Source organism: Cyprinodon tularosa, unplaced genomic scaffold, assembly GCF_016077235.1.
Source record: "Cyprinodon tularosa strain WSP-4 unplaced genomic scaffold, ASM1607723v1 ctg349, whole genome shotgun sequence".
NCBI lineage: Eukaryota > Metazoa > Chordata > Actinopteri > Cyprinodontiformes > Cyprinodontidae > Cyprinodon > Cyprinodon tularosa.
In genome coordinates, this window is record NW_024039062.1 from 30,908 (window position 1) to 94,257 (window position 63,350).

At 35.8% G+C, this 63,350-nt stretch overlaps 1 protein-coding gene across 1 annotated transcript; it reads right to left on the reverse strand.

The window, feature by feature from the left end:
- Positions 1-9,056: 9,056 nt before the first annotated feature.
- eng (endoglin) lies at positions 9,057-60,729 on the reverse strand. The gene is made up of 14 exons (XM_038294974.1): positions 60,575-60,729; positions 59,479-59,629; positions 42,056-42,186; positions 33,485-33,598; positions 30,273-30,441; positions 27,727-27,892; positions 27,537-27,639; positions 25,692-25,893; positions 25,397-25,560; positions 20,078-20,308; positions 18,298-18,361; positions 12,794-12,904; positions 12,018-12,065; positions 9,057-11,931 (listed from the first exon to the last, which is right to left on the reverse strand). Exons 2-14 carry the CDS (start codon positions 59,534-59,536, stop codon positions 11,810-11,812), a joined length of 1,683 nt encoding a protein of 560 aa, XP_038150902.1. The 5' UTR covers positions 59,537-59,629; positions 60,575-60,729; the 3' UTR covers positions 9,057-11,809.
- Positions 60,730-63,350: the final 2,621 nt, after the last annotated feature.

Sequence of the window (63,350 nt, forward strand, 5' to 3'; positions counted from 1 at the left end):
TGTTTTCAGTACCTCCAAGGATTATTTTTAGGTTACAAAACTGCTTTGACTGTACAGTACCTTGTGTGCAGAGAAAGGGTGAGAACAGGGATAGACTTGCAGAGTTGGCTCTGAAACCTCTTCCTTTTTTCCCCCTTTTCTGCATATTCATGCTTCTAGATGCCTTTCACTTTGCTATTGGTACATATGAGTTGCCCAACCATTGTACAATAAAGGATATTTATTCTATTCTCTTTCATACATGGATCCTGTTGCTATGACCAGCTTGCCAGCTTTTAAGAATATTATACTATGATAAATTTGTGAAAAGACTAGACATAGGGTGAAATAATACCACAATTTCTCTATGTTTGGGATACTTAGTTGAAATGGTGAAAAGAAATTAGTGACAAAGTAAAGGCTTGTTTATAAAGATGGCTCTTGTGGCATGATTTAAACAACTTCAGTGATTTAGGGGGCAGAGCTGCTGATGGCTCAGTACCCCATGCTGGACATGCAAGCAGGGGGAATGCTAGATTCAGGTATGATAAGGATCTGCGAGTCTAGCTAGGACTATAAATGTGAAAGAGGTCAGTGAGATATCGGGTGAGAGGTGGTGGATGGCCTTGAAAGTGACAAGTAGTATTTCTGAAGTAAATTCAGTACCTCAATGGGAGCGGGAGGAGCAGCTGGAGAACAGGAGTGATGTTATTGGAAGATTGGGCTGTGATAATGATCCTCCTGCAAACTCAAACTGAACCAGTCAGAGTTTATGGATAGACAGTAGAGAATTGCAATATTCCAGATGGGACCAAGGAATTAACCGATATGGCAGTGTAGTCAGTAGTGAGGGGTGGATGCAGGAGGTTTATGTAGCATAGACAGATGAAGTCAGGCCCAGTTGCATAATTAATGTGGGACTTGAATGGCAAAGTACCACCAGCGGAGACAAAAAATCCACTTAAACTGAGTTTCAAGTTTGAAAAATTAATTCAGCTCACCTTCTTAATAATCAATGAAACTTTATAGTAATCAATCCTTTCTAAAAATGCTACAGTAACCAGTTTTTTGTTTGGTTCAACTTGTGTCCTGAAAATTAACCTTGGTTATCCTGGAGGCTGAAAAGCAACAAAGCTAGTGGTATGAATAATATTTGGCTTACCTTTATAGACATGTTTTCTTGGACTGGCATAACAAATAGTTATTTGCACTTGGAAAATAGTGTGTTGAGAATGGAGACCAACAAGAAAGGGGAAAAATGTTTACTATTTTGCCTCTGATGTGTTTTAGCAAAAAAAAAAAATCTTCTTCAGAGGTGACTGCATTTTAAAGGAATAGGATTTTCTTGAGGCACTGCCTATAAGTTAGAGGATTACCAAGGACCAGGTGCTGGATAGTCAGTGAGGTATGGGGACGTATGTCGATACCTGCAAAAGAGTGTATGTCTGTGTGGGTGTGAGGGATTAGGAGAGGGCAGAGCTTGTGCACAGCCTTGAAGAGTGTAAACAACCTTGTGTGCAGCACAGTACCTCGGGGCATGAAAGTCTGATGGAGAGAGTGCTTACTGCGGGTAGATTCACATGTAGTTTCCTGAATTCATCATGACCCTGAGGCTTTATAAGCTTAAGGTCAGACTCAGGGTTACGGATTGTTGATTTCATTTTAAGAATGTTGATTTTAATTTACAAACTGAGTTAAACACATGCACATGATAGTCATAGTTTAACATATGTTTTCCTTATTGGATCAACAAGTCTTCACCCACTAAGCTTCAATTTCTTCAGTACCACAATGCATCATCACACATTCAGTTATATGTATGGAAAAGCTTATTGTCATCTTCTGTTTATAAACAACTCAATTCTGCATATTAAAAAAAATAGATTAAAAGATTGACCCTCCAGGGGCAGCTCTTAGAACTTCGTCAGAGTAATGTGAGAAAAGAGGCATTTTTACTTTCCAGTTCATTAGGCAAGGCAATAAAAACGTAATAATTCTAATGCATATGAACAGACCTTTTTAAATTGAAAACAAAAAATCACAATGGAACAAAAAGTTCTAATGAAAATAAAATGTTTTGGAGTCCATTTTAAAACTAATATAAGATATATAAATCATAAAATTTAATAATTTTTTAAGATGTATTGTGGCTTTTAGAATTCATTTAAAGTCAGTTTAGCAAAAACACTAGGAAAAAACATCTTTGCAAAGACTCAATAATATTCAAAGGTAGAGTAAAATAAAATTCATGACCATTTAAAATCGAAAGAGATGTGTTATTATATCAGGAAGAAAATTATAGACGTTCTCAATTATAATTCCTTCTTCGGAGCAACTCCCAGATGCATGAAGGTGCCACACTGATCTGTTCATAGAAATGTTAATAATGATAAAATATGCATGTGGGAATGGCCATCAATAAGGCTTTTTAGAAAAAAATAGGTGGGCTCTGTCATCCTGAAGACACTAGCGGTAGCTTGTAAGTGGGGTTGTTTATTGTGTCCTATACTTGTAGGGTTGGATTATCCAAGTGGAAAAAGCTGTTAATGCAAAGGCAAAATGTAAAAGAGCGACATTTTAGGTTTTCAATAAACAGGTGCTGTAAACTACTGAAAGTACTGTTGCCAACTTAGCAACTTTGTTGCTTTATTAACCAATTTTTCAGACCCACTCTGATGACCTTTTCTTTTCCAAAAATAAACTAGCAACAAAGTTAGCGACATATTTCTTTTTTGTCGCAGACATATGCACACAACACAAAAGCACCATTCTGTCTGTGTTTACTGTGCTTAGCCATCTGCTATTGCTGCTGTAAGCCCCTGCCTCTTTTCAAAGCACTGCTGATATTACTCTATTTTGTGCTGGATGAAAGCATGACCAAATATGCAAATTTGGCAATAAAGTAATCTAGTAACATTTAGCCTCTTTATGAGGCCATTGGGGATTTTTCTTGATGGAGATCTGGCAAATGTGATTCTCATCAAGTGCTTGGGTATGGCCAACATTGCATTTGGTACAAAAGCTGGTTATCCATTGAACCCCATGTTAACAAGCAAAAAGCTGGTTTAGTTCAAGATTTTTGCTGGCACCTATCCTGAACTTTTAGAATATTCATTGTATTGGTGTTTAAATATTCAATTCAATAGAAAAATGTTTTGTTGATCCCAAAGCTCTTTGTTAATTTTAAAACCTAGGTTGTTTTTTTTAACTAGTTTTTGTATAAGTTGATAGCTTCATCCAGAAAGGAAGACACTGTGTTGTTGTCTAACAGTCTTCTGAAGAGGATGCTCACTGTTATCCCTAATGTTATTTACTCTATGAATAGGAAAAAAATTTTGTGAAATCCTCATCATCTCCTGAGTTTCTGGAGGAGTTCCCAGAACAGACCCTGATATCTGTCAGGTAGTCTTTGATCCAGGTGATTATTGATGCCTCCACGTGAGTCTTTTTGAGTTTCTGGCAAATTAAATAAGGCTAAATAGTGTTAAATACACTGCAGAAATCAAAGAACACGGTCCTGACAGTGTTGTCTACCTTGTCTAAACGTTTTTTGCTTTGTTCAAATAGTTTGTTGAAGCAGGTGTATGATGGCATCTTAAAGTCCAACTCCATGCTGATAAGCAAACTTAATGGCGATAGGGAAAAAAACCTCTCTCAATCAGAATGAAATTTCTTTCAGATTGGACCGAGTCAGATTAAAATCTTCTGGCTGACATGTCTAAATTTTTTATCTGATCAGGCCTTTAATCCAATTATTTGTATCCCTGTAAAAGTAACTATTGAGGATTGGTGGCTATATTTTTTTGATACCTGAACAAGGCAGGAGGTCTTTCACATCAATGGAACTATGTCCTGGATCAGGCTAAGGCAGAAGATGTGTTTTAAAATCCCAAAGAGTTCCTCTGCAGTTCGGGACTCTGGGGCTGACACCATGTGGAGCTAGAGCCTTATAGGAATTCAGTCCAGCAACGGCTGGTGGAGTTTTCCCCAAGTGGGTCTATAAATTCATAATAGATGTATACAAAGAACAAATCAAACATACAGTATACTAAGTTCTCACACCAGTATATTTATATGAATGCCAACAAAAATCATAATAAAAACACTTAATGAAAGCAAAACATAATTTAATGTACAGGTTAATTGTTTGTACATACATCTTGCTCTTCTGAGGCTTTGTGAAAGCAAATATGTGAGTAGATTAAATTGTCATTAAATTGTCCAATATGGTGTCAGAAACCTAAAAAAATATGTACCAGTTTAATAATGGAGAAGATATTGTTCAGCTTTATATTTTTTTGATATATTAAAAACTATTTATTTTCTGAGAATTTTTTTTTTTTAAGAACAACTATGCAAAATAACAAACATGTAGAAAAAGTACACTATATTATATTATTTTCCATGTGAATCCTAGATTGTTCATTCTTCCTTGCCTTTTCTAAAAAGTGTTTTAGCTCAGTCCTACCTTTCTTTATCCATGCTGGGTCAGATCCTGACATTTGAAAAAGTAGGCAGGGAAAGCAGAAAAAAGTGTTAGCCTCGCTACATGCACTTAGCCAAGCCTTCTTGCTAAATCAGGTCCTGCAAAAGGAAATTTTTTGCACCATTTCTCTCTCTCTCTTTCTCCCCGATGTCTCAAAATCTAGTGACTCCACCTGTCAATCACCCACAACACGTCTGCGCTGTGGTGAGCAAATGCACTTCCTGTCTCCTCAGTTCGCAGCTTAGCTGCGCTCTGAGCTCTCCTATACCTTTGTATTGCAGAGGAGCTACTGCACATGTACAACTTTAAACGAGAGTCTATGGGCAAAGATTTTTAAGAAATATTTCACTAGGTATTTCATTACATCTAAAGATTAAATATTTTTCTTGCACATCTAAAAAATATATATTAATATATTACGAAATATTTAAAATTGTAATTTAAAATTAAATTATAGAAATTTTTTTCTTATGTCTCAATCAGGGTCATTGGGTGGGTGGAGCGATGCCCTAGCACCCTCTATTGGCCAGCCGCTACTGATTCAGTCTCTTGTGCCCTCTCTGATTGACTTCTAGAGACAGACTAGACAGGTGGAAGGGGGAGGGAGAATAACCGTTCTTAAATTAGGTTGAATACAAGCACATATAAGCAGGATGGCCCATGGCCAAGATGGAAGATGAAAGATTTGGGTTGCACGAGGGAAGCCTTCAGTCAAAGGACCATGTGATGTCCATTTAAATGTGGACAGGCGAGAATGCTGAGCTTTTTACCAAACTGACTCTCTTGAAAAATTTTACATTTTTTGGCTCTGTCCATTGTTCCTTCCCCTTTGCTTAAAATTTGCAGTCTTCATTGTCCCTAACCACACACCTTTGATATTGTGCTGCTGGAGCTTCTACTGAATTAGTAGGAAATTGTGAGTACAGCTTGATTGGATGTGGTTCTACTCTAATACACATTGACTAGCAAAGTTTAATAAAATAGCTTCCTTATCTCATAATATAAAGTAGAAAGTTAATGATTGTATGCAACTTAAGGCCCAGTCCCAATTCACCTCATACCTACAACCACTAACCTTCACCCACATCAACACTACCTCAAATTGAATCTATTAGTGTTAGGGCTTCATAATCTTCCATAAGATGGGACAAAAGAATAGGCAGTGGTGTCAAAAGTACACACATTTGTTACTTAAGTAGAAGTAGAGATACTGCAGTTTAAAAAACCTCTGGTAAAAGTTGAAGTATCAACTTGTCCTCTTTACTCAAGTAAAAGTGAAAAAGTGTGTGCTCCAAAAACTTCTTAAAGTATAAAGTAATCTTAAAAAAAAAAGCCAGATACCACTATATGAATTGAAAGCTCAATTTTTTTTGACTATTTCGAAAATGAGATAGGGCCAAGGATAAGGGAGGTCTTGTTGGTCACCATCTCCCGACCAAACTATTGGTACTTCAACAGACCAGGAAGCAGATTTCTCATCTCCATCAGAAACCATACATCTGCTGGATGCTGATTTTTTTTTTATACGTCATATTAAATTAAGCGTTCATTTCTGCATGTTCTGCTCCAATGAATTTAATGATAATATCGCGCATGCTCTACTAAACCTCAGAGGATAAGTCAGAGCGCAGCAGTACAGGAGGACCAGCGGAGGCTGTAGGCTTTGCTTTGCGCAGGAGGTCTGGAGCGCTGCGGGGCGGAGCGGTGTGGGCCAGAGGTTGGGTCCGGATTAGCCAGCAGGTGGGTCCGGATCTTAACCGCGGTTTGCTAATCCGTGACCGCTGCATTAAACTGAAGCCAAAAGTAACGATAAACGTTTGTTTTAAAAAAGTAAGGCATAGAAAGTACAGAGTATAGATACCTAAAAAGTGCACTTAAGTACAGTAACATAGTATTTGTACTTCATTACTTGACACCTCTGGTAATAGGAATGCCATGTTGATGCTCAGGTATGTTTTTTTGCCTTTGCACATACATCGAACCATAAAAGAGGAGACAATTTTTTTTTTAAATCAAAATGTAAGATAGAGAATATAATGTTGACAAGGGAGGAAATAGGAAATGCTCTTAAAAGGTTTGAGCGCAGGTTTTAAAAAACTGTTTAAATGCAGCCGTAGAAGGACTGTTTCCTTCCTTTAAGTGCTGTGTCCACCCGGTGGCCTTATCCTACCAACAGCCATACTGCTCTGATCCTCTGCATCTAGCCTCGATAGCTAGCCTAGGCCAGCCTTAGCCTCTCCTAGCTCTGCTGTTTTTTCTCCGACGAGTTTCCCTGCTCTCCTCCTGAACTAGCACTGGCAACCCCCCGAACCCTCCCAGCTCTGGTGTGCTGTTTACTTGGCAGGTTCCTCTGACCTCAAGCATTGGTTACTTAGCTACAGGGCTGAGGGGGTCCCGGCTGGCCACTTCAGCTCTTATCTGGTTCTCTCACTGCTGTCTTTCTCGCTGCATCCCACTGCTCCTGTCTAAGATCCAGAGCGCCACCTTACCTTTTCTCTGTTGTTCGGGAGAATCTGATGAATCCATGGAGGCCAAAGGCAAATGTTTTATTTGGCTTTCAAAACTAATAAAAAAGAAACTGCAAGTTGCTCTGTAGGATCCCTGTACTTCATGTTTTCATGAAGAAAAAAAATGAAGTGGTTTTGCAAATTTTAATCATTAACAACAGCTCTGTCAAGGGGAATGGTCTGAAATTATAGCAAACTACTCTTAGAAATAGTTGAATTGTTAAAGGCAATTCTACCTGACACTCAAGAATTCTTTAAACTTCTGGCTTTGAAGAAAGAAATACAATAAAATCTCTAAAACAAAATAGGGAAACCATTTAATTTAGAACATAACTATAATTTTGTGTATAAACTTCTGATTTCAACTTTTGTCATAGTGTAGCATCAATTTGTCCCAAAAAAAAGCAAAAACTTGAATATCTTGAGAAGGTTTTTACAGTTTTGATATAGGAGGCTATGCTGCCTTTACTAATCTTATTTTACATCATCTTTTTTGAAGCAGAATTCCAACTAATAACTTACAACATCTGTATTTAACTAAATGTAGTAGATAGTTGGCCTTGCATTTTTTTAACAGTCCCTTTTACTTAACATCGAAGCTGACAGCTGTGTTCTACAACAACTGGAAAAGAAAATCCTAGGTAAATACATTTATTTTCTGTTTGGAAATATATTCATGGAACCTGGTGCCGAGTAGTATACTGACATGTTTGTTTTAAATTTACATACAAACACAAAGACTTCATGAAGCCGTTACCCTCTCACACCTTGATTTTGCCAGAAAGTACTGTGATGGCTGCTTTTGCCCCAAGGCTATTGTTGGATCCTTTATGCATAGCCCAAATAACACTCTCTTCATAAGGCATACTTTTGCAGACAAGAACAGATTTGTACACTGAGATGAAAACCATTCAGTATACACTGAGGCAGAAACACAAACAATGTCTGCTTTTCTTGGCTGAGTGGTTCCATCGTCCTATTCTGGAGATAGAGACGTTCAATAAACAATTTTTGGTTTTGTATCATTGCTCTATTCAAAACAAACTGATGAAATTAGCTTAAAAAGAGCGTAAAAACACAAAAACCAGAATAGTTTTTTAGATATGAAGAAAAACCAACTTTACTTTCATTATCTTACAAAAAATGTTATATAGAGAGACACTTTACTTCAATTCAGCTATAAATCTTTTTTCCAGTTCACATATTGTGAGATCAGAATGATTGTATGGATTTCATGCTACATTAGTAAATGTATTTTTGTTTTGCACAGCTTGAAACATGCACAGCACAAAACTTGAAGTGTTAAATTTGTCAGTGTAAATCAAAACTCATCTTTATGTCTACATGTTTTTTTATAACATAAAAATAGAACTCAAATTAAACTGAAAATCTTATAGCCATAAAACATTGACCACATTCAGTAATTATGAAAACTGTATATTCACACCACATGAGCCCTAGGCACTGGACTGTTGTGTGAGTCTCTTCTATCCGGATTACCTAAAACAATGCCAATAATTTTGTCTTAATGAATTCCCTCTTCCCTTCAGTTTAAAGGTCCTATATAGATGATAATGGTGGTTGGGATGCAGAAAGAACTGAAATTGTTAAGAACCTTACTGAAAGAACTGGGCTTAGAAAATTTGCCTGCAATTGTACCAAAAGACAACGAATAAACTGAAAACTGCTGCTTTAGGATTAAATGATTGTTAAAAGATAGTGTAATTATTTGTTTCTCAATAAATTACAGCTCAGGTATGTTGTATCATTTGCTGTTTCTGTGCTTTCACTGTACTTTTAGGCTTGTAATGTGTATTCGGCATTGCTGCTCTATCTGATTCAACCTTATAGATTCATAATGCTCCAAATTATACAATATAATGTCAAGAGTAAATAAGAAAGGAAGTACAAATGTCTCATATTTACTTTATTAAGATTATTTTAAAAACAAAGAATTTTGGTAAAGAAAGACAAACATTTACTAATTATTACCAAGGTTCATTCTCATCAAATTAATCATATTGAAAAGGTAAAAGGCTGCCCACTTGAGCACAAAAATAACACTGCAGGGTTAAACACAAGTGGATGAACTGACAGGCTGTTTAATTTCACCGTTGTGACAAATACAAAGGTTGCTTTAACCCGGGCAGCTTCCATGTTCCATGTCATATCAAAACATGTACGTCAGTAATAAAAATAAAGGCTGGACAGCCCACTGATAACAGCATGCTGAATGGTATTCCAGGATGCACTCAATAGTGAGACATCCTGTCATCAAATTCTGACGTGACATCGCCACCACACAGTCTAGAGAATATACAATGAGCAAAGTATAATGTCAGTTTATACATATTTGGTATGTTTTTGGCTCACAGAGGAATTTAGAGGAAAAAGGTCAAACAGGGTGAGCCTGGCTGCATTTGATGTGACATGCATCATCTCAAATAAGTGGAAAAAGTCAAATTCATACATTTAAAAAATAAAATACCTACAGTATTGTGCCTTGTTTTTCGGAACTTGCTCCAAATAACAAATCAGACTAAAGATGATTTTAAGAAAGGCTATAATACCATACCTACATACACAAAAAATACATATAAACATAACAGACAAGTTATTCTCTAACCATATTGCACAAATTCTCAAGTGGCAATTTGTACTGACCCTCTTTGTTCTGTCTTAACATAAGAAGACAATTAGAAATAAGAAAGTAAATGCACTTACATATAAAAGAGGAAAATATGCTACACATATCCCAAAACCTGTAGGTTTGGAACATGTCAGAATATAGCTAAACAAGAACAAATAAAACAGGGTATTTTCATAGAGCCAATAATATGGATTTTATTTCAACCAAAAAAAAAAAAAAAAAAAACCTAAACTAAGTTCAGAAGCAATTGAAAAGACACAATGATGCTACTGTCTGAATGGTCTATTCAAAACTGACTTACACTAGTAATGAAAAGATACATTCAGTCGTTAACTTGAAACACATTTATGCATCTATTCTTCAGTTTTGGAAAAGCAATTTCATTGTACTTTTAACTTAATATTCAAAGTTTTCATACCAGAATATCAACCATCTGCTTGTCTGTATACCTGTACAATAACCTTTATTCTAATCAAAAGGAGATACTTTGAAACGATATGCCTATAGAAAAGGGGACTGCATTGTAAAAGGGACAAATACCTTTTCATTAGGCAAATAAGTCTAAAGAAATGGAAGGTTACCTTATAACAGACATCAAGGTTGTCACAGTTTTCCGAACAAATTTTGAATGGAGCGATGATGCATACAGTAAAGGTGTAGTAGAGTTCAAAGAAAGCATTTTAAACTCAAATGACTGCAAAACAGAAAGGATAAGCATGGGCTGGCTATATTCTGAATAAAAGCTAAATGAATATAAAGAAAAGGGGATATTTAAAACAAAAAAAAGTCATATCTTAGTATTTAAATCTGTACAGAAAAATACAATCACCAAATCTTATTATATATTTAATTGAATATATAAAGGTCTGTTCCACAGACATAAAACATATACAGCAAATTTGTAGGTGATGTAAAGACCTGGTTTTCTCTGTCATAGTTGCAAAGGAAATTTAACTAAAATTTTACGCAGATGCTATTTGGAAGGCAAAATCCTCATGACAAATAAAGGTGAATGGGTGCTAGTTATTAACAAGCAAATGTGTGATTGCTGGAAATTGATTTGCAGTAATTTGGTGAAGGATTATTAATGTATTACTTAGCTCTGGTTATTGAGCTACATCTTAATAAAAGGGTTCTCTGCAATTAACTTGAAGCATTCACCGATCATGTAAATACAAAAAAAATCCATTTTAGTCTCCAATAAATTTCTTCTTTTATAATTACTTGGATAGTTTTGTTAGATTACTAGTAGATGAAGCACATCAAGTCTAATATGAAATGAAGGCTAGGGAAAACAATATGATGACACTTATTTATCCACTGGATAACAAGATAATGACACCATGTTTATTTTGTGAGCTACAAATGACCCACAGGGCCACTTAAGGGTTAATATTAGGTAGCAAGAAATTAAAGTAAATCAAAAAAGAATAAAGAAAAACAATAACTTCACTACAGAAATCTAGTTTTAAGTCTTACCTTAGCTCCAGACTTCTACTAAATTAGAGGTAGCTATCAAACCATGATCCTAGGACTCCTAATTGATCAAAAATTATAAAAGGAAGTATTCCATTTTTTATTCTGAAATGCCAAGGCAAACAAATTCAATCTCAGTGATGTTGTGGACAAATTTCTCTGAATCAACTTTGCACAAAATCCAAAAAAACGTTTTTTTTTTGTCATTTTTCAAAAGACATCTATTTATGTGTTTTTCAAAGCCTGTCTTTGGACCAGTTTGACTCTTGGATAACTATTATTGTGCTCCCATCACACAAGCACAATTCATTGGAAAGAATGCAGCGAATTTCCTGTTAGCTCTTGTGGGGATATGGTTTGTTTTTCCTGTTGCTTGGAGCCAATTCTTGTTTTTTTTTTTTTTTTGTTTTTTTGGTTTGGCCTCTGTAACATCCTGTCTGAGGAATTTAAACGTACAGAGACTGCAAAGGAAAACATTACAAGCCTTAAACTTTGATAACTCACCCTTTATTCTTTTCCATATCTAACTACAAACTCCCAGATCCATTTTAGACATAGTATGTCAAAAACCACCTGCTGTGTTTGTTGAAACCACAACTTTAACAGGACAGGGTATAAGGGAATTATTTTTTAAGTACTGGCACAAAAAACAAACCCCATCAAGATAAAATAGCAGTACTGGTGTCTCTGCCAGGTAAACCCGCAATGTTTTCATGCCATGCTGCTGGTCGGTGTGCTCTGGGTGCTTCCGATGCTTGCATTTGCGCTGCTATTCTCAGAGGGAGATGGGTTAGATGAAACAGGTTGTCGTTTTGCACTTGAACAGGGACATCCTGGGAAAAAAAAGGTACAGGCTGATAAGATCCTTGCCACGGGCAAAGCAAAAATAAAATGATAAAGAGCTGTTAACATTTCTCACCAGGAAAATTGACAGCTGTTGATCTCATACCCAGTCCAGCTGGGTATCCTGAATAAAACACAAATAGACCATTTTAACACTATACTAATCAGTTTGGTCATTTCATAGTAGAAACACTGTATCCATTAAAGGAAAGAATGACTGTTAACATCAGTGAAATGTAAGCATTAAAAAAGCAACTTTAACACTAAAAAAAGATCAGTTATGAGTAATATTTTAACCTTCTGAGGAAGGTGCACTGATAATGTTTTCAGTCAATAAACTGAATGATGTTCCACTTGATTTATTCTGGTCTTTGGGACAATAAGTAATTTCAGTTGATGACTGATTGTCTAAGTGGTTCATATAAGGGTATTTAAGTGTATTAATTCTATTTTGGCACAATAGTATTATGGAACCTACTTTTTAAAATCTTTTTCCAAAGACCGTTTGTGTTTTTGTAAGGACAGTTGAGATATGATACATTTTCCTTGTGTTCCATCATCTGTACTAAGAGAAGAATCTTGTTAAGCCATTTGATATTATTAACAAACTAACTTAGAGACAGTAAGGGATTTTAGTGATGTGGCAACAAAGTAATGTAGAGACGTGTCTCATCAGCATACAGTACACATGGTTGGAAATGTTGCAAAGCATATTTTTTCAAGCTAGGTAGAGAGTTAATGGGATGATTAAATGACCTAAGACCTAAGAATTAGGCAGATGAATCCCTACATGTAATCTGGTTTTGCTCAGTTGATAATTTGGAAATCTCTTAAAACAGAACATGCATTTACCTGTTTTAATCTTGATAAACCACAGGGCTCCAATAAGTAACACTCCAATCAGGAACCCTCCAAAAGCGATGCCAAGAACACCGGACAGGCCAAAATCAAAGCATGGCTGGTCTGAAATGTTAATAAAACAAAACAAAAAATAAAGCAAGGAAAGCTTTGGTTAAAACTTTGTAAAGGAAATTATCTTCACTGCCATTATAAGATCAAATGTAATCCAATTTTTACACATACATTTTTCATAAAATGTGCTGGTAAAGTTGTATCTGATGTGATTCCCTCAAAATAAAGTTAGAAGAGTATTACAGTTGGCTTTTCATAAAGTTATAAAACTGCACCCAAAAACGGATTGGTCAATACAACCAAAAATGTTGAATTTTACTAATCTCGTTGGTAATCTTTTGGTTTAAGCAACGAATCTCTTCTGGTAGTGTTTTAACCAACCTATATTGGAATAAGGGCAAGCCAATACAAATTGGTACTTTGACCAAAATATTGGTTAATTAGTTTAACAACATTGAACATCAGAACCAGGGCTTGAACCTTTAACCCTACAGTTTCAGGGCAACGTGCAACCTGCATCCAACACTATTGTTACTGCTAGTCTGGAGTTTAAAACTAGTTAATGCTGATGTTATGACAGAGGTTAAAGCAAAGATGTCCATGCTTCATTTACATATCAATGTAATCGTTCTATAGGTCAATCACTATTGCATACTATTACACACTATCAGTTACCATTTTCAGTGGCTGTCGGTTAACCAATTAAATTGGTCGATCCAAAAGCAATGGTTTTGTCAGTATCTGACCAATATATTGGGCATTTTAAAAAAATTTGTTTAATTAACTAAATTGTTTTTTTCCAACTAATCCATTCTTAGAGTGTGAATTCACAGTGTATCCTATGTTTACATGTATGCATAAAAAGCTTACTTAGGTCTAAATATAAATAAAAAGTAAGGGCTTAAGTGAAACATCATATCTTGTCTAAAGCTTGCCTGTGTTTTGCTTCCGATACCCTCTGTATTTTCTGAATTTTGCATATACACTGAGATCCATGGTGGGAAATTCAAAGTGTCCTGCTGTGTTATGATCAGGCACATTACTGTAGCATATCCCTTTACTAATTTTTCTTACATGTTAAAGGGAAGGCAACATTTTTGAGAGAACATTTTATTTACAAGACTATTTAAAGTGCTGTACATGAATAGAACATAAATAAAAAAGTAAATCACAATGCCATAACAAAGACAAGTAAAGAAGTCAAAAGACTAATGTTGCATCAACGTTGAATGATTACCCCATATGCCCCATTTACACTACCCCTCTGAAACCAATCCGTACCGCGTTCGGACCAAGCTTGGATCAGTTACTGGAACCGTGCCGACCGTGGCTGCTTACGACCATTTACACATTATGCTGACACGGCTCCCTGCCTCCTATCGGCGGTCCACGACAGTAGAGCTCTTAAGGCGGGAATTACTCAAACAAAAATGGCGCCCCCATAACATTCAGTAACGTATCTGCCTCCTCCGACCGAATTTCACTGAGAGCCTCAGTCTTGGCATTAGCCCAGATCGCACCATGTTCTTTTGATACCATTTATTGTTAATAAGCAAAAAAGAAGTTCGTGTTGTGAACAGGTGAATAGATCTGTTAATTAAAAAGCCGGATACGGTGGAAAACCCGCAAAATGAGTCAGATGACTGTAAATAGGAGATGACATGGTCTGCTCATGCGCTCTTTGTTATCAGAGAACCGAGCCAGAACTGAACCGGTTCCAAGCCCTACTGTTGAACTAGTACTAGATTTAGCACGGTTCGGTTGTGTCTGGCATGGTTTAGTTCAGTTGCGTTCCATTTACACTCAACAGTTATCTCAGTTACAGTGCTCGGGCTGTTCTCGGCACGGTTTCAAAAGGGTAGTGTAAATGGGGATATAGTGGTCATATAATTATTTGGTAAAATATAGTATGTTGTAAACCGGGTTCTGTCAGTTTATGAATCCACAGGTGAGTAAAAGGCTTAGACAAACAGAAGCTATACATGTTTATCTGTGCAGTGTAGTTCTTTTTTTAACAAATTAATAAGAGTTCATCTGAACTAACACTATATCATAAACTAAGAACTTATTGCAAGGCTCGAACTCAGTGCCTTACATTATATAAAAAAAAATAATGTTTGAAATACATAAAAGAGGATATTCATCCAATTAATAAAATAGTTAAAGTAGTTGTATTTTTTGTAACACTTGTGAGTAACACTAGCCATCCGCCTAAACCACCTCCTTCATTTGGGAGGTCAATTACTACCTTAAAAAAAAAAAAAAAAAAAAAAACATCTATAACCTGATTGCCAGCCACTAGTAGAAATTTTTGTTTAGCTAAGCCAACATTTGAATTGGCATTTTTCATTAAGGCATTAGATGTTTCTTGGATAATTTTGGTTAAACAGCATCACAAAAAAAACAATGAGCTGGTGTCCGTCACCCTATGAGAGGTCCAGGACAAAGTTGGGAGGAAGATTAGAGATGAAAAATATGGCAGTACTGAAAATGTATTAGGACATTACTCTCCATCCATATTGACAAGCTGAGCAACAATACCCTTCTTTACAGAGTCCACCAAAAGGACCATGAGACCTGTAAACCACCTTCAGAAATCTAAAGGTAAGGTAGGAGTATCAGTTAAGCTTTTTTTTCATGTGCTTCACAAAACTCATTTTGATTGAAGAGGACCAAGATCGAAACCACAGATAACAGAGGAGGGAAAAAATATGTTCAGATTAGTTCAACAATAAACACCTTGACCTTGTAAAACAGCATGTGTATTAAAAAACTAACATCATCCTAGCCTTAAACAGTTTCACTTTAAAAACAGGTTTTGGGAGCATGATGATTTTTTGTGATACCGTTAAATGGAAAACTTAGAAGTCTACATCTCTAACATATTTTAATCAAAATTCAGAACTAAGACTCGATGCTGGATCTACCAAATGCTCTATACAGTATGTGCCCATCTGAGCCTGCACACTTTGTAGGGGTAAAAGGCTCTTAGATATATTCATTCCAAAGGACTTGTATCTGTAACTGCAACATATTAGAAAATATTGACCACTTTAATCTGTGTAGGAAAAAAGAAAGATCTTAGATGTCCCTGCATCCTTTTGTGACCATATGATTTCAATTTGACGATGTTAACATTGAGAAATGTTTGGTTTTTCATATGCTATTGTGTCTGACTGAGAGGAATTGATTGTAAAATTGTAATTTACAACAGCACCATGTAAGCTGTCAGAAATCTTCAGCAAAACAGGGCCACTAGTCTTGTTCTGTATTGTATGAAAATCGAGACGGTGGAAACAGATGTTTTTTTTTTTCTCTCTACAGTGCTGCGTAGAGATCTTCTGCAAAGCAAGCAGAACATTTCTAAGAAACTAATCATCACCTGTGCATGAGTTTCTCTCACCTCCCTCTGCCCGCCTCCTGTTTCCTGCTGGAACAAGCTAAGTAAAGTTTTGCGATAGATTTCATATAACACAGCTCACATGCACTGATATAGCCTTGAGGGGGGTACACAGGGGAAAGAGAAAAAGGTTTTTTGAGAAAACATACCTCTACCCAACACACCAGGTGCATTTAAAATAAGATAGTGTGGAAATATGCTGGAGTGAGCAGATATCATTCTTTTCATTAGCAGATATATATCAATAATATTTGCTCTCTTATAGAATATGCAAACATAAACGCTAAGAGTCTATCTTAAATTACTCAGGGCACTGAAACGGGGACATCTGGTGGCCTTTTATACGGACTGCAGTCCAACGCTATCAGGCTGCAAAGGAACATTCTTTGACCATGAATGGGGAAAGAGCATCACAGCATCTTAAGGGGGCCTTCCTAAGAGACTTGTTTTCTCCAGTCATTGGCTCTGCTAGTTTGTATAAGCAATCCTTTGACAGCAAAGCTGAATAAAACAGCAGCAGGAAACAGAAGCTGCCGTGCAGGTGGGGAGGTATGGAGAGACAGCAGGCCTGCATCATGACTCCCTGCCCCAGTATAAAAACGAGCAAACAGGAAGGATTGCTGAATAGCACACTCAGTCCTGCTTGATAAAGGCTTGAAAAACAATGCTGCCTGATGCCTTACGCTTATTTATACCTCTTATTCCATCTTCATCACTAAGCTTGTCAGATTTCCACAGTTTAAAGGGAAAAAAAGTAGTTTTTCTCTGACATACCTTCATTTATACAGGGAAACCAAGATTATTGATTGTTATTAATTTTAAATAAACAAAAACAAAAGACATATATACCTAAATTGTTATATGTGAGGAAATTAAATGGTGGCACATGCGTTTTGCAATCACAGGACGTTAATTACTTATTATAATTACTTATGTTGGAATCCCACACATCTATAAATTGTTTGTTAGGATATATTTTTACATTAACAATAAAAGATTTTTCAATAGACCAAAAGGCGTGGAAGCTCAAAGTACACATGGATGTTTTGTAACAATCAAAACCTTGTGTATGGCTTACAAACTGTTCTGTAGCTCAACATTACTTTGATGATTAAATGTTGATTCACTACTTAGAACCCAAGCCTTTTTCACCATCACAATGGTAAAGAAGCTAGTATGAGTTCCAGTGCAACACTGACATTAAAGCAACAGGTTTTCCACTGAAACAACAAGACAAAGATGGGAGTATATTGTACGCTAAAGTTTTATGTATAAAGCCAGATATTGTCTGACACAAAATGATATTCATAGATGAAACGTATCACTAACTAAATGTTGTGGTATTTTATTGAACTGAAAAAAAGCAGGAAAAAAGCAGTGTCAAAAAATGTATTATGTTAATTAAGTTTCAGACTTGCAATATGTATCAAAAGATGACTTTTTGTTAAAAACAAAAAGGTCAAGTGTTTAAAAAACAGCTAAATTACAAGTTCAGTGCTGTTTTTAGAGATTTATCAAGTTAAAATTTATTTTATCTCTTATTTTACAAAATATATATTAGTGAGTCCAACCTGTCGATTGGTTTTTCAATAATATAGTCAGACTTTTTGAAAACAAAGCATTTTACCCCCCGCCAGCTGCTTTTTCTCCTGAGAGCTGTTATGTGTAGCTGTGGCCACGAGGTCAACCTGCAGACCTTCCTTAAGGACAAGGCCCCGCCCTACAACCATTCACTGGCCTCACTGAATATCCTGTGTTCACTGCTATGACAACCTCCCGGGCAGTATCCAGTGTGTGCTGTAAGAAACTATAATAAAAATTTAAAGCAGGCAGCACAGGTCAGTTACCGACTGACTGATTAGTAGTTAATTTCTGTAGGCATGAAAGGTAATATACAGGTTGTAGTTCTTTGTATGATAGTTTGATAAGTTTATCATTTAAGATTTAGCTGAGTAACTTTTTCTTTTTGGATTAGAATTTTCTGAAAATTAACTCAGGGTATTATATATAAAAAAAAAAAAAAAAAAAAAAAAAGATTACTGACCTGGTGGTTGGCATGACTGTATTACTTCCAGATTCCTCTTCACTCGTTCTACTCCCAAACAATGCTGTGGGTTATATAAAAAGAACAAATGAAACCAAGTTAAAAAAAATCCAAAAGTTATTCCCACTATATGTTGTAAAATTTGCAGAAATTAAAAAATTATTAACGATAACAAAAATGATAAATATATGTAAAAAGTATATATATATAGTTATTTTTCAAATTCAAAGCATACTGAGCTATTAATGTAATGAGAGATATTAATGTAACTGAAACAGAACTGTGTTAAGTAACAAGATTTTTGTAAAAAAAAAAAAAATAGATAAATAAATACAAAGAGGCTAAATCATAGAACATATAATTCTCACGCAAAAAAATGAAAAAAAGAAAACAAAACACCCAGGATGGAAGGTTACAGTGAAGACTAGGACTATTTCTTTGCTAAAGAAGATTCCATTAATAACATTTGGAGCGTGACCCAAATCAAATGATTGTTGTCCATGACTGGTGACCAGCTGGTGGCAAACAACAATTCATTCTTTCTCAGATCAGTGAACACACCATACTAAGCATTAATAGCTTGTGCTGACAACGTCACAACATGGATATAAAGCAGACTCAATGATAGTTATTTTTAGCATGGGCGGTGTGTTTAAAACAAATGCGGCGAAAGCAGGAAGATGTTGGAAGACATACTGAGACATGACTGCATTTTATCCGGCCAGAAAAAAGCAAAATAGACACGTTTTTTTTTTTTTTTTGAGTTATCAACCACTGTCTGTCAAAAAAAAACAAAAAAACGATAATTCGTATTAAGTTGGATGCCTTTCTTACAGTAAGTGCTGCTTTAGATGAGTGCTTACTTTAAAAAATTCCTTATCAAAAAAGGAAAGCTTTAATAAAGAAAATATATTTTTTGCAGGGAGTTGCTTTTCTTTTCAAATATTGATTTAGGAAAGCAGAAAATCCATTTTTGGAAAGGGAGAGGTTCTACAAAGACACCAGGTTGGAAACCAGACATAAAAAGGCAGTATGTTCATACCTAATCTCCTGTGGTAGATAGTTACAAGTTTAATACCAATGAAAATAAATTTAAGGGAGTTTCTATAATATGAACAACGTGACCAAGCAAGCGGTTTACATGTCATACCTACTGTAAGGGGTCGGGCTTTCAGGAGCAAATAAATCGGAAGCAACCAGAAAAAATAAATATAGATACAGCTTAGAATGGCTCATGATCTCAGAGAAGTAACATCCCCTAAAAATGTGGAGTCATTGTGAAAACATGGCTGCCAGCAACAGCAGCTTAGTTAGTACATATTGATGATATGACAGAAACCAAAGGCACCCTGGTGTGTGCATAGTGATTTACTGTCAGCCTGGATTCCAACATGTGCAGCAAATGTCACTGGGCAGTGCTTCATATTACTTGGATAATAACCCTAGACAAACCGTAAACTGTAAAACCAAACTGGGGATAAAGTGAACGGACAAGGGTAGCTACAATTTAAATAGCATGTTTGGAGTTTTATAAAGCTACATTTCATTTGCAATGTTAAAAATCAAAAAGGCCTAAAAAGAGAATAATCCTTCCTTCTATCATATGTGGATTATTCTTAACACTAAAATACTCCCCAACTGAAAATGAGAATATTTTTCCTTAGGTTACATTTCCTTTGGAATTTCTTTTAATAATGATGCATTGTATGTAAAATCTCAGACTCCAAGGTTTCAGAGGGAAATCAATTAGATTTAAGAAATCTCTTAGTCAAGTACCCACCGGACCGAAGCAGACGTTAACAGAGCATTCGAGATCCCACGTTGTGGATGTCACCTCTTGTAGCTGATCCAAGGAGAAGCTGAGACGAGCACTGTTGTGACAGGAGTCTACAGAGCAGGCCTCTAGAATGAAAGGGAGCTCTCTCCTTACAGAGCAGGAGGCCTTGGAGCACATGATGCAGCTATTCACCTTGAGGGTCAATTTTATATCCCCTATAGCATGTCCAGATATCTGCAAGGAAAAGAAAGGATGTTAAGTAAACTGAAAGGGGGGAAAATCACTCATATGGGCAAAAGAGGACTACAGTATTTTATACTGCTAGCAGCAACGTTGTCTACTCTCTGAAAAATGATTAGTAGATTAATAAAACCATTCTTTGTCATATTGAGTTAATATAATTCTGTATCTGGGCTGTTTCCTTTTTTTGTCTTAAATGTGCCGTTTTTAACAACTACACCATGTTGTTCTTTTCTGAGTTTGGAATATTTTTTTTTCCTTTTTAGTATAATCTTTTAGATTTTGATTTTCTGTTTTTTTCATAGCTTTTCTAGTCCAGTGTATACCTGTATGTGTTCAGTTAACCAATTGTTTGCCACTGACACACCTGAATTTCCTCACTTTGAAACAACAAAACTTATTTCTACTTTTAAAAAGTCACCCTACCAACAGAACATTAACCACCATCTATCATCATGATCCATTTTATCTGCTTCCATTAAAAGCATAGCAATGTGGTGTTAAACTATTTGTTGCATTTCTACTGAACTGCTTTTAATTTGCTGAAGCAAAACCTTTCTAAGTTGGACACGAATAAATTAGTTTATCTCACTTCTTCAGTTGTATAAAGAGGTTAATATCCAAAGAAGTGGTGCTGATTACACATCTCGCCTAGTCTTCATAATACAGTTCTATATGGAACATTTTATTGATGACTACTGGAGAAACGATCAGTGAAACATCCATCATAGCACATGATATCTAATTACTAATGGTACAACCAGTAATTTGCTGTCAAAAGAGATCTGTTCATTTTTTCTAAAACCAACTTTTTAGAAGCATTTTTCCTTAACTATTGTGAGGATATAATGAAGAGAATTTAGATAATTTGATCAATAACTAAGGTTCAGAAGGAAGCCTATCATAACTTGCATCTAAAGTCTAAATTATGAATGCAAATATGATGACTTTTTTTTAGCTGAAGTTGTATGAAGTGATATAAATTACATTAAATATCATTATTTAAGAACTGGATATTGGATACTGGATACAGATGGATGTCCAATATTATTTTAATTATCTTGAGAATTTAGATGGAAATACTTAAAAAAAAATAAAACTCTTATTTTACTCCTTTAAGAAGGGATATCAACAAGACCTGGTTCTCTTATTCAAGGAATGTTTTTATATCCCTCAATATTTAAGCTATGTTTACTCTTTTTGGCTAAAATCTCTTAGGAGAGACACTTTTTAGAATTATTTAACAGAAGGATGTTGGGAGGTTTCTTGTGTGTTAAGACTTTTAAGAGTCCCTAAAGAGCATTTCAGTGAGATCAGGGGCCTCTAGCGTGTCTTTGCACAAAAAAACCTGCACTTGGAATGTACAGGTGCTGGTCATAAAATTAGAATATCATGAAAAAGTAGATTGATTTCAGTAATTCCATTTAAAAAGTGAAACTTGTATATTATATTCATACATTACATACAAACTCATATATTTCAGATGTTTATTTTGTTTAATTTTGATGATTACAAATGACAACAAATGAAAATCTCAAATTCATCATATCAGAAAATTAGAATATTACTGAAGACCAATAAAAACAAAGGATTTATAGAAATGTTGGCCAACTGAAAAGTATGAACATGAAAAGTATGAGCATGTACAGCACTCAGTATTTAGTTGGGCCTCCTTTGGCCTGTATTACTGCAGCAATGCGGCGTGGCATGGAGTCGATCAGTCTGTGGCACTGCTCAGGTGTTATGATAGCCCAGGTTGCTCTAATAGTGGCTTTTAGCTCTTCTGAATTGTTGGGTCTGGTGTATTGCATCTTCTTCTTCACAATACCCCATAGATTTTCTATGGGGTTAAGGTCAGGAGAGTTTGCTGGCCAATTAAGAACAGGGATACCATGGTCCTTCAACCAGGTACTGGTAGCTTTGGCACTGTGTGCAGGTGCCAAGTCCTGTTGGAAAATGAAATCTGCATCTCCAAAAAGTTGGTCAGCTGCAGGAAGCATGAAGTGCTCTAAAACTTCCTGGTATGTGGCTGCGTTGACCCTGGACCTCAGAAAACACAATGGACCAACACCAGCAGATGACATGGCACCCCAAACCATCACTGACTGTGGAAACTTTACACTGGACTTCAAGCAACGTGGATGAAGTGCCTCTCTTCTTTTCCTCCAGACTCTGGGACCTTGATTTCCAAAGGAAATGCAAAATTTACTTTCATCAGAGAACATGACTTTGGACCACTCACCAGCAGTCCAGTCCTGTTTCTCTTTAGCCCAGGCAAGACGCTTCTGACGCTGTCTGTGGTTCAAGAGTGGCTTGACACAAGGAATGCGACAGCAGAAACCCATGTCTTTCATACGTCTGTGTGTGGTGGTTCTTGAAGCACTCACTCCAGCTGCAGTCCACTCTTTGTGAATCTCCCCCACATTTTTGAAGGGGTTTTGTTTCACAATCCTCTCCAGGGTGCGGTTATCTCTCTTGCTTGTACACTTTTTTCGACCACATCTTTTCCTTCCCTTCGCCTCTCTATTAATGTGCTTGGACACTGAGCTCTGTGAACAGCCAGCCTCTTTAGCGATGACCTTTTGTGTCTTGCCCTCCTTGTGCAAGGTGTCGATGGTCGTCTTTTGGACAACTGTCAAGTCAGCAGTCTTCCCCATGATTGTGTAGCCTATAGAACTAGACTGAAAGACCATTTAAAGGCTTTTGCAGGTGGTTTGAGTTAATTAGCTGATTAGAGTGTGGCACCAGGGGCCATCAATTTTGAACCTTTTCACAATATTCTAATTTTCTGATATGATGAATTTGAGATTTTCATTTGTTGTCATTTGTAATCATCAAAATTAAACAAAATAAACATCTGAAATATATGAGTTTGTATGTAATGTATGAATATAATATACAAGTTTCACTTTTTAAATGGAATTACTGAAATCAATCTACTTTTTCATGATATTCTAATTTTATGACCAGCACCTGTATAAGAATGAGCTCTGTGTGAAAATGTGAGGTGATCCATACCTGCTGTGAAAATTTGAAGCAGCCTTACAAACTTTTTAAGTCCACAATTAAAAGCTAAAAGCAATAAAACGTACCCAATAAAAGGAAATGCTGATCTATTTCGTTAATCTAAACTAAACCCACTGATCTCTGTTTATTCACTAGATTGCTGATTGCCCGTAAAAGGTGAAGTCAACATCCACCATGCTGGTACTCCTCACTCCCACGAAGATGCACAGTATAAATGCCTACATGTGTAGCATTTGGCTTATAAAACAAGCAGTTTGCGGGCTGTGGGAAGTCGTTTCACAGGTAACTTCACTGACAATGTCATTGTGTGCATACATACTTGTATGTATATTTTTTTTTCCAAATGATCAGATTTTTGTTGTAACTAAGAGCAAAAAGCAAAATATGAACTTGATGTCTGTTATTTTACCAATTTATGGGGTTTTGCTAGTTTAGAAACTGAAGCTCTGTGGAGTTATTAAATTGGTCCATTAAATTAGCTCCATTGTAAATCTGTCAGATTTGAAGGCGAATGCAAAGACATAGGATAAAAGTATATTGCATCATGCATGCACAATTTGCAAAGAGAAAAATACTATAGCATTAACAGACATGCACTTAAAGTTGAGTCTTTATGTAAAATCTTAGAATTATATGTGTTGTGCCATAAACCATGATAATAATTTTGGACATTTTGAACCAATGTCCATATTTTATCTTTACATGCCCACTGGAGAAGGGATGCAGTTTTGCTCATAAAACAGCTGCTAAGCTGCTACTTGATGAAAGTCAAACCTTCCAAAATGGACATGGACAGAGATTTGCAGATCTGGCACAATCCGGGACAGAACAAACAAATATTTCTTTTTATGAGATTGATCAGTTCATGTGTTTACTGATGAGTAAAGACAAAGCTAACTGGATGGATTGCATGTTGCACTGTGCAACAGTAATATGTTTTGAGCTGTTGTTGAAGCTTGAGAACTGGTGCCTATCTCCAGGGCCTATCTCCAGTTGTTTAAGGGTGAGAGGTGGGATACACCCTGGACAGGTCGCCAGTAGGTAAAGAATCATTTAACTAAAGGTTACTGGTTCCTGATTAAGCAAATCATTTAATAAAACATTATTTGGCCAAATTATTTTTTATTCACCTCATGGATTTGCATTGTGAATTGGTTTGAAAACATTCCAATTTCTCTAGATTAGTGAAAAGCAAATTTGATCACATCCCAAATTCTTCCAGATTAACTTTGGTTTTTCAAACACAAAATCCATCTTAAACTGTAATATGGTTTTCAACCATTTTCCCCTTCCTCTTTGTACATAGTAGTTTAGTTTAGTTTAACTAGTTTATAGTTTTTAACTGAAATATGTTTGAGTTGGAGCTGAACGATTTTTGTCAATAAACTCTTAAATTTTGAAAGGAAGGTGTCGTGAATGTATTCCATGTATGTGCATAATTACCTGTTTGACCATGTTTTGAGTTTGAATCACTCTTTCATTTATTTTTTTAACACACAGCTAGTAGGGCATGTCTTCCTAGACAATTTATGACAGCCCCAAAAATATCAGATCAAATAAGATATTTACCACCCCTACCGGGTTGGGCAATAAACATCTTAAACTATCAGAACATTATTCAATAATAATCCAATGTTCAGCTGGCTGGGCATTGAATATAACAGAGTAAAAAAGTATCTAGGTAAAGGCAACTTAAGTAATTAATAACTTAGTAATTATTAAATCTATTATTTTAGATTTAGGTTTCACACACACATCCATCCATCCATCCATCCATCCATCCATCCATCCATCCATCCATCCATCCATCCATCCATCCATCCATCCATCCATCCATCCATCCATCCATCCATCCATCCATCCATTTACAGTCACACTTAATCAATAAAATGTTCTGCTAAACATCTTGGTTGGAGCCTCGGCTGACAGGTACCTGTGAGTATTCCTGATGTTTTAATTGATACAGGCAATTAAGATAGAAAATGGTGTATGATATGAGTGAGTAAATGTAGCTTGTTAAGAAATGCAAAAAAATATGTATAAATGCAATCCTACCTCTGCATAAATCCTCTTGTTAGTTGGCAATCTGGTTTCAGGGTCTAAGGGTAAGCGATAGTCTGGGGAGGTATACAGTTCCATCGTCAGAGGCATCTTGTTTGTGGAAGCAGTTGTGGCTGGAGTCATCTCTTTTATCATTGGTAATTCAGCTGTAGATGTTTCTAAAAAAAAAAAATACATTTTTTATAAATAGTGCCACATTCATTTTGTAGCTTTGATCATTTATACTTTCTGCATTCTTTTACAGTTTTTTTTTTTTTTTCATTAATAGTGTGATTACTAAAAGTTATACCTGTCAGATTGTTTTGTTTTCCAATCACCAGAAAAAGGGTCGGAGCATTCAGTTCTATTTCACTGTAGCTTGTGAAGTAACTGGCTTTAAAATATTCCAAAGCCATTCTCTGCACGTTCTCTGCCTTGTCACCACTCAGTGTACCATTATATGAAGCTTTGTATCTCCCTAGGATTTGGGGTAACTGGATGTCGTTGTTAGACTAGAGGAAGAGGAGACAGAATTAAAATAAATCATTTCATACTAGAATACCATCTTACAAATAAATGCTTGTACTTTTCGGCACCTTTTCTATATTCAGTCATTCACGCAAACATTGGCCCTCTGAATACCATCAGTAGGGAATGTGGGTGAAGAGTCTTGCCGAAGGACAATGACTGAGACGGTTTGAACTCCTACGCCATTGTCACCCTAAGTACTAAATAACGAGGAATTTCAACAAGCACTGAAAAGGCATCTTCTGATGCAAGTGATTTGAATGTTCTGTATTATACGCACTGTAGCTTGTTACAAAGAGACAGAAATGTGTCCTAGTGTCAGGCAAGAAAAATTTTATTGTATAGAACATTTGAGTTTTGCGGTTATTCAAAGGGCTAAACGTGGACAGAACATGGACATTTAAAAAATTTTTCACTGTAGTAACATTTTAAACACAGGTACAGTACAGAGAAGTTCGACTATAAACTTAAATTAATGAGATTCCAGAAAAGAATCTAAAAAGAACAAACAAAGAAAACTCTAAAGAAACTGGATTTTTTAACCAAATTCCAAATAACTCAGGGTTTCAGTGCATTAACTAATTTCTGGGAGTCAGTTCCAGATAAAAGCAGTATAAGAACCGCATGCTGTACCTGTTTGGTAATTTAAAGTAAAAAAAATTATATATTGACAACATGTCTTTAATGCTTTTTAGTGCCAAGCAATTCTGTAATTTATAAACTAACTAAAGTATTTAAGTTACAACCTCTATTTGCTCTATTTTCTGTTTTTCCTTATGAATATAGGCAGCAGCACTCTGGATTAACTACAGCTGTCTGATCACATTTTCAGTAGACCTGCAAAGACACCGTTGCAGTTATCAGTTTTCAAGTTGAACACTATAATAACTTTATCAAGATCCCATAGGGAAGTTAGTCCTGGAACGCTGACTTTGTTACTGTCTTTATTTTCCTTCTGAAGGTTCAGGCCTTAGTCAATCCCTACATTTACATTTGATGCCTAATCATTGGATTCTAGCTGTAAACACTAAAGTTGAGGATCCACCTTTGATAGTACCTACTTTGCCTCAAAAATATTTACCACAAATTTGTTTTTATTCTTAGATCTTTTTAGATATTCTTTCTATTCTTAGTCTTTTATTCTTAGGGTCTATAATGGCACATCCAGGATTTCACACCTACCCAATGCTTAAATAGTCTTAGCCAGTTTTTTGCCTTTTTTTGGCTTTAAGTAGTTGCCAAATTGTAATTTTTAAACTTTCTTTTCAATCAATAAATAAATACAACTGTTGCAAAAGGGATTAACATTTTTACATAATGGCAAATGATAACATACACCATTAGAGATGAGTTCTAATAGAAACAAGAGCTTGCCAAAGGTTCCTTGGTCCACATTGAATGTAACTAGCACTGAGGGAATCCACATGTTATCTTGGCTGTGTATGTAATACGAAGGATTTGTTGAACATTTGCAGCAATGAGCCTCAAGGGGTTAAGATTGTGGATAAAATATTAAAAGAGCAGGAGGAGGAGCCTAGTTGAAGTATAATGTTTTCTAAAACTGAAATTCCATCACCCATCTATGCTGATCGTATCTAAAGTAATAAAAAGTAACATGGAAACTTACACCAATCTTCCAAGAATCTTCCCTGAGGAATGTCCATGTCGTGCCCTTAGGGCCTCTCAGGAACAAAGAAAGCCCTTGTGTTTTAACAAGCAAGGATACATTGCTGCCAAACCGAAAAAGTAGTATTATAAAATCTTTGCCAAGAAACAATGAATGTAAAAATTATCTTCCTTGAAAATATCACGGTTACCGAACAGCAGATTCCTCTTTGATGTTTATGACGTGAATCTCATCATGACCAAGGCTTTGTGGCTCTGGGGTGCAAGATTTGTGCCAATTTGTTTTAATCTCAAGGAAGTTCTTTCTTGTGATATCTTCATTTTCAAGTACACAGTTTGAAGAACCTGGCTTGGTTCCTATAAAACAAAAAAAAGGAAAATCCAAGTTAATCAGTTATCATTGAAGAAAATGACGTCCTATTAAATGTTATAGCTCATTGGTTGTAATGAGCAAGTCAGTGGTGCGCTAAAGCAGTACCAGCAAAGATTCTAAAGTTATAAGTTTCATTCAGGTGACAGTATCTTAGATTGATTTAGCATTGTGCTGTAGGTGAGACTGATGCTCAGAGAGGAGGTTTTCAGACTAAGTTCCTCAATTGATCTGTGTCTTTCTGAACTAGAGAAGGATAGAAATTAAGGGATTAAGCTAATTTCCCTTTAGATAGTACCACGAGAATAAAAAAGAGCAGTCATCACATTCAGCAAAGACAAAGCTTGTCTTTGGATCAGACTGCCTTAAGATGGATTTGTTCTTAAATATGTTTGCACACTGATACCCCTGATGGCAAGAACTTGTCACAATGTCCTTAATCTATACATTTTACGTATTAGTGGCCAATTTTTTATCACCTTAACTTTCAAAATGCTACTGTTAAAGAATAACATATTTCCTTACTTTGTGTCTCTGCTCTTATTATACAGAACTAGTTTGGACATTTTTGAAATGTCTGGTTGTTGAGAAATAATTATTTGTACTGAATAACTTTGTTATGTTTAATATTAAAATACATCTTCCCATGGTAAAAAAAAAAAAAAAAGACAAGAGTATGATGAGAAATTCCATCAGCCATTAAAGGCAAGGTAAGCCGTAACCAATCAACAGTCCATTACAGGAAAACACAAAGAAAGACCGTCAAGTTTATTTGCTAATCAATGCCAGTCCAACTTGGAAAGACCCAGGAAGAAAGCAGACATAGGCTCAACTCAGTTAATCTTTGTTATCATTTATATGAGTAAAAACCCTAAAACCAGTAAAATACAAACAAATTGTGAATTATTGGAATACATTTTTTGATCCTTGAGTCTTAGTACTGTAAATAAAGGTAAGCATTGTAAAGCATGCAACTATATTATAATTTGCCAAATATAATTGACTAATTTACAGTATTTTTACTATTTATGCTTTCATGTAATTATTCAAATGTCAATAATTAAACCAACTACCATAATATAGATCATATCTAGCCATCTAAAGGTACTTTTCCAATCCTGTACTAATGACTAAAAGTTACCCATACCCAGGATTCAAGACATGAAACTAACTAGATGTTTATTTCAAAATGGCATTTAAACAAAAAGATTTTTTAAGATCTGAAACTCAGAATGGATCAAATAAAATGTTTCTCAAAATAGTCTTAGACAAAAATGTCCAATGAAACACAACAATTGAAATCAATCAACTAAACATGATGACACAAACGCAGAAGGCCTGTATTCTCAAAGAAAATAATTTCTGGTCTATTTAATTTTTTGACACACTTCTACGGTGGCCTTTGGATGACCCTTCAGGGCCACTGTACACTTCAACTTAATCTAATGTGCTGTTTTACCTAACAAAGCCATGCTTCTGTGTGCGTAATAAACATTTCTGCGGCTCTATTTTACCTAATTAAAACCATACTACTCACCAGTGTGTATCAGCTCTCTTATGGCATTGATTGATTAACAGTTAACACCTGTCTGACCTTATCAAGTCCTAGGTGGAAGCTTCAGAATACAAGGGTGTGACCAATAACTAGAGCCCCCTTTTGTGTAAACTGAAAACTATTCAAATAAAACAAAGGTAAACAAAAGGTCTATGTTAAAAAAGAGAGAGGTGCAGCGGAAAGGCTGAAACTGTTTTTGGACTGAACGAAGACAGAGTAAACACACTCCCCGAGAGAAATTTAGAGAAGCCAGTAAACTAAAATTAAATGTTTTCTCTACTATAGGAGGAGGCTAATGTATGTGGAGATCACCCACACACGAAATCACATCTCAGAGCAGAAACTCTACAGAATTGTTTTTTTGTGGAATTTTATCCCACATTCTCCTCATGACAATTAAAAATGTCAGAACTAAATCGGCACTAAGAATAAGATTTGGTGGTGGGAAAAGAATTCTTAGGATTCCTAAATTAGGTACTTATGCTCTCCAAGAGGGAGAAAATATGAGGTCAGCGGTTGTTTAAGGTGGTATAAAAGCTACCTTAAAAATTTTCCCTGAGATGCTGGGGACTCACTTCATTGTTATAATGATGCGGTTGACATGCAGCAAGCACTGGGGTTCCTTCTGTGAGGTGGGAGACCAGGGTGGTAGAGTCAGATTTTATTTTTATAGTCTGTTAAAGCTCTTCTGTGTGGTTCATTAAAGTCCTATGTCCATATAGCCTATGTATGCATTTGAAAAATATTTGGACAAGTGTGCACAGACAAGAAGTTGTTCAGACCCATACAAAGATAAACAGAATATGTCTTACCATCTGCTTCTGTCAGTGTGATAAGTGAGGGATTTTGAAGAGTAGTGAATGATGTCACTCCACCAAATCTCTCCTCTGCCCAGGTGATCAGTTTTTCTTTTTTATCAGGGACATCTTCTTCGAAAACATTTGGTTGTTTAACAACCGTTTTGATTTTGGAATTAATTATCTGCGAAGCACAACATAAATACAGCAATTAATTTTCTTCACTTAACCACAGCAAAAAAGATTTTGCTCAGTGTTTTCAAATCATCGTGTTCCCCTGTCATTCTTCTCCACTCCTTTATCCTATCCCTCCCAAACCCCTCATCTATTTTTTTAGAGCAGGGACTCTGACTCTGAAAAAAAAAAAAAAGTTATTATGGTTAAGTGTCCACAAGCCCAGTTGCACAACCTCGTTGGAGCCAAGGTCTTTCCTTTGCTTCCTGAGTGGGGCCAGGAAATGGGACCTTTTTAGCTTTGTGCGTCACCATAGTCGGCAGGAATCTGGCTCCATATGAGGTATAAATATATACATCAATCTCGTTGACTAGACACTGCTGTTTCCTTGTCTCGGCCAATGGGAAATTATGTAGTTTACATGTTGTGGTCCATGGATAAAAGAGCAGAGGAATGCAGAGCGAATAGTTTCTAAAAGGAAATATCTGCTGAGAGCAGCACTGCTTTACTAGTGTTACAAGTGTAGAAGTGCATTAGAAAATCTCTTTCAACTGCATTATACAAATTCAGAGTAGCTTATCTTTTGTTCAAAGCTTTGAAATGCATAATGCATATTAGATCCTGCTTCACAAACTATCAGACTCCTCATACTATTCCACTTATGTTTGGAGAAGGAATTCCACAGGCTGAAACGGATTATATCTCTTGGATGCAAATTAGGTAATAATTAAAAACAAGTTATAATGTTAAAAGTGTTAAAACCACTTGTAATGTTTCTAAATTATCTTGTAAGTAATGATGGAGTGTCTATTCTCTAAATGACTCACAATGACTGTGGATGTGGGTTTTTGTGGATGTCTTTGCGTCACAAAGCAGAACAAATTGTGTAAGCGGGGTAAGCCAGAGGGAGTCTTACCTCTTTCTACATGAATATTTGATTGACATAGGATTAAAAATAGTATAGAGAGGGACTGCAAACATAAAAAAAGAGAGTCATTCACAAGGGGAACAGGCAGATGGAGAAGTCTAAAAAAATGGAGAAAAAGGTATAAAGCTTAACGCCATGGAATTTTAATCACATTACTGTCAGTGATATTCTAAAGCAACCAAAAATATTGAAGGGAAAGTCCAAAAAAGCACCAGTCTCTAATGGGGGATGAAACGAATAAATGATTTGTATTTTTTTATTATTAATTAGTCATCAGTGGTGTTGAGTACAGGTCCAGCTTCACATCATAGGCAATATGAATGTCGATCTATTTAAAACTGATAAGTATGAATCATTTTATATTTAATATAAAGAATGAAATAAGAATAAATCTCCTTGACAACCACTGACTTGCTTCCATCAAAAAAGGTATGACACTCACAGAATTTCAGTAAAATAAAAGCAATGCTAATGCCTTTTTTGTTTACATCCTTCTGTGAACGTGTCAGCCTCGTGAGGCTGAGAGGAACCATGACACTGAGGCCTGCTGTCATGCTACTGACGGATACTTTCTTGGATTTTGAACAGATGTTTATTCTCTTACACTGAAATCTCTGGCAAAGCCCTGTTATCCAAAAGTGATAGAGCTGATCCCACAAAAACATCCTGCCATCACAGTGAATGTTGTCCAGGCTCATGACAGGACATGATACAGGATGTGGTACTACGCTGCTGTCAGCATATCAGTAATTGTTGACATGCCTGGGAGCATGTCATCACACTGATTAGACAGCTGTTATTTCACTTAATATACTCATACTCATAAGACGAAAAGGCTTGGAGAGGATGTCTCAGTTTGTAGTTTATTCATTATTTTAAATCACTCTTGTCACAATGAAATTTCTAACTCTGCACAATGCTGTGAAACACTTTCTTTTTTTAAGCACACAAGCATTAACAGCATATGAGTCAAATTCACTAAGACCTCAACTTAAGTAAGTTGTTTAGCAGGCAAATGAGGAATAACAAGTAACTTTCAAGATGCTGAACAGTACGGAATAATCTTTTAAGCATTTTAACCATTTTTAGAGGGGATAATAGTGATGCCAACATCTGCTTTATCTAAATCTGTATTTTTTTTATTACACTGGGGAAGAATTCATTGTATTTCCTAATTCGTTATGGTTTTGTTATCTTACATAAATTGTTCAGTTTAGCTGAAATTAATATAAAATTTCCATATATCTGAACGTGTTATAAAAATAGGAAGATTTACATAAGGTATACTAATTTGGTTAAATTACTATAAAAAATAACATTACTAGTTCTTACCAGATGAAAGCTTACCACTTTACTTGATTTGGATGATAGATATATTGTTTTAAATTCATGTTATCAGTGTATAAAGGTTTAAAAATACCATTTATTGGTACATAAAATTTACAGTGTAAAACCATCATCCCATCTTGTTATTGGCTACTTGTTAGTTTAATAGTGTAGATCAAAAATTTAAGATTTGTCTGAGACCAACAGAAAATAGTGCATAAGAGTTTGTTATATTGAAAAAGCCATGTGTGAAAAATAAAAACACCCCTAAGCACCCTGAACACTAGTAGAAGTGCAAGCAACCTAGTATAGGGATGCTTTTCCTTAGCATAGACAGGGAAGCAGTTCTGACATGATGGATAGAGCTAAACACAGAGCAATTCTGAAACAAAACTTGATAAAAGCTGCAAAAGACTTTGGGAACAGGTTCACCTTACAGCAATGACCCAAAGCATTCAGACAGAGCTACAACAGAAGGGCTTAGATGTAAGCCTTAGAGTTGCAGTAATAAAAATCTGTCCAGTCCGACTGAGGTGAAAATATTTAGCAAAAAAAAATCAAAAAATCTTTGTAAAATGGACACCATAATTTAGTTTTAACTTGTCACAATTTGTATTGTTTTATTACAGTAAATCCAAAAGGAATACCATAAAGATTCTGACTGTTTTACGCTTAAAAGAAAAGAACTATTAATTTGTTGAAAAGGTAGATAAGATTATTATACTGACCAGAGTTTTAACAAACTGGATGAAAAGAAAAATAGGAAACCTTTATAGAAAAATTAAAGGATGCTACTTACATAAACTTTTACATCTTTGTTGAGTTGAAAAAGGGTAAAAGCCTCGTTTGAAGACGTTACAATAAGGATCAATGGCCTTGAAATATTCACGTTGAGGCCAAATACTGCATGGTCCTGAAAAGACAAAAACAGACATTGGGTCATATCAGTTCTGTTGAGTTTTCATATTAGTAACAGCAATGCAGACATTTACATATAATGTTAAACCTGTCTGAAATACGTAAGTGGTGTTTGAATAAAAGGTCTGGACATAGCACCCTTGACGAGGTAGACCACTGCAACAGGGTTTAAACAATTAAACTATGAAATAATGTACTGGAAATATTTAATCATACCTGGAACCGCTAGAAAAGTTTGATTCAAAACTATACCAGGCTTTGTTGTACCATGGAGTCTATCTTGCATCGTACAAAAAAAACTCAAAAGAATCTCTGAAATGTTTAAAACACTGTCTATTTTTAGTTCTGCACATTTTCATTTTACTTACACAGATTAATATTTCACCACAAAAAGTTGCAAAATAATGATTAGAAATCAAAATATCATGATCAGGTTCTATTGGTTTAAATGTAAGTATATTCTGTTTTGTTAGAATTCACCTATTTTGTCGAATACTTTTGTCATCTGTAAACGTCTCGATCTGCGCCTAAATTACCCAACATGATGATGACAGCATCAAGGGGAGATAGTGTGCTTGCTACGTCAAGTTTAAAAATACCCCCCAAATGCAGTTCAATTCCGTAAAAGTTTGATTCCCTTTCTTTTCGACTATAGATCAGTGAGGGATTTGACAATCCCTCTTGGTTTTTTGCAGCTAAGCTTTTAAATGTCACCACATGCTTCTCTGTTGAAAAAGCAGTGCCAGTCATTTCAGAAGGGCATGTATTTGGTGGGGGGGATAAAAGCTCTCTTTCCTGTCTACTTTTGCAGACATCAACGAGGTAATATAGCTTTGCCCCGTTAATACACCTCTGTACTGTGCAGAGGGGGGAAATGTAATTATTTTTCACATTGTGCAATGAGCTGTATTTTTTTAATTCATGTAATATGTCGCTGAATCATTGGCACAAAGGGATCATTTGCAGGAATTCCCAGTGTTTTTACTTTAATTTCATAAATCTTAACCAGTCCTCCCATATATGTGTAATCTCATCAAAATTTTGAAGAATATAAAGCCCCTTAACATAATTTACCACATAATGTAATGTCTCATCAGCTATATTTTATCCATTGTAACATAATGGTGATGTGATTTGCTAATCACCGCTACCGTCACTCTATGAATCAGCCTTAATTACTGCTCCGCATGTGCATGGGGTAGCGTTGGAATAGCTGAGTTTTATGGATGCCAATGGTGCTGAGTGGTGGCAGAACAGTAAATTGAAGTTTAGAGATATATATTTCCAGTCTAACTTAAAACAGATAAATCCAAAATTTTATTACTTTTATTTATGTCCAAAAGATAATTGGATTTAGGAAAAGTGGAAAAAATTGGTTTTTATTTCTTTTTTATTCTTCTGCAATCAGTTCAATATAAAATCTTGCAACAACAGCTTGACAAATAAAAGAGTAAGAAGAACAAAACATTGAAAATATCCTTAGGAAAGGGTTTTTCTTTAGGTTACTTTCATGCACTTTTGATAAATATTGATGCAAATTTCTCTTTTGGTAAATATGCTTCTATTAAGGACTGCTGCATGTACAATGAGGACACCAAGGACACAGAATTAATCCCTTATATTGAATTTATCCACTCACTACCTGGCATTGCCAGAACAGAGTCGTTGCAAGCCCAAGCTGTGGCTGCACAGATTTTCAGACGCCTGCAGAGAAAATTAGGCCTAAGGAGACCGAAGACAATTTGTCAATGAGCCAGACTCAGATGCATTTTGAAGAAGCTGTTAGCATGCCGAGTGTTAACAGACGGAAGGAGGTGTTATCCTGCATGCATACAGGCCTACACTAACAGTGTCTTGTGCAAAGTGGGATTGGAGTAATGACTGCAACTAATAAATGAGTCCATTTTCTTCTCGAGGGAGAAAAAGGCTGTGCATATGAATGGTCTTAGTCATTTATAAAAGATTTTGTTTACTTTGTCAATTTTCCCCTTCCCCTTTGCAAATATTACACTTCTGGATATTGTACCTACCGGTATAAGTCCCAAGAACATAAGGGATACATTTGAAATAAAATAATGTAAATATAAAAAAATGGATACAGAATTCAGAAAATGTTTTTTTTAATCATTCCACAGTGTTCTTGAATGCTTAGTGCAGCACTGAAGCATTTGTCCGTAAACTATTACTTGTATATATTTTCTATGTGTGCACACACATACATATATAATATATAACACATGCCATGGGATATAGTGTGAATGTGGCAGAAAGGTAATCATGTTTTGATAAGTCAGAGTATTTATTACATATAGCCAGAGATGACAGATTGCCCAAATGAATTACTGAAAAGAAAAACCTGAGTTGTTATTCAAACATGAGACTAAACCTACTATGAGGTGCAACAGCACAGCATCTTCTAAGAAATACCTCTGGGGTTATTTCAGCTGCGTTACATCTACATGCAGTAAATGAATGAATGGCATTTCCTGCTGAGCCACTGCACCTCAAACAGAGACACCTCAGTGGTGTTTTCTTTAAATACTCCTGTCTAATGAGCTTCATTGTTTTACTGCCTAGTCCTGTGACTTTGTTCTTGAACTTTGACCCAGATTACTCACCTTTTGCTACGTTTGTTCCTAAGATTTCAGGATGCAATTGTTTTTTCTCTGACTGCTTTCTCTGTTTTTTTTCTTTTTTCTTTTTTTCAAGGGCCTTTGCTGATGCAGTTTCCAGTTATTCTTTTGGCTCTCTCTCCCCTAGGTTGTGTCGGCTCCATTGGTCTAGTCTCGGCCTTATGCCAAGACCCCAAGCCAGTGTGACATCAATGGGCCCAGCACACAAGCAGCCCCTCCCAGAAAATTCTGCTTGCTTGTGCAGCCCCTTGATGCTCCTGCTATAATTCAAAGAATGGTCAAACTGTGATAGTCAAATGCCCTCGGTAGGTTGTAAATCAGTGAGAAAATAAAAGGAAGAGAATGGAGCTGATAAGAAACTTTAAAGGACAAAGAAAGGTTTAGGCAGAGTCACCCTCCCTCCTGGATGGACATTTATACTCCCTTCTTTTCGTCTGAAATATCGAGAAATATCACAGGTGAAAAGATTAGATAAGGGTTTTCTGTAAAAACATCTTCTGACAATCTTACCTGCTTTTCCATTTAAGAAAACAAAACATCACTCCTGTGCCAAATCCATCCATCCATCCATCCATCCATCCATCCATCCATCCATCCATCCATCCATCCATCCATCCATCCATCCATCATTTTTTATTGAGACTATATAAATTAATTATGAGGGAATGTTTGTGTTTAACAGAATTAAAACACTAAAATGTTTCTAACTGTTGCCAGTTCCTTGTACAGAAATAGCTGGAATGTCAAAATGCCGATATATAATGCTGTTAAAAAACAAATCTGCCATTTCACAAGCAGAGTGGACTGAACCGCAGAAAGGTTATTAACTACAATCAATTAAATACCTATTACTGGTCAGGACAGAATCCCTCAGTGAATACTCCATATTATCTTTGAAGATGGCTGTGCACAGTTACTGTTCAAAGCGAATTAGGATGAAGGGTTAGATCTAACAATTGATTCTATATGTGATTCAAAATCGAGATTCTATTTAGTTTTTTGTATGACTAAACTGATATTTATTGTTAAATGTATAAAACCTCATCTGCTTTCATTTTGTCTCTGCATTAAATGACTGATGGGACAAAATCTTTCCAAATATGTTGGAATAATAAGGGGGATGAACTCTTGGCGCAAGATTTGCCTCTAAAGAGACTTTGGGTTAATTCTATTAGCATTAAGGACAAATGCAAAGATCTGTTTGCAACATGTTGAAACTAAGTTGAGAAATAAACCTTTTAGAGATCCATCTATCATTGCTAACAACAGCAATGTAAAAGGCAATGTTCAGTTAAGCCTGCCCAGCTTTCCAAGAGCAGGGAAATCCTTTTATGTATTTTACAATCAGAATGGATTGATAGGATTGCAGTGCATTGCACCATCACAGGCAGAATGAAGACATCTGCTTCAATCCACAGGATAAAACTGAAAAGAAATACTGAAAGGTTGAACTAAAAATACCAAACAGCAGCTAAATAAAGGTTATATAGAAGACCCATATAAAGAATAAACAACTAGCTGATAAAGGAATGAATAATGTGAGCTGACCGACAGCACCAGGCAGTGAAAAATGTGCTCTAGCTGAACAATAACTGCACATAGATTAAAAGTTTTCTGAAGTAAGTTTTCAATGTCATTCCTTTAAAAATTGTTTGAAAATCCAATTGGCCCAGTATACTGTGAATATTACTATTATGTGTATGCGGGTGTGGGGGGTCATTTTGAACACTACCAAATTAATTAACTACCAGTGAAAGAAGCCTGAAAAGAACTGACATGTTGGGAAAATTCTTATCTTTCTGGAGCGTGGAGTGGGATTTAAAGCTACAGTGTGTAATTTTCAGCGACATCTAGCGGTCAGACTGCAGACTGCAGCAACATGAACGTCTCCCCCCCACCGCTTCTCCCCCCCAACAGTACGGCGAGCGTTACGGGACAAAATGTCTTCCACGACGTCCGCATCACCTACCTTCTCAAGTGATGAGGTTTGTTTACATAGATAATTTTACAGATAGTATTTCATTAGTCTGTGTAGGGTATAGATTTCATGTAGACTTAAGATAATAAATATACCCGTTATTTTTTCTACGTCGTTGTGACGTTTTGGTGAGCTGCTTTGCATGGTGATATAAACAGACGAAGTAATTGTAGTCATTAGTTTAACAGCGAGATTGTGTTCGCTGGAAGAATATATATTCCCCGTTTACAGAGTCCAAGTCTTGTTTGTGGCACGGGGGTTACAAGGCAAGGAAGAGGGAAAGGAAGAGGGCAGAGAGGCCGGGGTGAGCGTGCAGCTGGGGCCAGGCGAGAGAGGGGAGCCAGCGGGGTGAGAGCAGAGGAGGAAAGGCTTGAAGATCTCCAAAGGAGCCGGAGAGAAGTAACCGAGGTATATATCCAGAAAATTATTTTACAGAAAATTACTGAATCATTACCTGTGAAACGTCAGGGACGTTGCTGAATAAGTATACTGGAGAGTAACAGCATCATCACGCAGCATGTTATTGTTTTAGACAGGTCTGAGCATCCTGTACTCCAAAAACTGCAGTGATATTAGACAATTGTGTGTATAGGATTAATTACCTGTCCAAGAGAAAACTGGCAACTTGAGCGTCACTTTGAAAACCTTTTTCCTCCATCAGTGACTTCCATCGTGTAAATGCCGTGCCAATGTTGATCCGTGTTTTTTGCCGTTTCTTGTCACGCTTGCGTTTATTCTCGTCGTGTTTCCGCTTCTTAGATGACGGGGGTTCGGTGCCCGCCGCTTTTCGTTGTGATACAGAGTAGGCATGATCCTCCATTCGTCTGATGTTTGGCCACACAGTGCCAAACAGTTTGCAAAGTCACTCACGCCTGCCGCCTTGTTTACCTTTCTTGTTACCGAGGCGCAGTATACCTGCTTCTTCTTCTTCTTTGGTTTCAGGCAGACTAAACGCTTCTCAGGCATAATACTGCCATCTACTGTTCAGTACCGTCTCAGTTCATCTCTCTCAACTTGCCGTAGTTATTTTCGAGCGTCATGGGAGATCTCGCAATCGCTAGTTTGTTGCCTCTGCGCTGCCGTAGCGCAAAGATGTCAGCCTCCATGGCTGCGAGACCCGCTCCTATGTAATTATAAATAACGAATTCTAAGGCAACGCAAATGTTATGGTTAAAAGGCTGAGCTCATAGGTGATGATAAATAACATAGTTATGTATAATATATTAAATTTCTGAATTTATATGCCTGTAATTATTACACACTGTAGCTTTAATGTGTTTTTTTGTTGTTTGTTTTTTGATCTGGAAATGTAGTTTTGTGGGCCCATTTTAGTGTAATGATTAATTTATCTAGCATATAGGACTCAAATCCCTGTTTAATTTGTTTTAACATAGGCAATAGTTTTATTGAAATTCAAAGGTTTTTGAATTTACAGCATCGGTCTACAGCTTAGCTGCAACAGCTTTCCTCTAATCTCCTATGTGTGCATTACTAGCATTCACTTTTTTTCCCTCCTGGGCAACATCAAACTGTCAGTGTTGAGTTTATCAGCTTAGCACATCACTTGGCTCAGCTGCTCATTCTGAACTGAAATAATTCTCTGCGCATAAAACAGGGAACCAGGTTTGACTGAGAACAAACTAATTCATCAAAAGCTTTTTTTGATTACATCTGAACCATTATAAGATGACAGCCAGCCAAAATGTACAGAATTAGAAAGCTATCCTAAATCTTATCAGAGGTTCTGTATTTGTGAGCCAAGGCTTGCAGGTTCATGCTTTGAACACAAACAATCTTACATTTTCGTTATGTGTCAAATTATTAATGTACACAAAGGGCACAGTTATATATTCTAGTGTGAGAAGCATCAATAAAGAATCGCAAACTTGACATGTTGATATTAATTTCTAAACAACCCATTTTTTTATTTTTAACAGCTGAGCCACAGTGTTATTGTCTCTATAACACACTGTTGGATGCAATAATTCATGCAGAAGGAGGTTTGTAAGGACTGAATGTATACCGTGCTGTACATAGACACTGCTTTTCAATATGTCTGGATTTAAAAAATGTTCTATGGGTCCTAAGTGATGCTGTAATCATCTTAAGAATTTTAGGATTTTACTGAAATACTGAAGTTTAATAGCATTCAATATATATTTTTTTTATGTGAGATGCTCCTACATAAGTGAGTCTTGGATACTACTTTTCTAATATATATATATATATATATATATATATATATATATATATATATATATATATATATATATATATATATATATTGTTTAATGTTTAAGTGCTTGGTAATAATGAAAATTCTGTGTCTCTCAAATAGATAAACAGTGTTTCAACACCAACAACATTGATGTTAATGTAATAGAGAAAATATTGGTACGTCTTGGGCACAAGGATACTCTGTGAGGAAAAAATGCAAACCATTTCACAAATATGCACAGTTTGTGAATGTACCGAAGGATTTCAAGGATACCAATACTGTCCTATTCCTTTCAACCTAGATTGTATAGATTTTTATTATTTTGATCATTAGAAGGAACATTTTTAAGAAACCACTTACATAAAGGTTTAGAAAGAGAATGAGGGGAAAAGGGAGTGGGTATTACAGCATATGTGTCTGCATACTGGAACAATGTGTAAGTGGGTCACTATTTTCACAGTATCTAATGTACAAAGTGTTTCTTGTAAAGCGGTTTGTAGAAACGTTGCCTTTTACCAAGAAGCTCCTGGGTTTGTATACCTATCTGGACTTCTTCTGGCCGGGGTTTGCATGTTTTTCCTCGTGTATGAGTGAGTTTGTTTTGCATTATCTGACTTCTTTCCCTAAGCATAACTAGTCTATTGTTCTGCCCTAATTTCTTCATGTTTGAATGACTGTTTGTCCTCTGTGTAAACCTATCATGGAGGAGTAACTCGGTTTGAATGTCTCTTATTCACTGTTTGCTCGAAATAGACACCAGCAATGAATTATTAAATATCAAAGTTAATAGAGATATTAAATAATACAAAGGTTTGCCCATTAAATCATATTCTGATAACTGCACCCCACCGCTTGGCAAAGTAAAGTACAGTTTTACCCATTAAAAGACTTCCCACACAAAGTACAGTTTTATTTTTTTGTTGCTGTTTTATTTATTAATTTTTTTATTAATTAATTAATGTATTTATTTATTTGATAAATAGATGTCAGGGTTTCTTCTTTAAGCATCTGTAATAGTTGAAGAATTAGTTGATGGTTTTTTTAATCTAAACCAAACAATACTTTTTCATTCATTTTCTTTTTAAAGTCATTCACAATAATGTGTTTTAATTTCAGTTTCATCTTTTTATAACTACAAAAAATTGAAGTAATTTCTCTTCATTTTTTTTTATTTATTGTCCATGTTTTATAAGCAAAAGGAAATAATAATTATTCTCATTTCATATACCTAAATAAAATTTTAAAACAACAACGAGTGTATCAGGCTCCAGGGGGATTTTTTGACTAGAACATCCAACTGCAAGAACATACTTGGGTTGAATTTCCAGCAAAAAATTAAATTCTAAAGGCATCAATAAGAACTGTAGCAAATATTAAACATTAAACACATGTATCAAAAATGCAGCAAATATTAAAGTTTAAAATTTCAGGATTCTGATGCAAGATTGCAGTATAGCAGTGATTCTCTGGTTTTCACCTGCTGGGTTAATTTTAAATAGATAATATAGATTGCTCCAAGCTGTAGGAGCTTTCTGTCAAAATACTGAAATAATATTTATCTTTTTTAACCAGTTTGTATTCGGTTATACACAAACTAATTTTGAACAAATAAAAAATTCTTACCGTGTTCCATATCAGGTTAAGAATGTGAATCTCTGCTTTGTTTTCTCCAACAAAATCAGTCCAACAGCCCATTAGCATCTCCCTCACGTAGTTCGACTGTTGGTCTTTCGGCTCGCATGTCTGACTTAATGCTGAAAGAAATCAAATGTAAATTATTATACATCGTCAGCAGTGTATTTTTGTCTCAGACATAAACATAGAAATCACTGTATTTTCTTGTCAAGGTTACCAGTCTAACTAGGACAGCGCTGTCATATTTTGTCATTACACTGACCCAATAAAAACCTGTGTTTAAAAGCCAGAAAGCTATCATTTAACAGATAGGTCAGCTTCGCTGTATTACAGATCCCCTGCCTAGAACAGGCCAAAATTGTTATTAATCATCCTGAAAGCTTTTCCCTGGTTTCATCATGTGGATGTTAAATGTGTGGGTAGGACTACATTGTTTAAAAACATATCAGCTGCTCCACGTTTATCAGACATGTCAAACCTCTGAGTCGCAGTCATCGATCAAGACTGCTCACTTGGTCTCTGTTATAAGGCGGCTGTTTAACCTGCGGATGCTTGTCTCTGGAGGCTGAATTAATTGGGGCGAGGCTGTGCGGTCATGGGTGAGGTTGGTTATAAATGCCTGCTGTTTAACCTGAGCAGTGTGTGCGTGTATTCTATTGAATTTGTAAAAATTGAATTAGAGTGAATATGGGAGTGTGCTCTAACAAGTGTGTGGTTGATAGCGACAAATAATTCACAAGCAAGCCTTATTTTTCAGAGTTAAGTGTAAAAGAGTATTTTTTTCTCTTATCTTACTTGGTAAAATCTACATTGCTATTTTATCCGGGTTCTGTTTCTAACTAGAAATTGTAAAAGTAATCTGAGATGAGCATTTAGAAAGTCACAGTCATAAAAACGGTGAATTGCTTGGCTATTTATAAAAGTTTAAAAGAAGTACATGGCTTTTTTCTTCTCACTTTTTAATTTAGAACTTGAATGTGTTGGTTTATCATATAAAACTTCAATAAAATGCTTGAGATTCAGGATTTTGACCTATAAAAATGGTAAAGTTAAAGGGATTTTTGTATTTTTTAAGGTGCTGTAAAAGGAAATAGATATTTGACTGTAGCAGACCAAGATCCTCCTCCCAAAAAGGCCTGTCATTTAAAGGCCACACCATAAAAGAAACAGCTAGTTTAGTAAGAAATGGTGCATGACAAACTGCTTCACTGGCTTTTATGATGTATTTGGCCTGTTCACCCAGAGGACCACCATCCGTCTGGGAGATGGTGAGAAAAGCAGGGGAATGGGTTAATGGTCATTTATAAAGATTGCAACACAAACAGGATATCTCTTATTTAGAAGATAATGATGAGAAGACTTGGTTAAGGCAATATTATCCCTATCAGCAGGACATAGATTGAGACAAACTTGGAGGGAAAGCAATAAAGAGAAGGAGGGGGTTTGAATAAGTTACATAAGACCATGAATGATAGTAATTGTTGTAAGCTGGCTAAAAAAATGAATCATTTGACTTTTATTACCATTAAAAAAGACACAGTTTAAATGGATATGTCACATAATGGATGGGATTTTCAATAACAGAAAATTTGCTGCAGGTCGGGGGGAAAAGGAATGGAATTCTGTATCAGTTGTCGGACTGTGGTTTAGTATTATGAACTGCAAATCTTGTTGTAAATCAAGATGGAGGATCATCTGTGCCCATTTGCCTTCTGTCTTCCCTGCTCTCACCACAGAGGTCAAGGCTTGCTTCCTGTTATTCTGGCCTTCTGCGTTAATGTCTGTTACTCAATATCCACATCCATTAAGTTATTTCTCTCTTGTTCTGCTGTGACAGAGTCAACGGCCCATGACTGTCACCCGAGGTCTCGGTATAAATCACACTGACTTAGCAACAACGTCTGTGTGTGTATGACTGAATATGTGTGTCACCATTTTTTTACGAGTCACCATAGGATATGAGGAACATTCATTTAGCTCCCTTGACCCCGGAAATGCCAATGGCTTTGCTAAGCGGTTTGCTGGTAAATGAGGTATATAAGAGCCATTCCATCCTCTGTCCCCTTTATCTCCTTATATCAGTCCCCACCATTTCCGATTCCACGAGAGGATGTCTTTATGACTGTCAATAGTTTCCATTTAGATTTAAGGGATAAACGTATATAAAAGACATAAAGTGAGACTTTTTTCCAATTAGTTGTGAATAATAACCCTGGGCGGAAAACAAGGTATTTAAGGCTTAATAAACTGAGTGAAAGTGTATAAAACTGTATAAAAACATAAATAGTTCTTGCAGATAAAAAAAAAAAATCAAGAATCAACAAACGCCACAAACCCATTTGTCAAAAAATGGGGGAATAAATCCCATTTGGTCATTTTACTTGTCCGAGTGTTTCAGCAATGTTTTCTAACCACCAATACATTCCTAAAGGATACAGAGGACTGCTTTCGAAAATGACAAGCATCTGTTTTCTGGTTTGCTCAATTGTGCACAGTGCCATCAGGCTACCCGTGCAACTGTGACCATCATAGGACATCCCGGGATCAACTTGTCATTAACTACATTCTGCTCTGTTGAGTGAAGAAGCCTTATGTTTAGCTCAGCAAACAGTACTGTGTTTGCATCATACATTTAGTGGTTAATCATATGTATGTGAACAAAATGCACAACAACGCAAAATATGTGTATATATATATATATATATATATATATATATATATATATTTGTTAGAATAGGCTTAAAAATCCAGTTGATAAGCACTCCATTTCTGTGTATAAGTAGTATTTCTACTTTTTATAGCTTTAAAGATAATCTGCAGAAGATAATTAATTTTCGCTGCCATTTTGAACTCTTAAATAATGTTGCACAGGCCAGAAGTTTCCCAGATAATTATGAAGAGTGCATTACTACTGAACCAAGGCCTGTGGTTACGCTGGTTCTTATCTTTGGGGTGATTAATCTTCAACAAAATAAAAGCTTTTTTGGCTAATATACATCTTGGGGAACTGTACACAGGAAAAAGTTGTAACTTTCTGACTAGAAGTTCTTAATCCCCCACTGTTATTCCATTATATTAGTAAATGTGCATACAGAGTAAGGGGTGTGTAAAGTAATATTACAAAGAATACTTTAAGAAACATTCTTGTATAGATTTTTCTTAATATAATTTTGCAGGATAAGCTGAAAAAATTACGCAAAATGTGATATTTTTAGCTAATGTTTATTGCTAAGCTTTTAATACTTAGATCCAACAAAAAAAAGTATGTTGATGAAAATAAAACGGAATATCTGAGGAAATAAGCTTGATTTCTGATCATTTTAAACAGAACACTACCATTTATTTAGGATAAGAATCAGAGTAAGAAGAAAAGAAGAATCCAAATTTCCAATTTTTCTCAAATCTTTTTCTGTGAGGTGTGATCTACTTTCAGTTCTGCTTTTTCTGCCCCTTTTTAACCATTCTTCCTTTCCTTTATGGTACTGTGGACAGTAATACACAATTTTCTGCTTTGTTGTTAGTTCTTAAAATTGTGCATGACTGCAGCATTTTCAGAGGTCATAGCTGGACTACAAAAAAGGTAAAAATAAATGAAACGAGGCAACAGAAAAGTTTATTGTCTTAGAGGTCTACAACAGCATAATCCTGTTAAATAACACTTATCACTTTACAAGAAAGCTAATTAAAGTAAGGCTGCTTTAAAGAATGATGTGTTTTCTGTGGAGACGTATTGGTCAATCATCCAGGCTCGGTTTCTTGTCAAAGTATAGCTTTGCCTTTTCACATTCTGTATGCTTGATGTTTTTTGTTTGTTTTTTGTTTTTTTTCGAATCAGATTTATAAACGAACTGCCTTCAATAGACAGTCAATTTTTACCAGCTTAGGGGAGTTTTGTTGAATTGGTAAAGGAACAAATTGATCTGGGGCTGATATCAGTAGCCAACTTTGAGGCTGAACAAAGCACAACTAAGTCCCTTTTTTATTTAGCTTTCAACCCCTAATACAGAACACACTGGATTTGGAATAGTTGACAGCTTGTTACAAAACCCAGAATAAAGATCCTTCCGATGCTGTAAACATGAGCTGAAAGACTGACAAGTGGGGCGATTTGCATTACCGTACTTTTTAGCTCAGCTCAATGACCACTATTACTCAATTTGCAAAATAGCACCTTATTTGATGATAATATGGTGATGCTGTTTATACATTGTAATATAAGGACATATGTGAAAGAAAGAAATTATTCTGCACCAGAATAGCAATAGAGTGTTTTGCAACTTTATAACTGGAAAGTTGTTTCTCACTGTATTATTTTTAAATACAAGTATTGTTTATCTCCTGCACAATATGATCTGTCATTTTCGTTGTCTGCCATGTGTTTGGCACCACACTGAGTGGGGGGATTATTGCCTCCGCCGACGCAGAATGTCACTGCAGTTTCCAAAATCCGACAGTATGCAAAATGTCTGCAGAGAGTCTTAGTGGGCAGGTAATGATAACTCATTTCTCATTACGCCAGATTCACAGTAAAGCAGAAATTGGACAGAGAGTTATGAATTAAGCCTTGAGTTAATGTTCTTTATCATTTTGGGAAAACAGGCTGATCTGCAAAAGGATTGGAACCCAAAATCATTGTCTTAATTGATACTATACAATATATAAGTAAGTTTTAAGCATTTTGTTTACATTAGTTTTGATATTTTGAAAAATAAAGTGTTAAACCTTTTTTTTCAGCAACTGCTATTTCACTCACAATGTTGTGACATCACTTCTTCTAAATTGATTACCTCTACATGACAGGAAAGTGAGCAGCTTTTTTTGGATCAAGTTTATCATCTCAAGAAAAATTTAAGTATACAAGAATTAAGTGTTAGATTGGACTTGATAAATAATATCTTGTGAATTGAGATCTAGATTTATTTTCATCCACTGTTTTTTATGCCCGCTCTCATTGTGAACTACAGTAAAAAAAAAATAAAGTCAACAGTTCAAATTAAGTAAATTAAGACCTCCAGAAAGTCCAGCCAGACCATATGGCAGTTCTATGAGGAATGTGAGGGAAGAAGAAATGAGGGGGAAACCCTGATAGCAAAACGTTAAGACCAACTGTCTCCCATGGTCTCCAGGGATAGAGTAAACTGTTTGTGTCCAGGGTCGGGCGACAGAGTCATGACGGCGCAAGACGAGGGAGGGTCAGCGGTCCTATCAGAGTTAGTCAAAGAGGAAAAGGGGAGCTTCAAGGCTGGCTAAAGTTTCTCTCTTGACTCCACACACACACACACACCTATTGTCCCAGTGTTTCCGCAGCTGTAGATTGAGGCCTGACCATCCACAGGAAGGTAAACAAGCTCTTATCAGTGCTCTGCAGGGGCATAAACTGTCCCCTGGCCTCTAACCCCTGCATACTACACATTACACATTCGATACAACACACAAGCTTCCTGACCATGTCACCATCATATTCGTATTCCAGAAGCTCTGTCAGAAAAGAGGAGAAATGCTTATTAGACGTGTCAGTTTAATGGCTTATGATGATTGTGTGTGGATATTTGGGCCAAATCCTGCTTCCAGTGTTTACTGGAGAGGAACTGAGGATATGAGAGCTGTTCTGGAGACAGGCTGTCTTCACACTAGCACTGTTTACACCTCTGGGAGCCATTTGTCCGTCTACTCATCGTTGAACTCCAGCAACTGGCATTGTTGGCTTCACTTCATGTCTCGTCTGCTGCTAGTAGTCATTTCAGTTTTACTGAATGAGATTATGTGTGTGGATATTTTTTAGAAAGAAACAGCATTAGGAACAAAAACATTTTTTTAATGGTAATGCACATAAATTATCTCAGGGGATTTATTATATTCTAGGAGCCATCAGTTAAAGGGGAAAGTATGTTTCATGCATTGGCTTATGTGGTTACATTTTCCAAAGTATACTGAAAGAGCACAAGCAAAACACAATTAATCATCTTAAGATTTAAGTGGTGGAAAGGCAGACTAATTTAGAAAGTTTCATGCTAACTGTGTGCACCCACAGCAGACTGAGGCATTAGGAGATTCAGTGCACAGTGGCTGCTCCCAATCATTCGAGATTGATGTAGCTCCCGCTCAACATATGCTTCATGTTGAGCCAACAGAGATTACCTTGTTTTCCTTGACTGATTTCTGCCAGCAAATATTAATGCTTTCCCATATGACGGAGGCTTTATAATGAAGGCTTCAAGAAAGTGACAGCACACACCAATGCGTACCACACAGAACTTCCTTTTCCTTCATGAGCATAAAGGTTTCTGAATTATCTTACAGTAAGATTTATGTGACAACTTAACATTGATGATTATATTTTTACTGTTTAACTAATGAAAGTGTCCAGGCAAGAGGGAGTGTTGCAGCAGAACTGTTACTTTATTCCCTCAAGCATCTGTAAAAGGATTATTAAGTATCCAGAGTTTGACTGTGTGATATGATGTAGTAATAGTGCAAAAGCTCATATTAGAATAATCTGTCAAGCCTTCCTCTGCCGGTTACTAAATTTTTGAAATATCACAGAAATGTAAGGGAATAAAAAAGATACAGGGAGGAATCTCTCGCCTCATCATTTCTACACACACACACACACACACACTCTTAGAAGCCTTATGGATGTCAGAGAGACACTTCTCAGTTCTTTAAAAGCAGATAGACTTGCATGGCACCAGAATCAACAGGAACTACCCGCCGTGTGTTCGCATAAAAACAGCATTTCATTTACACTTCATTCTTGTTAGTTTAAATTAAATAAGTGTGAATATGAAGCTCAGAAATGAAATTTGAGGAAAAGAGATTCAATTGTAAGTTTTTTAAGGGAATACTTCATACAAAGGTGCATCTATTTATATGCTTTTCCAAAGCCTAATAAAATTCTTATTCTTCTATATCCTTTGTAACCAAAATGACCCCCCAGATTTTATGTAAACTTTAATACCTTAGTTGTATAAATTAATGTGATATGGTAAACTCCTAAAGAATCCATCCAATGGCAAAAAAACATGAACTGCAGTTATTATATAGCCATAGTTAGGCCCAGAATTCTTCATACTGAGGCCATATTTACATTTTTGATCGTCTTTCAAAAAGTGCTTGCCTCAATTCCAATCAGAAACAAACTTTTGGGTTTAAAGAAACCAGTTTTGAATCTAACTCTTCCAGTGGGGAAAGTCATTCCATGTCTTTTATTGTAATCACCATATATTTTATCTAAATGTCAAAAAAAGCAACTTTTCGATCAAATCTATAAATAAAATAAAAAATATTCACAGAATGTCTACAGAGGAACAGAATAGAAGCCTCAATTTTATTGAGAAAAAATATATAGTATACAATTAAGTTTTCTATAAATTTTGATCCAAAATATATATTAATATTGACCATTGATAATAATGCCAACATCGAGAAAAAAGCATTCTGAAGTCAGGTTGGACTCAGGCGAGAAAGAAGCAAAACAGTATAAATCGGTCAATCTTTTGAGCATTGGTGACGATTTATGGAGGCAAATTGGTCCAGATGGCATTCAGAAGGTTGTAGACTTCCTTCTGGAAAGTTAACTATGTTTTTCCTATTTTTAGAATTAGAATGAGCATTAGCTGACCTGGCAACTGACTGACAAACAGTGCAGAACGCAAGCAGGCGAGTGCTGGTGCGACACTCACTGGCCAGGAGAACTTAAACTTGTAGCTATCACTTTTAAGAAGTCCTTTACAAATGCAATTTGCATGTTAACATATAGATGGTACCGGGGACGTAATATATTACTCAGCCCCTGAACTAAACCATAAACACTAAAGAAAATGACATCTAAATAAAAATAATTAAATATTATTTTTATATAATATTCTTAAATCTATCAATCTATTGCTGCTCCCTCACAGCATAAATGACCCTATAGGCCTGACTATACCTGCCTGTTATGCTAGACCTTGCAGACCTTCCGAATTAGGATGCCAAGTCGGCTAACTTTGGATTGCAGGGTTACTATCTATGCAGATAACCAAACTAAGAAGTCGCTAACAACAACTTGCTATTCTTGATGAAAAGCAAAGGCTTTAAATTCTATCCAATAATCATGTCTATTTACCTACCACTGGTTTAATTTCTTTTAGTCTTGAGTGATTAATTAGTAGATGTTTTTTCTCTATACACTGTTAATCCAAATGTGTTATTTATACCGCTCCCCTTTTCCCTCAGATTCTCACTTTCCATCCTCACACATCTGCATTCACCTACCTGGTTTTCATCTCACTGATCTCCTTCCCAGCTGTTAAATGTCAGCTTCCCTTTCTTCTGTTCTGTTCCTTAAGTTACCTGCAAAGTCAGTTTAGCTGGCCTTCTGTGCTTGTATACTGTGTGGTTTATCAAGCTACTCGACAAAATCATGCAATTTCCTTTTTACATTGCTTTGTCAAAACAGTTATATCTGGCTTAATCTGCTATTTTGACACAGTTAGCTATAAGTCTGAGCTGTTCTCTATTTTACTGATATAGCATTGATTTAAATTGAAAGATCATATACTTTTAACATATAGTGCCACCCTAAGTATTATTTTTTAAATAATTGATGTATTACCCTGTTTTAGGTAGTAATTTCTACTTTGGGTAATTTCATAAAGTTAAAAAAAGAACATTTGGTTATTTGTTGCTAATTTTAGTTCTTGTGCAAATATAAAAAATTGGTATTTTACTCAAGGTTTCTTTACCACATTATTGATGTCCCACTCCACACTTACAGTAGATTCTCGTGGTAAATTACTGGCAAATAAAATAATTCTCTGCAATGAAACCAAACAGCAGGTACAATCTCTGACATGAAATGGCATACTAAGCCAACGTTTAGAAGAATATAAAATAAAAAACTCAGAGGAAACAAAAATCTTCATGATATATTATTAACTCTCTGGGCTCTGAGGGAAATTTTAAGGACTGACAGTTAACATTCTCAAGTGCATTTAGAACTATTTAAAGGAGAAAATATTCATTCAGAAGGTAACTTTCCTTGTAAAAGTAAGAAAATAAAATAAAATCAAAGCTCTATCAGACAGGTGTGAAAATTGCACTTCAGAAATCATGTCTGAACAGAAATGTACATTTTTGAAGTGATTTTTTTTTACTTCAAGAGAATGGAAATGTTATATGAACATCTTTACAAATCTAGATCTGTATAACTGTATCCATACACATAGTCAAGTTCAAGTGAAGGCCATACAGTAAGATGCCTCCCAGACAAAACTCAGTGGACTCAATTACATTTTTGGTGGATTTGACCATTATAACTATATTTTTTGGTAAACTGTTTGTAAATTTGTGAGCAGGGAAGAAATCCATGTCCCTTTTCTTTATAAACAAGTTTTTATCAAGTTTACCCCCTAATGTCTGTACTGCCTTTAATGAGACATTATAATCTTTGTTTAAAAAAAAACAACAAACAAATATTCTTTGTCCATGCAAATACTCTCCTGGATTTAGAAAGATCTTGACAGGTAGCTTTCTGTTTTGCATTAGCTTACCTACTAAAAACACTCATCTGAATTCCTGTTCTAATAAACATGTGCTGCACATTTCCAGTGTTTGTGTTTGAACAGGTCAGATGGACAATCAGATAAGAATACTTAACGCTATGCCTTATCTTCACAGACAGCAGGCATGCTAACTTGAGCACAAGTGGTCGCCACGCAGACGAGGTATTTATCTCAACCACTCCTAATGAGCCATTCAATGCCAATGCAACAGCGTAATGAAAAAGCCTTGCACCGGAGGTTGCAATACATGCACATAAACATGAATTACATAATGGTGAAGTGCAACCATTCAATAAACTAAGGGTCAATATGTTAGCTTTTCAAAAACTAAATAATAAACTCTTTAAGTGTCTCACTTTTACTTCAGTTTAATAAAAAAAATGTATTGTTTCCATTGGGAAGCTAAATAAAAAATTATTAATGTAAATTAATTTAGATTAAACTATGTTTTTTCCCCTCATATATTTTATATTTACCACACACAAAAGGAACTATATACACAATCTAATCCGTACAAACGAAAAGATGTGCTTGAAGATGTAAAGATATCTATTGAAAAAACAGATACAAAAAAAGACAAAGTGTTGGTGAGGCATCACCACACAGATTTTTTCTTTTTTGTATTCAAACAGTGGAAAAGAAAGGCACTCAGAAATGGATTGTTATTTGGGAGGGGCATAACATTGTGAGAGATTGAAATCGGTCTGAGGCAGCGACAAGTGGTCGCGTCTCCCTGCCACCCAGTCTGACTGCAGGCTGAGCTGGCTCTCTCCAGTGAAAGAAGGGAAGTGGACTGTTTTGACTCTCCAAGCCATTTTTAACATGACATTTTTTTTTATTTTTTTTTTTGCTTCATCAAGTCCTTTTTTTACTTAATGTATTCCGACTCAGCTCTACTTCTTTGAAACCAGTCATCTTTTTTTCCTTTCATTTGAAATGGTTAACACCTAGTTTTAGATCCCCAAAAGTCCTCTTTTTTCTGCCTGTTTTGATTTCTCCTCTGTCTGATTACTCAAAACTATTCATTTAGGAGCAGTTTCACTTTGCTTTCATATCTAAAAGTCTTTTATAACTTGTCTTGTCCTTTTGGTAGTTTTCTTTCTTCATTTCATTTCCTTCACCTCTCCTAAGTCTTTCGTCTGAACCACTTATCTGCTGTTTGACAGTCACAAAGATTTGACCCCCCACTCCCTCAATGTCTCCATGAATCAGCCTTTATGAACTCTCTTATCTCTGTTTGTGTGTCTGTCTAGCTCTGCATCTCTCTTTAAGATCCATTTTCAGCCTTCTAGCTCCCACCCAACCCCCTTCCAGCTACGGACTAATCACTTTTGTACTTTTCCCTCAGCCCGTGGCGGGAGACTCAGGGGTTGGCAAAAGTGCAGCAGGAGGTCTGGCAGTTACCATCATGAAGTCTGGGTCCCTCTGGGAAAGCTGCTGCAGCAGGGGGCATGCTCAACACTATTTCCCAGCCAGGAAATGCTGCACACACACAGTGCATAATCACAAAGACTTCAGTCAGACGCAAAGATAATTGTAAATCTGTCCAACTGCCACAGCTAGCTTTTGTGATAGTGATTATAGTGTTTGGTCTGAAAAACATAATCAGAAAATTGTTTGCTAAGGAGGTGGCACGTGGCTAGCTTCCATGTAACAACAAGCCAGTAAAGCAGAATATTACCCAACACCTACAGTTAATGGAATAAATACAAATATTCAAGAAAGTATTTCTGAAAATACAACTTATGTTGTGATTTTAACTTCTGCCTCTGACACTTTAATAATTTACTTGTTGCTTTGAGTCTGGTGGCTTATTCAGGTTTGAACCCCAACCTTTTAATTATTATATATATATATTTAATTATTATAATTATACGGTAATTATTACCGTACTGTACCAGCTTTAATCATAAAGCATTCTAAACAACGACAGGAAGAAAGTACAGCACACAGAATAAATAAACAGGTGTATTATGATAGCATTATAAACCAAATCCAAAATCAAATTATAACTATTTATTTAAGAACCTATATTGAAATATTATAATGATTATACACTTGGTAAGAAAGAAGTATAATGGAAACAAATAGTAAATCAATACCAAGGACAGCTTAAAAAGTCCACATTTCAGCGCGTCAAAGATCAAGAAGAGATGGGTTCAAAGAAGAGATTCAAAATCAGGTAGGGAAGATGCCTATTACATAACAGGACATAAGACATTTTATTGTACTATGATATTACCAAGGTTATCTCCTTTGTATGTTATTTCTGGCTATTTACTGAGTATACATATTTTAGAGAAATATCTATGTTTCAAAGGGGGTATTGGTATTCTTTAATCCCACCAGCATGTCATGGTCTTTCTGTTTGTAGTTCTTTTTTGCTTTTTAATGAATGATTACCATTAAAGAAATTCTTTCCATTTAAACTTAGCTATTTATAAGGTTCCTGTACATTATCTTTTTTTGGATAATGTTCTCTTTCAAACTTGCATATGTTTGTTGTTTCCTTGGGAAAGTCAATACCTTTGCCTGCTGATGGTGGTCAGAGGGCTCTGTGGCACCTGTGTACAGCAGCTGAGAGCCCCAGGGCAGCTGTGGCTACAGCGTAGCTTGTCACCTTCAGTGTGTGAGTGAATGGGTGGATGACTAAATATAGTTTCAAGCATCCTGACTTGAAAAACACTATATAACCCTATATAGAGACTGTCTACTATTTAATCTAGTTAAATACAAACATTTCATATGAATTCATTTAAATTAATATATTATTACATTAAATAATGTATATATTCTTCTTAATAAACAGGTGTGATGGATTGATGAAACATGACTCTAGAAAGCCAGAGTTCTTAAAAATTTAAATGATGCTAAGTAAAAACGACATGTTTTTTGTTCAGTCATTTTTTAAAGGACAAATTGGCGTTTCAGAATGATCAGCTTCTTTTTTATTTCTGTTCAATTAGCTGACCTTTGTAACAAATATGGATTAACCATGGGCATTATTTAAGAAATGGGTGCTAAGAGGGATAACTAAATTTAGTTTGGCACGGGGCATTAAATAAACATTTTAGGCAGTGGATTACAGGTTCTCCAATAGGACATAAAGATTATACTCCTAAAAACAGTATTACATTCCAAATCAGCTGGTATGATAAAGCTGATTGTGTAATGTAATATTTATTATATATTAAGAGATTAAGAGAAGATATCAAATATTTTTGTGACACTAGAGGTGAGAAACTGAGAAACAACAGTTTGGGCCAAAGCATATACGATTTGTAAAACAGTGGCGTTTTTGACTAAATTAGCCCCATGGGGAGGCACCGTAGTGAAACTAAGACCTGTCTGATATTGTCTGTTTTACTGAAGCCTGAAAAAAATCTGCTCAGAGACATGGATAAGTTGCTAACAAGAAGAGAGAATTTTGACTGGTTTAAGCATTACGGATGTTTGAATTTTCCAGGTTTAGGATAGAAAAGGGGTGATCTTTTCTGGATTAGAAAGACATGATTAGGGGTTCACCTATATGCAAAATTCCTGAATAATGAAAACCAAAAAATTTAACTAGAAAACCAGTATTAGGTCTTATAATCAGTCTTTCCAGTCTTATACAAAAGAATGGAATAGGTGCTCCAGATGGTCTTTACTGTCATATAACTTTTGAAATAAACAATAATTAGGCAGGTAATAAATTCATTTGATTTTAAACCTACATTCATTTATTAATATATATATATATATATATATATTGTTGTTGTTTTTTGTCTGATCTAATATCCCAATCCAAAATGTCATATTTTCTATAGTTTCAAGCCAAAAATCATCTTAATTAACAGAAATTGGAGGATGGGTTTCTAGGTATACAAAAAAAAGGAAATTTTAATTAAATACTGAATAGGACCTTTTATTGATAAAGCAATATAAGATCCATGCTTATTTCTTATGGTGAAGCGCTTCAGTAAAGTTGAGTGGGAACTTAAAAGGAGCTGTTGCTTAAAGTCATGCTTCATAGCTGTCAACATGGTCGAACATATAAAAAGATTACAGGTGCTGGTCATAAAATTAGAATATCATGAAAAAGTAGATTGATTTCAGTAATTCCATTTAAAAAGTGAAACTTGTATATTATATTCACACATTACATACAAACTCATATATTTCAGATGTTTATTTTGTTTAATTTTGATGATTACAAATGACAACAAATGAAAATCTCAAATTCATCATATCAGAAAATTAGAATATTGTGAAAAGGTTCAAAATTGATGGCCCCTGGTGCCACACTCTAATCAGCTAATTAACTCAAACCACCTGCAAAAGCCTTTAAATGGTCTTTCAGTCTAGTTCTATAGGCTACACAATCATGGGGAAGACTGCTGACTTGACAGTTGTCCAAAAGACGACCATCGACACCTTGCACAAGGAGGGCAAGACACAAAAGGTCATCGCTAAAGAGGCTGGCTGTTCACAGAGCTCAGTGTCCAAGCACATTAATAGAGAGGCGAAGGGAAGGAAAAGATGTGGTCGAAAAAAGTGTACAAGCAAGAGAGATAACCGCACCCTGGAGAGGATTGTGAAACAAAACCCATTCAAAAATGTGGGGGAGATTCACAAAGAGTGGACTGCAGCTGGAGTGAGTGCTTCAAGAACCACCACACACAGACGTATGAAAGACATGGGTTTCTGCTGTCGCATTCCTTGTGTCAAGCCACTCTTGAACCACAGACAGCGTCAGAAGCGTCTTGCCTGGGCTAAAGAGAAACAGGACTGGACTGCTGGTGAGTGGTCCAAAGTCATGTTCTCTGATGAAAGTAAATTTTGCATTTCCTTTGGAAATCAAGGTCCCAGAGTCTGGAGGAAAAGAAGAGAGGCACTTCATCCACGTTGCTTGAAGTCCAGTGTAAAGTTTCCACAGTCAGTGATGGTTTGGGGTGCCATGTCATCTGCTGGTGTTGGTCCATTGTGTTTTCTGAGGTCCAGGGTCAACGCAGCCACATACCAGGAAGTTTTAGAGCACTTCATGCTTCCTGCAGCTGACCAACTTTTTGGAGATGCAGATTTCATTTTCCAACAGGACTTGGCACCTGCACACAGTGCCAAAGCTACCAGTACCTGGTTGAAGGACCATGGTATCCCTGTTCTTAATTGGCCAGCAAACTCTCCTGACCTTAACCCCATAGAAAATCTATGGGGTATTGTGAAGAAGAAGATGCAATACACCAGACCCAACAATTCAGAAGAGCTAAAAGCCACTATTAGAGCAACCTGGGCTATCATAACACCTGAGCAGTGCCACAGACTGATCGACTCCATGCCACGCCGCATTGCTGCAGTAATACAGGCCAAAGGAGGCCCAACTAAATACTGAGTGCTGTACATGCTCATACTTTTCATGTTCATACTTTTCAGTTGGCCAACATTTCTATAAATCCTTTGTTTTTATTGGTCTTCAGTAATATTCTAATTTTCTGATATGATGAATTTGAGATTTTCATTTGTTGTCATTTGTAATCATCAAAATTAAACAAAATAAACATCTGAAATATATGAGTTTGTATGTAATGTATGAATATAATATACAAGTTTCACTTTTTAAATGGAATTACTGAAATCAATCTACTTTTTCATGATATTCTAATTTTATGACCAGCACCTGTAAATAAAGCTAAAGCACTGAGCTGAAGGAAAACAATGCAGCACTGCTTTGGCCAAGTGTGTCATGGGATTTGTAGTGAGCTGCAGGCTATTTTTGATTTAATTTAAGTTTTGTGTGTTTACTTCTACTTTTGAGAAGCTTTTCACACGATCTGTTTCTTGTCTCTTTAAGTTGATCGGGTTTGAATCAAAAAAGAAGCCGTAAAATAAAGTGCGCATACCCACGATACATTTCCACATTTATGGTCAGCCTGAAAAAGAGTAATTTGGAGAAATTATTCAAGCTACGGTGTAAAACACTTCATGTTTTTTTAAACCGAGAAATAAGTCTTAATCCCAAGAGACAATGTTAGAGAAAATGATAAAATCATTTGACACAAAAAATGATGAATACTGAATGAAGGAGAAGCAGCAACTCATGTATCTCTCACCAGTACTTTTGATTAATGCTTCAGAAATCCAGAGCAAAATATCAGAATACTGCTGTAACAATGTTCCACTTCCCCTTGGGTCTTCACCTAAAGCTGCACTGGCAGATGCACAAATAAGAGGAAAGGGAGCTCCCCAGAGTCTCATTTAAGACAGGGGAAAAAAGTGATATTGGGTTCAGAACTATGTGTCATCCAGGCAATTAGGACTGAACTAAACAGCTCCCTGCAAAGTGTAGCAGCAGAAAGCGAGACTGATCCCCTGCAGTGAAACTACATAAGGTCAAACTCTCGGCAGGTTTGCCAGTTGGCCAAAATGCAGCACTGTATCCCTGCCACCAGCACCCATGCTGAGATGCTGCTTAGTACCTGGAGAAAGGCTGTGATTTGTAATACAGCAGGTCAGTAGGGGAGCCTGGTTTGGGTAGCAAGGCTTAGTTTCCTAGAAAGGAAGTTGAGAAGTGTTGTGTCTACTTTCTTTTTCTGCAAAAGAGAGCTTAAACTATTGATTTTATTTTGGACTGTGTTTAAACAGTCTTGAACTAAAATATCTTTTTGAATTTTAGGTTTTATATTGGACCACTGAATATTCAACTACATTAAAAACGGCAAATGGGACGGGGTATGTTATATGACTTTCACAGATATACAGACATTCAGTTTTTTTAGAAATATACTGACAGAGTAGGCATTTCTTATTTTGGATAGAAGACTCAAACCATTCAAAGTTAAACTAAGACTAGAATGTAACAGTGACTTTAAAAAAAGTCCTGCAAGTGCCTTACAAGAACATCTATATATTTAGAATTTTCTTGTCACACTAACATTTCAATCTTTTATTTATGTTAGTCTAGAATAATTACCTATTCATTCTAGATTTTGAAATTTACATATTTTAAAGAATCCACAATAATTCAATTGGCATTTTCTAACAGTGACTCCTGGAATGGGAAGATTTTGAACATGACCAAAATATTAATATCTCTACACAAATTTAAAGCCAGAGTAAAGAAATCTAATTTAAAGCACTTTTAAATCTATTATTTCTCAAATCTCATGGGAGATTTGGAAACACAATTTACTACTGATATGGTTGTGTGTTAGATATTAATCTCACTTCTGGAAAATGGGAAATACTTTGCAGCAAGTTTTAGGGCTCAGGTAAAGAGTATGGAACCTGATTTCAGCTCCCTTGATAAAGGAGAGCAGCATTGTCTTCCAAACCTTGTAAGGATTACAGGCTTGAATCTGTTACGGTTTGTCAGCCACTGCATTCAGGTTAATAGACCAGGGACGACTTGGAAGGATTACATAAAATCAGCATCCAAATACTTTCTTGTGTCTTGGGACACATTTTTAAGAAAAATGTTTCGGAGCAATAACACCTTAAAAACTACAGTAACAAATGTTTCCCCGGGTGACCTGTCAGTAAAGAATCCCATTTGGAGCAAGAGAAGCTCCAAACCCCGGATGTCTTTGATGTGGAGTTTTTCACAAGGAGCCGTTCTGAGCATTGTCTGTCTCTGCAAATCATGAACAACTGCAGAAGGGACTTTTATATTCTTTGAAAAATGGCATCAGTTAAGGTGCAAAGAAAAGATTAATATCTTCTTTTGAACTTTAGTTTGAAAAGGCTATCATTCAGGGATTCAGAATTGACTAAATCTGCAGCCCTTTTGTCTAATGTTTCACCCTGTTTCATTTCCATAAATACAAGAGAGACAAGAAAGTCCTTAGATAAAAAAGGTGAAAGACATAAATATCAGCTGGTAAGACTTACATGAGGCTGTCAGGGCGATGCTCAACAACAGGAGGCTCCTCAACAGATATCCCTCCATCTCTTAAAGTTTTGTGTAAATGCAGGATCCCTGTAGAATGTGATGTTCTGTCAGTGGTTTAAGTTTCCTTTTCTGGTGGTAGAGCGGCAATGACTGTGGTGGTAAAAGAACAGATAATTAAACCCTTAAAAGGTAAAGGTCAAGAAAAAAAAAAATAGGTAATCAGCAGAGAAATATGGTGATTGATAAGAATCGTGGCCGGACGCCTTCAAGTGTCATAGTCCCATTGTATCAGAACAATATCAAGCAACACAAAAATAGTTTCTGCTGCTAATAAAGAATGACTTATAATAGATGAAAACAATAGAACCGTATATTTCTCCCCTTACAAGAATTCCGAGCATGCTTTCATGAAAAACAAAAATAAAACAGAACAATGCAATTGTGAAAACAGACAGGTCACTGGTCACTTAAACATCATGTTCAACAGGAATTTACTCAGAAGACAGAGAGGCAACATATCGGCTTGTTTTCCTGAATCTCAATCAAGGTCCGAACCCAGAGGTTATCTTCTGGTCAGTGAACTTCTGGCAGAACGTTTCAGGAAGCTCTGCAGCATCGTAGTCTTTAAATAATACCGCAATGCCGAGATCAGATATCAGATATAATTCTTATAGAGAGGAAAGGAAGAGATCGTGTAAACTGTTTACACAGCTCCAAGGATACCAGAAAGTCTCATTATTCCCCTGAACATTACGAAGAGAAAACTGCTAGAGAGTGTGAGAGAAACGCTGAACTGCTAATTTGGGATCAATTTAAGGGAAGATTTGTTGTTTGAATTAAGTCCTCATGGTAAACCCTTGGAGCAGCAGTTTAGACTAACAGCAGACACCTTCATTTCTAGAGGTTTCTGTTTTCCCAAGTGAAATATCTGACACTGAAGGCATAATCTACTGATATGCAACCCCTGTGAATTGTTTTGATAAATAATAAAATGGACTGGCGCAGAGTCAAGGAAAAGTATTTGCTTTTGCCCTCTAAGCTTTCAGGAAATATAATAGCAAAGAGAGAGTGAAAGCGAAAAAAATCAAAACTTACTTTTTTTAAAAAGGTGGTTGCCTTAAGGCTTTGTAATCCAGGGGCAGGAATGTGGCTGCATTCAGCAATGTGACGATGTGTGGACTTTCCAAAGTTTTTGTTTCTGCTGGGGCGGTGCAGACTGACTTCTGTTCCCCTCCCACAGGATTCTGTTTTTTTGTCTAACTGTTGCTTCAGAGAAGAGAAACACATGCTGAAGCTTTGTGAATAGTAGGGAATGTTGAACTGAGAGAGAAAAAAACCCTAATTCCCTTCAGTTTACATAAAGATCAAGAGAGAAGAAAGAACGCTAAAGGATTCTCTCATTCCCTCAAGTTTTAGAGAATTGGTTTATTTAATTTCTATAAAATTAGATATCTTGGGTTTTTCTACCAGGGGATGATGCCCATAAGTGAGTCACTAAAGTTTTATTTGGCAAGAGCTGGATATCCGTCCCCTAAATTAGTAATACCCATTGTTGTTACAACCTCCTCATTAAATTCCTTTTAAAATCCAGGAAAAAAAGACTCATCTTTTTCTTTAAAAAAATACGGGGGTACTCCTGAAGTCTTGCTTTATTATTATTTTTTTAACCTTATAAACATCCTGGTATTTATTCCCAGAATCTACAGGAACAGTCTCAGCTGAAAGTATCTTTTTTTTTTTTTTTTTACTGATTGTAACAAAATATATTTTCCATCTAAGCTAAGAGAGACGTGACAAGCAGCAGAGTCAGCTCACTCTTATATCAGGGGTCCGCAACCTTCCTAATCCACATAGACATTTTACCGTGAGCCAAGTTAAATAGAAGTGGTTTAGAGCCTCTAATATTAAATGACCTTTATTTAAAGCACAACCTATTATGTTTGTAATATATCTGCAATAGGAGATCTGTTGCCAGTTCAAAAAAAAAAAAACTGTTAATTAGTATTTTTAGTTTTTAAACATTTAACAGCAAGTGTACCATATCTGAGTTTTTCATTCCTCTTTATCATCAGTCATTTTTGTTTTTTCAAATCCTGATTTATAAGATCAGACGCATCTAATGAACAGAAAACCTATTAAAAAAAAAACAGATCACACACAAATGCCCAATGCATCACAACTGATTCAAATTACTTATTTCACTTAGAATTATTCAAAACTTTTTTTAATAATTTTTCAATATTTAGTAACAACTGTAGTTTTGAATATTTGAATTTCATTTTTATGACAATTGTTTCATGGCCTTTTTCATTAATAGGTGGGAAAGATTTTTATCCATACGATATTATTTGATGTAAAAATAAAAAAATAAAAAAAGATTAGTTTACATGTCAACCACAAAAACGATCTAATTACACGTTTCTGGTCCTTGAATAAAATATTGTTTTAAAAATGGAATTCAAATGTTCTTAAAAAAAAAAACAACTTAATCTTCTAAGGATAATATTTATTAATATACTATATGTCATTTTTAGGCACTATTAAGAGCCAAGAGCAACTTGCTGCGGACCACTTCTCTATATAATATGAAGGTTCCTGTAAACCTTTTTGTCCTTTAAAATAGTTTGAATTTGGGGAACATTTTTATACATTATTGTGCATTATCCTGTGTATTAACAGTGGAAATTAAGAGAAATAGATAACCCTATCCGATTCAGTCAGTCTTATTTTAAAGATATAGAATCAACTAAGCATTCATATTTATTTTGTGACAAACCCCATAACCTCTTAATCAAACCCTTAAAGTTTTGTCTTCTCAATATTATGACTATGGCAACACTGACATAATTTGCAGGTGAAATATGTCATACTACTAAATACTCATAATTATTTTCAAATTTTTATTTAGCTATATTTTCAATTCAGTCTACATAAATGTCACATTTTATCAATACATTGGATACATTTCCATTTCATTGTACTCTACCACCAAAGTACAGTGTACTTTCTTGTTAACATCCTTTAATCTTTTATATTCGTCTTTGACTTCCTTTTTCACGGATTTTCTGTCCCATACTTCATACTGTAGATATATTATTCAGTGGCAAGTAAAAGACCCAAAAGCACTTAGACCTAAGAACCGTGTCTAATATCTCCACATGAGTGGTGGCAGTAGAACCTCCTTCTGATCCATGCAAGGTAAACTAAACAGCTAGTGTATTTCTGCAGGCACAGAACCACTAAATTACTTGAGGAAGTGGACTATTTTAAATAAATACATGTTAAACTAAAAAATAGATGGAGGAACTACGGTACATGGGTGCTCTTTACAGAAGGCTCAGATTGGACTCTACCCAAGCAGACTTAGAACTTTTGCAGTGCACAAATAACCCTTGAAGGCCTTTTTTTTATTCTGCTGTGGCATCAGATATGTTTTGCGGTGCAGTTTGTTGGTGCAGCAGCTTATCTGTAGCTGAGAGGAAGCGGTTAAGACAAACTCATTAGGAAAGTTAGCTTTGTCCTAGGATGCCCCTTTAAGCCAGTGCAGGTGGTGGGAGACTGAAAACAGTAGCAAAAACAACGTCACTGTTGGATAATGTCTCCCACCCCAATCATAAAACTGTTGCTGAATTGGAGAGTTCCTTTAGTGAACGGCTGATGCATCTTACATGAAGCTGTTAAACTTTCAGTGCTCCCAACAAACTGAATAAGTGTTGCATTATCAATGCCGTTATTTTCACAGTTTACAGTAACAGCCACCTGATTATATTGGACACATATTTAAATGTCATCTGAGTATCCAGTTTTGGTAAACACACTTTGATTTTGTTTGTTTTTTTCATTTTGTGTTGGGGGGCTGTTGCCTTTTGCT

Excerpts from the sequence above, each read along its gene's own strand:
- eng (XM_038294974.1), bottom strand. The coding sequence starts at position 59,536 with ATGGAGGGATATCTGTTGAGGAGCCTCCTGTTGTTGAGCATCGCCCTG. Across the intron at positions 18,362-20,077 it reads TTAACGTCTGCTTCGGTCCG|CATTGTTTGGGAGTAGAACG; the intron begins GTGGGTACTTGA and ends TATAACCCACAG. Across the intron at positions 11,932-12,017 it reads AACAGCTGTCAATTTTCCTG|GATGTCCCTGTTCAAGTGCA; the intron begins GTGAGAAATGTT and ends TTTTTTTCCCAG.